Source organism: Amphibalanus amphitrite, unplaced genomic scaffold (assembly GCF_019059575.1).
Source record: "Amphibalanus amphitrite isolate SeventyFive unplaced genomic scaffold, NRLGWU_Aamphi_draft 000282F_arrow, whole genome shotgun sequence".
Classification (NCBI taxonomy): Eukaryota; Metazoa; Arthropoda; class Thecostraca; order Balanomorpha; family Balanidae; genus Amphibalanus; species Amphibalanus amphitrite.
Genome location: NW_024881777.1, coordinates 333,779 through 405,380, shown reverse-complemented (window position 1 = coordinate 405,380; position 71,602 = coordinate 333,779). Strand labels below are relative to the sequence as shown.

The following is a 71,602-nucleotide window of genomic DNA, read 5'->3' as shown; positions in this document are numbered from 1 at the left end:
GACGGGAGGTTTGGCAATGAACACCGGCGCAGGGCACCGCCGGCCAAGAGGAGACGCCATATTTATTCTTGCAATAACTCGGCCACTACTGGGCCGATTTTATTTAAACTTGATTTATTACGCTGCGCGTAATGCTGTCCCTCTTTACGCTGCGCGTAATGCTGTCCCTCTAGTTCAGTGGTCGGCAGGTCCTCCGGGGTCGTGCCCCCTTTTTTGGCGCCAGGCAGGGCCATTACCCCCAGCTACCAGACCCCATTGGTGATACAACCAAGGTTACTGAAATTCCATATTTTTCCGTGACTCTTTGGGTACCATATCTGCGAGAAACCGCAGGCCCCCTCCTTCCCCTGCGGTTTCTCGCAAATATCTCAAAAACGTTGGCACGGAGCGCCACCATTTTGGAACATTTTATCATACATCGTTTCTGCACATGTTGTGAATATTTCAGACCAGAGTCATTCAAGGTCAGGTCACCAGATCACGTCAAGTGACCTCACCTCAGTAAAGATTGCAACGCCTGCTTTAGCTGCATTGAGTGACAGATCTCTTTCAAACTTTCAGGAATTGATAAAGGCAACAACATGCACAAAATTTGTTTCTCGGAGATTTGATGTCGGTGACCAAAGTTCAGGTCAATTTCACGCCCTCTCCCATTATCAATGGGAGAGGGCGCAAAGTCAATGGTAGAAAATTGGAAGGCGCCTCTTTTGGACCAGTGTCATTCCTAACACTGTGACACTCTTATTTACAAGTAAACATGACCGCTGAACCGGAAAATTGCACCCGTAACCCCACTGTATGTCCCTGAGGTCATTTCAGGTCATGAGTGGTATCTAACAGCTATTCGCTAATAACTTTTGATAAAGGGATCCCAGAGCGATGAAAATGCCTTAAATGTGTTCAGCTCGACGATACGGATCGACTGATGTGCAACAAAACCTTCGATGCTTCTCGACGGGAGGATCACGATGCTGATAAAAGTGAGCTCTTGCAAGTTTTGAGTGAAAAGTTATTTAAGAAAAACTATCAGCAAGCAACGTACATTTTGGCAGTTTTTGTCTCCTGCAGGCTAAACCTCTTCGGTTGAATCTGAGGGCAGGCATCAGAAAAAACGTTAAGAGAGCTATCGAATGCGTTTTTCCGCAGCGCTGTAGCTCTATCATTTCCTGAGCTATAGGCCAGTTTGTCGAAAATTGTCAAAGGTTGACCTGGAAATTGGCGAAATTTTACGTTCGATGACCTCTGGTGACCTGACCTTTGATTTGACCTAAAATGTGACCATAGTTTTTTCTTCATCATTTCTTACGCTCTTTCGATCGCCGACTACGGCGTTTCGCTAGTGACCCAGGAGCCAAGTTAATAGGGGGTGTTCAACCTCCATCTCCAGCAGGGCGTGGAAATCCAGGAGCCCCAGCGGGGCGCGGGTTAACCCCCTTACGTATAGGGGTAGCGGGTATTTTTCGAGAATAGATCACGTTAAAAGGGTCGGATCACGAAAAAACTGTACCATCGAGCCGATCATTTTTATCTGTCCTGAAAATGGCATGACCGTAACCCGAATAACCGTTGATTTGTGAGATCTTTCTTGAGATCATGGCAGGCCTCAAAATCTCACTTCAAGAAGTTACAGCAGGACCTGATTAACTCGGCAGTTGTTATTGACCTATGGAAGGTCACCCAATGACCAACGACCTTTAAACTGGGTAGCAGCGGCTGCTTATCTTCACGGGCAACACGCTCAATTTTTCTGCAAAGCTCCAGCTCAGAGACCGAGATGCTCAGGTCAGGGTGCAATGGACGACTCCTCTCCCTTGCGTTAGTGACTGTGAAAACGCCAATAGACGAGCGCCGGCTAGTACATGACAGTTACTTTCCACGACTGTACGGAATGGTGAGCAGCTACATGAAAATTGGCATGCGCCAGCTAATCAGTTCATGCTTTGTGCGTTTGACCTCGACTAATCTTTGAATCCTGGGGCACAACAGTTGCGATGTTTGTCCCATCAAGGGAGCCATTAATTCTAAAAAAGATGAGGCTTTCTCAGAGGCCCTCATTACCCCCCGCCGAAGGGCGCCATTACCCCCAAAGGGGGCATGCCCCACCATTTGCCGACCCCTGCTCTAGTTACTCTTATAAAAATCAAAACGTCCGTATGTATGTATGTATGTGACGCGTCAGTCACGCTTGGCGGGCTATTGCTGTGGAACTGTGCGAGCTGCGGGGTCGAAATTTTCGACGTAAGTCGGACGCGTGCATCTGTTTGTCGTATCAACTTTTCGAGGGGGTGCGTGCAGCGGTGTGCACGTGGCGGGCGCATCTTTGCAGCATTTTGGGCCGCGGCCGGCGCCGGGCAGACGGCACGTGCCGTAGGCTCAGTTTCTTCGCTTGCAAAACTGAGGGAAATCAGAGCCGGAAGGTCACTGACCTTTGGCAATGAATACCGGAACAGAGCACCGCCGGCCAGGAGGAGACGCCAAATTTATTCTGGTCATAACTCGGCCGCTACTGGGCCGATTGCAATGAAAATTGGTTTATTACGCTGCGCGTAATGCTGTCCCTCTAGTTACTTATATAAGCGGCCGAGTTATGGCCAGAATAAATTTGGCGTCTCCTCCCGGCCGGCGGTGCTCTGTTCCGGTATTCATTGCCAAAGGTCAGTGACCTTCCGGCTCTGATTTCCTTCAGTTTTGCAAGCGAAGAAACTGAGCCTACGGCACGTGCCGTCTGCCCGGCGCCGGCCGCGGCCCAAAATGCTGCAAAGATGCGCCCGCCACGTGCACACCGCTGCACGCACCCCCTCGAAAAGTTGATACGACAAACAGATGCACGCGTCCGACTTAAGTCGAAAATTTCAACCCCGCAGCTCGCACAGTTCCACAGCAATAGCCCGCCAAGCGTGACTGACGCGTCACCTACATACATACATACGGACGTTTTGATTTTTATAAGAGTAACTAGAGGGACAGCATTACGCGCAGCGTAAAGAGGGACAGCATTACGCGCAGCGTAAAGAGGGACAGCATTACGCGCAGCGTAATAAATCAAGTTTCAATAAAATCGGCCCAGTAGCGGCCGAGTTATTGCAAGAATAAATATGGCGTCTCCTCTTGACCGGCGGTGCCCTGCGCCGGTGTTAACCCTATTAGTGGCAGGCTCCTGGCTACCCCCTATTAGTGGCAGGGGGGGCTGTTTACGACCCCCCTTGATATCTCGAGATCTAACGGGCCGATTTTCAAAATTCAAACGGCATTCGATTTCGCTCAACGTGATCTACATTTCTAAAAAATAAAAATTTAAAAAATGTCAATAGGGGGGTAGAGGGGGGTAAAAACAGGCAAATTGCAGATACATTTTAGACTGTTTATCACGGCCAGGTTTCTGAACCAATCTTAACGCAACTTTTGCCGATCGATAGAGAATGAACCAGGAATTCACATGGATCCTAAAAATATGCATTTTCAAAAAATCATAGGCGGATACAGATCATTGAGATTGGGGGTACACAAAAAGTATAGTAAATAAGGTTTTTGTTGGTACTGTTTCTAAAAAGGGTGGTAATGGTCTTGTTATGTTACAATTTTCTTATGAGAGAACGACTACAATTGTATTGGTCATGCATAGGCGGTGTCAGGGCACCTATGTTGGGAGGTAAAACATAACCCCCCTTTTTGGACGCCTGGATCCGCCTATTATAGCAAAAACGTGTCAAAAGAGGATGCACAATAACTGTATATGTTATCACATGATACCTTTCATTCACTGTTCGTAAAACTGGTGCAGCATCGTGATCTTCGCCCAAATAACTCGCTTCACGAATAGTACCCCCCAATTCCCAGTGCTCTGGAGCCGCCCCTGGTAAAGTTATGAACTTGAAATTTTCAGGGAATGTGCCCAATTTAGTTTTAGGAAAAGTCAGAAAATTTCAGCATCGTAGCTTCAGCGGTTTCGGAGATATTCCCGAAAAACCTGAGGGGTGGATAAAAACAATCCCCCCCCCTGCCACTAATAGGGTTAAAGGGACCCTCCCACCTTCAAAAAAGTTAATGAATTGGCATGAAAGTGATGTCGCTCGGTTCAGAAAGAGCAAAAACGAATATCTACCAAATTTCATCGAAAAATATTCACCGGTTTTCAAGATATTAGACTTTTACTTTTGTTTACTTTTTTGGATCTCCGCTGTTCCTAGCTACTTTATTTGAAAGTGCGGCATTTGTTGCGCGCAAAGCAGCATATACCACCATGTGCTACAAAAAAAGTTTTAGTCAAACATTTAAAAATCGTCAGATATCTGCGCTGACGTCACACATTCAGAGGGGTATACCTATGCATTAGCCCCTCTGAATCAAAATGCTGCAATTTTGAAATTCAATATTTCCGATTTAAGGCATTTCTCGATGTTGTGATTGCCGAAACCGGTAATTGTGAGCCAGGGACCCCATTTTGGCTATCTCAACTCAAATCTATTGTTAAGGTGGGAGGGTCCCTTTAATTGCCAAACCTCCCGTCTCTGATTTCGTTCAGTTTTGCAAGCGAAGAAACTGAGGCTAATGCGCGTGCTCTCTGATCGGCGACGGCCGCGGCCCAAAATGCTGCAAAGATGCGCCCGCCAGTGGCGCAGCCAGGGGGGGGGGTCAGAGGGTCAGCTGACCCCCCCCCCGAAATTTCTGTCAGGGGCCCGCTCGAGAGAGAGAGAGAGAGAGAGAGAGAGAGAGAGAGAGAGAGAGAGAGAGAGAGAGAGAGAGAGAGAGAGAGAGAGAGAGAGAGAGAGAGAGAGAGAGAGAGAGAGAGAGAGAGAGAGAGAGAGAGAGAGAGAGAGAAAGAAAGAGAGAGAGAGAGAGGGGGGATGTCCTAATCTAATCGGACGAGCCCGCTTCGAGAAATACCTACTGGGACACCACGGGCCCCCGGGAGAACGGGCCCGGCCCCCCGATGGATGGTGTCCGGGCCCCCCGGTGGATGGGTCCGGGTCCCCGGGAGAACGGGCCCCGAGCCCCGGGTGGACGGGGCCCGGACCCCCGGGAGAACGGGTCCGGGCCCCCAGGTGGATGGGGCTCGGGACCCCCGGTGGATGGGCCCGGGCCCCGGGAGAACGGGCCCGGGCCCTCAGGAGAACGGGCCCGGGCCCCCTGGGTGGATGGGGCCCGGGCCCCCGGGAGAACGGGTCCGGGCCCCCGGGAGAACGGGCCCGGGCCCCCGGGAGAACGGGCCCGGGCCCCCGGGAGAACGGGCCCGTGCCCCCAGGAGAACGGGCCCACGCCCGAGCCCCCGGGTGGATGGGGCCCGGGCCCCGGCAGAACGGACCCCGAGCCCTGGGTGGACGGGGCCCGGACCCCGGGTGGATCGGGCTCGGGCCCCCTGGTGAACGGACCCCGGAGCCCCGGGTGGACGGGCCCCGGAGCCTCGGGTGGACGTGGTCCGGGCCCCCGTGTGGATAGGGCCCGGGCCCTCGGGTAAATGGGGCCCGCTAGGGTGACCCGCTTGCTCCGCAACGCGAATAAGGGGTATTTTCGATCGGTGGGCGTTTGGCTGCTATTGTGTCCGTACTCCGTGGGTTATGTATCTGTTTCGGTCGATTGCCTTTTGACGGCTAAGTATTTTGGTTTGGGAAAAATATCCATCGCATCGAGGTGCTCGTGTCTGATAACCATGCGTTCTTCTATAGAACACGCCAAGTGTATTTTATAACATAGGTTAAGGACGTAATTTATTAAGGACGTAAAGTTACCTATTAAAAAAATGAAGGCCATCGATGAATTGCTATGTAGAGGTTTGAAACATTTATATTTTTAAGAATATTGTTGCTCGTCATGCAAAAGCGATGATTGGATCTTAAACAAAATTGTATGCCCTTTTCAACTATGCCATTTTCAATAGTCAAACGTACCAGGTTATGCAGCAAAACCCGTGTAATTAAGTAAGTTTTGAACAAATTATGTTAGTTTTGATCACAGATGATGTCTTTATACATTTAGGCGAGGTCGGGTCAGGTCAGGTAAGGTCAGGTCAACCAGTAGGGATCGTAACGGGCATGGGTGTCGATTTGTATACCTTTGGGGGTGCTGCAGCACCCCCAATGCTCAAATGAGCACCCCCAATGGTTTTCCGGGCACCCCCAAATGTTCCAGTTAGCACCCCCAATGATTCTGTCCCTCAATAACTCCCACTAACTCTGCTTGAGGAAAATATTTTTTTTCCGCAGTCTTTCACTACTAAAAACCAGTAAAACGCCTTTTGGGCGAGGAACGAGCGAGCGAGATAATGAGCCCTGCACGTGCGGAAGGGCGGGAGGGTGCTTCCAACGGGCTTGCGCAAAGCACCCTTCTAACTGGTCGCTAGCGGTGTGCCAAATTTGAACGCAATCGGCTCAGCCGTTCCTGAGATCTGGAAGCGGCATTCTGCACGTGCGCACGTGCAAACGGGGTCCAAAATGACTTTTGCACGGCACCCTACTAACTGGTCCCCAACCGTGTGCCAAATTTGAGCGCAATCGGCCCAGCCGTTCTCGAGATCTGGAAACGCCCCCTGCACGTGCGCACGTGCAGTAGCACCCTAACCGAAACACATGGGAATGCATTGCCTGGTGGGTGCCTACCTGTATGCCAAGTTTCAGCGAAATCGCCCCAGTAATTACCGAGTTACTGAAATGGGAACAAATTTGGCACCTCTTATTGTTGTATTTTGCACGTGCACTGGGGGTGACCCACATGCATCAAGAGTATCCTATTTTGGATAGAAGGGATGCTGCTACCCAACAAAAATTACCGCAAGTCAATCGCCCAAGCGGCTGCTGAGATATGAGCCTCTCAAAATCACTACTTTTGCAAAACAGCTTGAACACTCTTGACTTTTCACGTGGCACGTGCCACGACGGTCACTGAGATGCATCAAAAGTAGTCAATTACGGGGTAGAAGGGATGGGGCTACCCAACAAAAAAGACCGCAGGCCAATCGGTCCAGCGGTTGCTGAGATATAAGCCTCTCAAAAGCGTTACAGGCCGGGCCGGGCCGGGCCGGGCCGGGCCGCTCATACTGAGATTTTTCCGTTATATTGAAAAGACTCACTTCGCTCGCTGCGCTCGCTCGCTCGTAATAAAACAATTATGCAATTTACAATGCATGAAATAAAGATGTAAAGAAAAGAAAAGTTAGTCTTAAGAAGAAGGGCGAAAAAAGACGTTAAGTTGCAAAGACACTGGTGTGGGTCCGTCGTACACGGGTGTCAGACCCTTAGAGCTGCTGGCGCGTAGATACCCTTTACCTACAAGCCGGCAGGTGGCTCCAGAGACCGGCGACGGGCCCTCAGAGGCCGGCAAAGGGTCATCAGAGGCCGGTGGTACCTTCAGAAACCCTGTGGGGTCGTCTTTAGAGACCGGCACGGACTCAGACGCCGATGGGGCCCTCAGAGTCGCCGGTGTGGCTGTGGGGCCTTCGAATGTCACCGGTGGGTAACCGTCATATGCGCAGTTGTGGGGCCTTCAGAAGCGACGATGTTGGGCCCTCAGAACCGCCGATATAGGGCCTTAAGAGGCACTAGTGTGGGGCCCTCAGATATGGCAATGTTGGGCCCTCGGAGGCGCCGGTGTATAGGCTTCACAGTCGCCGATGATGGCCCTCACAGGCGCCGTTGTGGGGGCTCTCAGACTTCAGAGACACTGGTTTAGGGCCATCACAGGCGCGCATGGGGCCCTCAGAAATGCTGTTACGGAACGGATCCTTCATATAGGCTGACAAGAAGATATCAAGAGGTCACCGGTGCCTACTGCCTTCAGGAGCCTTGTGGGGTTCTCAGAGACCGGCATGGTGCTCGCAGACGCCGCTGGGACCCTCCGAGTCACTTGTGTGGGGCCGTCACGTGGTCGCTGGTAACTGACAAGGGCCCTCAGAACCGCCCAGGTAGGGTTTTCAAAGGCATTGGTGTAGGGCCTCAGAGTTAGGGGTGTGGCCGTGGGGTCCTCAGAGACGTCGGTGTGGCTCTCAGGGCGCCGGCGAGGGCCCTCACAGTCGCTATTATAGGGGCCCTCAGAGAAATGGGTGTGGGGCCATGGCCCATTACAGGTGGGTGTGGAGCTCTTAGAGCTGGCCCCCTAACCCAGCCAGCAATTTGGTTCGGCGCAAGTCCGTTTTGTCCCGGCAACTCCGACATGCCAGACTTGGGCCGGTGTAAACGGAACGCCGTCAGAGCCGCGGTTTGGGTCGATATATGGCTCTATTCTTGGCTTTATTCCGCGGTTAGCCAGTCTTTGCCGTAGCGCTCCCGGGTTGGTATGGTTTCGGACCGCCAAGTCTGGCTCAAGTCCCGAGTCCGGCTCCCTGCCAAGGCTCAAGTCCGGCTCCCTACGACCAGGTCCGGCTGCCTCATAGCTGCTCGGGCTTACTGTGGCTGAAGTACGGTTGAAATACGGCACGGCTGATGCGGCATAAGTCCGGCTGTGGTGCGGGCGAGCTCCGGGATCGTGTGTCAGCTCCCGTAGAGCCCCAGACCTTGCTCGTACTTTAGCCGGACTCCGGAGCAAATGCCGGAACTAGCCAGAGTAAAACCAGCTACGGCCCAGACCAAATTAGCTGGCTGGGAATAGGCCGGCTAGGACCCCAAGAGGCCGGCAAGTGGCCCTCCAAGGCCGGTAAGGGACCCTCAAAGGCCACCAAGGGGTCCTAAGAGGCTGGCTTGGGGCCCTGAAGGCTGAAACAGACTCTTTCCGCAGTCAGGAAATCGCCTGCGAGAAGCCTATTAAAAAACATTAAATCACACTCGCATCAATCGTACGCACCTCCCGCATGCGATTGATGCGGGAAGGATTTTAATGTATTTGAATAGGCTCTCGCATGCGATTTCCTGACTGCGGAAAGAGTCTGTTTCAGCCTTTATGGAGATCTTAGTGTTGGTACCTGTGGGTCCATGAAGTGTTTTTACGAGCCCTGTGGGGCCCTTCTGAGTCTAAATATGGCCAACATGGACCATCAGCGGCCAATTGGCGCCGCAGGGCCTATCAGGCCCGAATAACCCGAGGAGTTCCTGAACCTGATGGGGGGGGGGGGGATGGGCACGTGCCTCACGGACCCACCTGGCTACGCCGCTAAATTGTAAACCCGTAACTATCGAAATGCGATCACTTGTCATTTTTCAGCGAAGTATTCTGATCGTCTGATTACCGCCAGAGCCTCGTAGCTACCGTTGCCTCCGCGCCATGTCCGCCCCTGCGGACCGCAGGGACTGCTGCACCGGTGCTAATCGCCATCATCGGTTTCTGTCACCTATTTACAGAGGTGCCGCGGGGCTGTTGCCGAGCTGCCGGCAAATATACAACTTTTTCGGAAAGATGTTTATGTAATAAGGTAGCCAAGTACTAGGACGAGCAGAATGATTTTCAAGAATAACGTTCTACCCTTGGGAAATATATATATATATATATATATATATATATATATATATATATATATATATATATATATATATATATATATATATATATATATATATATATACGAGTATATATATTAGTGGAAATCCTGGGATTATCAGTACCTTATTTTGGGATACCCAACCCTGCCTTGTATGGTTGTGCCCCGTAGCAAAGCTGCAATCTTTCACCCGGTGCATGGGTTGAGCACCCCCAATCATTTTGAAAAATCGACACCCCTGGTAACGGGTATTCGTAGTGCATACGTGTCAACCGCCTCTGACAGCTTCGTAAGATGTTACGAAGGCACCAAAACTACTTCTTAAATGTTCAAATGGCTGCTAAATTCGAATTCAGCTAACAAAAACTAGCCTAGAAACATGCATAGCTTGAAAAGTGTACTGAGGTCCTCATAGGTCAATGACCTGATCTGACCTTCAGGTGACATTGACATCCACCCTTATGCATGGGAGCAACATCAAATCACATGTTTGAACGCTTGAAACCACGAAAGGACTGCAAACGCGCGGCTAATGCGAGCCGGCATATGCCGAACCGCGATTCTGGCCAAACATGGTCTCGGAAAGAAGGTCAAAGTTCATTTGGGTCAGGGTCATGAAAATTCTAGGATAGGTGTAAAATTGATCAACGCGAGGGTACTAAAAGTTACGTTGCGATCAGCCGCTTTTAAGCGAGTAATTAGCGAAAAAAAAACTTTAGGGGGTTGCATCAACCCCATCCCCCCTGTGCCGGCGAGGGTTAAAACTTCTTGTGAGCGAATTCACGTAATGAAGAAGAATAAGGGCACAATCTACTACAGCAGCCAATAGGTGACTTAGGACAAGCACATGGAACTAGTATCTTGTCCGACAGAAGCAGGCAACAGTTCCGATTGCATATAAGGTATGCTATGCATATTGCGGAAGGGGCACATTTCGGCCTCGAAAGATACGAATTCTTACGTCATAGTAACATATTTCTGTCGTGGTCAATTTGCGTAAAGATTGAACACCGGGTGATTGCCGAGCTATTGTTCTATCCACATTTTCTTATTTAAACTCGCTCAGGGTTATCGTGCAGGTAAAGGGGGCCCGCTCAGCAGAATGTGTATGAAATATGGAGAGATTCTGAAAAATGGGTGGGGGCCCGCACACTAGGGGGCCCGCTTTGGAGGCGATGACTCCCCCGAAACAAAATCCTGGCTGCGCCACTGGCGCCCGCCACGTGCACACCGCTGCACGCACCCCTCCAAAATTTAATACAACAAACAGATGCACGCGTCCGACTTACGTCGAAAATTTCACCCCCGTAGCCCGCACCGTTCCAGAGCAATAGCCCGCCAAGCGTGACTGACGCGTCACATACATACATACATACATACATACATACATACATACATACATACATACATACGGACGTTTCGATTTTTATAAGAGGGACTAGTCCCTCTAGTTATAAGAACGCATGGTTATCAGACACGAGCACCTCGATGCGATGGATATTTTTCCCAAACCAAAATACTTAGCCGTCAAAAGGCAATCGACCGAAACGGATACATAACCCACGGAGTACGGACACAATAGCAGCCAAACGCCCACCGATCGAAAATACCCCTTATTCGCGTTGCGAAGCAAGCGGGTCACCCTAGCGGGCCCCATTTACCCGAGGGCCCGGGCCCTATCCACACGGGGGCCCGGACCACGTCCACCCGAGACTCCGGGGCCCGTCCACCCGGGGCTCCGGGGTCCGTTCACCAGGGGGCCCGAGCCCGATCCACCCGGGGTCCGGGCCCCGTCCACCCAGGGCTCGGGGTCCGTTCTGCCGGGGTCCGGGCCCCATCCACCCGGGGGCTCGGGCGTGGGCCCGTTCTCCCGGGGGCCCGGGCCCGTTCTCCCGGGGGCCCGGGCCCCATCCACCCAGGGGGCCCGGGCCCGTTCTCCTGAGGGCCCGGGCCCGTTCTCCTGAGGGCCCGGGCCCGTTCTCCCGGGGCCCGGGCCCATCCACCGGGGGTCCCGAGCCCCATCCACCTGGGGGCCCGGACCCGTTCTCCCGGGGGTCCGGGCCCCGTCCACCCGGGGCTCGGGGCCCGTTCTCCCGGGGACCCGGACCCATCCACCGGGGGGCCCGGACACCATCCATCGGGGGCCCGGGTCCCATCCACCCAGGGGGCCGGGCCCGTTCTCCCGGGGGCCCGTGGTGTCCCAGTAGGTATTTCTCGAAGCGGGCTCGTCCGATTAGATTAGGACATCCCCCCTCTCTCTCTCTCTCTCTCTCTCTCTTTCTTTCTCTCTCTCTCTCTCTCTCTCTCTCTCTCTCTCTCTCTCTCTCTCTCTCTCCCTCTCTCTCTCGAGCGGGCCCCTGACAGAAATTTCGGGGGGGGGGGGGTCAGCTGACCCTCTGACCCCCCCCTGGCTGCGCCACTGGCGGGCGCATCTTTGCAGCATTTTGGGCCGCGGCCGTGGCCGATCAGAGAGCACGCGCATTAGCCTCAGTTTCTTCGCTTGCAAGACTGAACGAAATCAGAGACGGGAGGTTTGGCAATTAAAGGGACCCTCCCACCTTAACATTAGATTTGAGTTGAGATAGCCAAAATGGGGTCCCTGGCTCACAATTACCGGTTTCGGCACTCACAACATCGAGAAATGCCTTAAATTGGAAATATTGAATTTCAAAATTGCAGCATTTTGATTCAGAGGGGCTAATGCATAGGTATACCCCTCTGAATGTGTGACGTCAGCGCAGATATCTGACGATTTTTAAATGTTTGACTAAAACTTTTTTGTAGCACATGGTGGTATATGCTGCTTTGCGCGCAACAAATGCCACACTTTCAAATAAAGTCGCTAGGAACAGCGGAGATCCAAAAAAGTAAACAAAAGTAAAAGTCTAATATCTTGAAAACCGGTGAATATTTTTCGATGAAATTTGGTAGATATTCGTTTTTGCTCTTTCTGAACCGAGCGACATCACTTTCATGCCAATTCATTAACTTTTTTGAAGGTGGGAGGGTCCCTTTAACACCGGCGCAGGGCACCGCCGGTCAAGAGGAGACGCCATATTTATTCTTGCAATAACTCGGCCGCTACTGGGCCGATTTTATTGAAACTTGATTTATTACGCTGCGCGTAATGCTGTCCCTCTTTACGCTGCGCGTAATGCTGTCCCTCTTTACGCTGCGCGTAATGCTGTCCCTTTAGTTACTCTTATAAAAATCAAAACGTCCGTATGTATGTATGTAGGTGACGCGTCAGTCACGCTTGGCGGGCTATTGCTGTGGAACTGTGCGAGCTGCGGGGTCGAAATTTTCGACGTAAGTCGGACGCGTGCATCTGTTTGTCGTATCAACTTTTCGAGGGGTTGCGTGCAGCGGTGTGCACGTGGCGGGCGCATCTTTGCAGCATTTTGGGCCGCGGCCGGCGCCGAGCAGACGGCACGCGCCTTAGGCTCAGTTTCTTCGCTTGCAAAACTGAGCGAAATCAGAGCCGGCAGGTCACTGACCTTTGGCAATGAATACCGGAACAGAGCACCACCGGCCAGGAGGAGACGCCGAATTTATTCTTGCAATTACTTGGCCGCTACTGGGCCGATTGCAATGAAAATTAATTTATTACGCTGCGCGTAATGCTGTCCCTCTAGTTACTTATATAAGCGGTAATAGGGCTAACCCCCCCCCCCCCACCAGTAATAGGGCTAACTTGCCACAATGAAACATTTGATATTGTTCCAGCTGGGATCCAAGACGCGTTTGATTCAGCCTTTCACCCAATTTTCTGCAGTTTTTCTCACGGTTTCCTCACTCCTGCACTGGACTATATGTTTCTTTACTCTAGCTTCTTTACACTTCTGTACACTTGTACACTTCTTCTTCACTTACACTGCTTTACATTATACACACTACACTTCTGCTTACACTATATACTTCTATACACACTTCTTTGTTCTAACTTATTTTTCCAGTTGGCATCCGCCATCCAAGACGCGTTTGATTCAGGGTTTCACCCAATTTTCAGAGTTTTCTTCATGGTTTCCTCACTCCTGCTGGACTCCATATACTTCTTTGTTCTAACTTCTGGCGCATTACCATCTACATCCTCAGCTTTTGAAGCAGTGGCGCGGGAACCGGGGGGCTAGCGGGGGCTGAGCCCCCCAGCTTTTCGGCTGGGGGGGGGGCTCGTAATGTATTTGAGCCCCCCAGCTGGAGGAATCGAAATCGGAAATCTACCAACATAATTTCATAGATTCATACATAGGCGTGGGAACCGGGGGAGGGGGCAGTGGGGGAAGCTTGCCCCCACAACTCTGCGGCCGTGAGGGCGGTGCCCCACAACGTTTCATGAGGTCAGGAACCGTTGGGCAGCTTGTCCTCCCCAAATTAGGGGTTGTGGGTCACAAAGGAAGAAAGCATGTAAGTGAAAAATCCACCTATTTCACTGGCTCGGCAACTCATTTGGCAGATTAAAACCTTTACTCCAGGTTGCCAAAACGGTAGTTTCTTCACTCAGCTGAGACGGAATACCTCACTTTTTGAAAATATTTTCGTGTTTTTTTTTGTTGTTGTTGAAAAGGCCAAGGTCTGAAAAATAAGTGGCCTAAAACCGGTGAGAAAACTAGATTTGGGGGTACCCTAGGTTGATTTCTATAATGGTTCAGCCCCCCAGTCTGGAAGAAGTTCCCGCGCCACTGTTTTGAAGTCCAAAGTAATGGGAAAGTGATAGTGTATTTGATGGTGACACGGTTTAAGCGACGATATATAGATGTTTATTTTGTCATCTTCCCACCTGTAGGTAAACAAAGAAATAATTTTCGTGGAAAAACATGCAATTGCATTATTTGGTAACTCGTGTAACCGAAAAGTGACCAAGATGAATGCATGACGACACATTTGAAGATATGTAAATCATGTTTTTTGTCCAGATGGAAACAACTTATGGCCATTTGGGGGCTGGCCACTTTGCCCCAGCCACTTTGCCCCGCGCATACCGTCCGAGACAAAAATATTCCAGCTCAGCTATAAGTGGGGTAAAAATTGCATTAAAATTGGTGGAAGACATGTACAATAACCACGCAATGCATAGACAAGAACGCCTATAAATAATTCCAAACGGTTATGGAAAAATAACATTTAAAATTGTTAACATATTCGGTAACCTGACAAGAAATGCTTTTCGTGTTTCACAGAGCCATGGCGATGGGCCTGAAACCCCGGTCTGGCTCATTCGAACGACCGCGAAGAGAAGTATTGGAAACCATAAATTGGAACTGACGCCAGCTGTGGAGGGCTAAAATGATGGGTGGCCGCTTTACCCCGGGTGGCTGCTTTGCCCCACTCTCCCCTACGCGAATGACGTCATTCTATTAGTGTCATGCCTCAACAAAACTCATCAATCAGAGCCTAGAGGTCTGGGTAGTTCACACTTCGTTAACTCGCAGCCGGGACGCGGACACTGAACACTGGATAGATCGAGTGGCTCCCGGTTGCTGGGAGTTTCGCCCCGTCACGGGGAGGAAAACGCCGCCACCGCGGCGGCTGCAGGTACCGCGCCTCGCCGGCCGTGAGAGGAAATGGCGCCCTATCATTTATCAGCGACGAAAAGTCACGGGCACCCGCCCGGCGAGAGAGCTGTGTCACGTGTGAGGAATGTATGTCGGCCCAGCCCGCGAGCTAACGGTCCTGCAGCTCCGATTCTGGCGCCGGACTCGTGGTTCCCGCGCCGCAGCTCAAGTCGTGTTCGGGTTTAGTGAGGTTACCTTTTGGAAAACCTAGCGCAAACCCGTACCTGCGGCTACAAACAGGAACGGAGCCGGCCAACTCGAACCGATTGAGAATAATGTTCGTAAGCGCTCTCTTGAGGCTCATTGTAAAAACTCTGGGAAAGTTGATGGCATAAATGATGAATTTAGTAATACAACAAGAATATATTTAACCCGCGCCCCGTAGGGGGGCCGAAACGCCCCCTGTGCTTTTCCGTCGATATCTCCTAAACGGCTAGAGATATCGCCACCAAACTTTCAGGACCCCTCCGGGCATCAATTTTACACATTGTGACTAAACATTTTTCCAGAGGCAATGATAGGTTGGCCACCAATGACGTCAGAATGGCGTCATGTTCTGCTATTTTCGACCGAAAAAAGACCTTCGCGAGAAGAGCTGTCAGGCCTACAGCTTTCAAGATACAGAAAAATATTTAAGACATGAAAGATGTAGAATAGACAGGGCTACAAAACAGACATCTGGGATTTTTGAAATGTTTGAGTTTTGACCCCCAAAAAACAAAAATGCGATTTTTTATATATTAGCCAAAAAATCCAAAAAGTTTTTGATTTTCGAAAACACCGGAATATATGTGATAGCACTTACCGTCTTCTATCTACATACCAAATTTCAGATCGATATCTCGTTTTTTGGCCAAGTTATAGCGAAAAGACTGTTGAAAAATGATGACGTCAAATTTTCAAACTCAATTTTTGGCGATTCTAGACCACGTTGGGCAAAACAAAGACCACCATCGGACTCCCCGTGACGAGCTGCATCGAATCGATACCCATTTTAAGCAAAAATATCACTTTTAAAATTTGACCTAATATGACCTGACCTTGACCTGACCTTCACCAATACGTGACCTAAGCTGGCCCCAAAGGCTGCCTGACCCACATAATCGCATTTGTCATGTAAAATTGACCATAAAACATGTGTCACACGACACTTTCATATTGTGACCCCCAGTGACCTGACCTCTGTGACCTGACCTGGTATCAGTGACCTCAGATAGCGAAGTATATGTTTGACGAACAATGTACCATCGATGGTTTTCAATAACTTACCAATTTACTCGATTTCACAACACATTTCTTGAAATGCCTGTGAACGGTGAAAATCTGACCTCTGACCTGACCTGTGACGTCATCGGTTTGACCTAGGTCAATGAAATTTGGTCACAAGGTAGTTCCCGGGTGGGGCTATCGAGCGCCGTTTGAATTTTGAAAATCGGCCGGTAAATTTCCGAGATCTTAGGGGGGGCGAAACGCCCCCCCCCCCCTACGGGTCGTAGGGTCCGCCGGTAGCCCTACGGGGCGCGGGTTAAGGCAAACAAAGCTTTCGATTCACAGAACCTTAACCGCATCCCACTCTGGGGGAGGGGAAAATCTGTCCCCTCCGTTTTTCGCCAAAACCTTCCAAATGCGTTAAGCTTGAGTCGTCAGACTTTCAGTACCTTGTATGTGTTACATGCAAAGTGAGAACTCGGGCATTTTGCAAAATGCTTAGGCAGTATGCAAACTGCCTGACCCACCAGGCATTTTGCAAGCTGCCTGACATCAAACTCACACCAGCGATGATGTAGAGTGGCCGCAAAAAATCTTGAGATGGGGAAAATGCAGTGAAAATTGAATGATTGAATAGCCGTTTTTACGACGGGCTATCCTATCCGGCGAATGCACCTGATTTGACCAAATCTCCACCTAATCTCTTTTACAGTAAATATCTTTATTTTATGAATTTATTTCAGTGTTTTAACCGACGATCCTCTCTGAGAATATGACAAAGCAGGCATATAAGCAATTAGTACAACCCTAGCTGATAGGTACTAAGAGACACATTGAACCTAATTTGACCAATTCTGCACCTAATCTGCACCAGATGTGAACCAAATGTGTACCAGATGGCCGTCGTGAAAACGGCTAATATCATGTCAGTTTGTACATCTGGTATCTCCTGTATCAGAGGTACCTTTAGACTTATTGTCACGTGGCCAGCTGACGGGCGGCCACGTGAAACTCGTCAGGCGGTTTGTTTACATTTGCTCAGCTGACGAAATGACGTCAAAGGTCGTCCACCCTCACGGATCAGGCAGCCGCACGCAGTACAATATGCGGGCGTTTCTGGGAATTGCGACGAATTTAGCGATACTTTGAACGATTAGATTATGTTTTTCTAGCTTCCATAAACCTGGTAAACCGGTTTATGTTAATGTGGTGCCACAAACAATAATGTAGAAGGAGCTTACATTAATGCATTATCGGGTGGAAACAGATCTCGACTCAGACGGCAATGGACTGAGCAAACATTGACCAACGCTTGGTTGTGGGTCAGCATCGTTGCTAGAATGTCGTAATTTACGTGGATTTAGACTACGCTTGCTTTGGTGACAAGCTTGTCAAGGGCCAAGTTGCATTAGCCATACGAGGCTTCGCTCACACTAGTTGTACCGGGCAGAGCATGCTGATTGTTGATGGTCCGGCCGGGGCACCTGGGCGCCGAAACTGAAACGTGAACGGTGGCCTGAGACAGGAACGCCTATGACTGCCAGTGATACGGTATGCGGTGGTGCATCGGGGGCAGCCACTACCGCTTTCGGTCCAGATCTGGCTGCCACTCGTTGGTCCCATTCAGTATCAGTGTATTTAAAAACCTTCCACATGGTGGCTATTCAGGCTTTCCGTCATACATTACCACACACACACACACAAAGAACACCATTGGTAGGAATATCAGTGGCTAAAACGAACTGACATTAAACGAGATTTTAAAAACATGAGGGATTAAACACAAATGGTAAACCTAAAAGCGTCGTAGAAATACACTTTAAAAACACACACTATGATGATAAAATGTTCATGAAGAGTTCACAGCAGCTTTGAAAGTTGCCACGGACGTGGTGGTGCGAGCCGCAGGTGGGAGTCGGTTCCAGGTTGACGCGGCACGGTACGCAAATGACCTCTGTGTGGCGGTCAGTCGATGACGGGGCAAGTACAGACTGCCCTCGTGGGACCCGCGAGTGTCCCGTACTGACACATCGCTGCACCGAACGAACAGATCGCGAACTTCAGTGGGCACTCTCTCATCTGTAAGGGCCTTATACACTTTCATGGCGTCGCGGCGGGCTACCATGGTCTCAATCCTAGGCCACCCAAGTGACTGAAGTGTAGGCGTAACATGTTCATACTTCTTACGGCCGGTGATAACGCGGGCGGCAAAATTTATCACCTTCTGAATTCTTTGGAGGAGGCCTCTGTTCGCCCCACCCCATACGCACAAACAGTAAGTCAGGTGAGGAAACACATAAGCCTGAATGATGGTTTTCAGGGCGGCCTGCGTGAAATAGTGACGGAGCCTGTACAGCGAGATGAGTATGCCATAACACTTCTTAATCACCGTTGATACGTGAGCGCTCCATGACAGACTAGGATCGACAGTAACACCGAGAATTTTGACGCTATTTGCTTGTTCTATCAAAGTTTCCCCGACCTGAAGATGAAAACCGGTAGCTCTGGCTAAATTTTGCTTTGTTCCCACGATCATGAACGCAGTTCTCCTCTCATTCATCTTGAGAAAGTTACACATGAACCACGACTGGAGCTCACGCATGGTGAGCTCAAGTCTCGTTTTAAGGTCGGCAAGGCCCGATCCGTCAGGGCGCGCTTTGTCTATGTGCATGGTGTCGTCCGCGTAAGATATAAGGCGGCCATGGGTTAGGTTTACGTAAATGTCATTCATGAACAGGATGAACAGAATTGGTCCCAAAATAGAGCCCTGGGGCACACCGCATGTCACAGGTAGTCAGCTTCCCGCCTCGCACGACTTGCTTTCGATTACTCAGATAGCTCTCAAACCATTCCACATCGCTCACGCCGTACCAAGAGAGCTTGTCGAGGAGGAGGCCGTGGTCTACGCAGTCGAACGCCTTAGACAAATCGATCGTCGTCAGCGACGACACATGCCACTCGTCGATGTCGTCGGCCAGGCGATCGACTGCGACGAACACGGCGTCCTCCGTCGAGTGATGAGACCTATAACCGAACTGAGAGGGATGCAGAAGGTTGTTCTCGGACAGGTAGGAGGTTAGCTGTATGCTCACTACCTTCTCTAGTATCTTGGACAGAACGCTTAGGAGTGAAACAGGCTGGCACGGTCCGCCGACATCAAAACAACGGTGCGTCAGCTGATTATTGGTCCTCCGATTCAGGATAAATTATTAATGCGGGAACGCCGGCGCTAAATAAAGGCGGTAGGATTCACGGCTTCGCATGATCGTGTGCAATATTTTTTTATAGTATCAGGCGAGGGTTATTGCTGGAGTTTTGCAAATAAATATTTTGTTCTCAGTTTGGCTATGCGATCGTGAACACTTTATTTTCATAGATACGATATGAAACAGGATAAACAGGCCAACCCAAGGCTTATGTAGGCCAACCTTAGACTTCGCATAGCCATGGACATTGCGTAGGAAGGTACTCACCGATCGTACCACGATACCACGGGCAAGATATCAGACTTTTGGGAGTTTTGTGTCGCTGACATGTATTTTAAGTGCTAAAAAGGAAAATAATTCAATTTAATGATGTCATGGACAATGGACATTTAGCCATTCCATGGCATATAATTTGCCTGGCTTCGACAACCAGATAGCCAGGTTTATTTCAAGAGCTTCTAAAGAGGTAGTGGATTTAATATCGTTTCTATTACATTTATTTAATAATCCTACATATCAGTAAACCTGCCACGCTATCATTCTCGGCGAGCGAAGCGATTACCGGCTCATCGTACCAATGCCAATGCAGCGTCGAGCGTCCGATGGTTTACGATAGGAATTATAACAATAGTTTTAAACTAGCGCTTTTTAGAACCATGGTCCGAAATGGTAATTCAAAGAACCTCTTCCCCTTTCAACTCACCTGAAAAAGCTGCTTTCGTGTACCACCCAGTACCCGTTTCGTAGATATATCAAAATGATAACCGGAGGCGAAGATTGTCTTTATGATCTACCACGATTCGTGGGGCTGACTAGTACCGACGGGGATCCCACAAACACGACGGTCACATATGATGTACGGCGTAAAGCACCACAACTCGGCCCCAAAAGCGCAACCTTCTGAGATATCTTACATTTAGTTTCAATGCTGGTACTGCTGCAGTTTCAATGCTGGTACTCTGCTCATTTCTGTTCAATGAAGTTATTTCTCGCTTAAATGCGCCTCACATTTATCGTGTGCTGTGCTCCACAATCAGGGCTGCGGAGTCGATGGATTTTCGGCGACTCCGACTCCGACTCCGGCTTTCAAAAACCAGCTCCGACTCCGACTCCGACTCCAGGCAGAATTGTCGACTCCGACCGACTCCAACTCCCGACTCCGACTCCGCAGATCTAGCAGGGCTGCGGAGTCGACAGATTTTCGGTGACTTCGACTCCGACTCCGGCTCGGGTTTCTAGAATCGACTCCGACTCCGACTCCGACTCCGGTCACAACTGTCGACTCCGACCGACTCCGACTCCGACTCCGACTCCGACTCCGCAGCCCTGTCCACAATCATTGCGCCGCGCGCTCTTCCTTCTTATCGGCCCCCTTGAGATCGTATCCATCAATGTCTATTTGCTTCTAAGTTCTAATGACTTGTAGAGAAACAATTTTAGAGCGTTTAACAAAATAATTGCATAACGAGCGATGGGAAAAGCCCAATCGTCCAACTCATAAAAAACATTGGGACACAAACAACTGGAAACTGTTGGTAGTTGGTACTTTCGCGCATAGGCGGCGGAACGGGGAGGGCACCGGGGCACCGTGCCCCCTTTGATTTTGGCATTTTAACATGGGCTCTATGGGCGTTACATGGAAAGAATGGGACCAAAAGTCGGCAGTGCCCCCCCCCCCCCTTCCCCAGTTGAGCTGGGCGCAGGTACTAAATAGCATCAAAGGAAATCCTATATTCATCTCGCCGCATTTAAGCGCACCAATCGAAAGACGACAGCGTGACCGCGCTGACAGGCAATCAACCTGGCCACATAAAACTAGCTAGTGCAAGGAAGATGTCTATATAAACCACTGGACCATGCAAAGCGTTCAGTAAATAAAATACGAGTAAAGATGACGCGTTTGAGGGCAGACTGGCCAAACAGTGACGTTACACGCGGATCTCAACACTGCACAACACATTCATCAAAAAAGATCTCGTGGATCCCTATATGCGTCATAACTAGCCCTAGTACGGGGGAATATAGCCATGGACGTAAATGGCCGGCTTAAGGCACAGGATCCCAATTGTCATCCCCATTACGTGGTCCCCAGAAGTCGCCAGGCCGAGAGCCAATGGCAGTTAAGCACATCTTACACGTGCCGACAAACGTGACACAATGAATCCAATAATGAGTCCGCTAATAAGACTGCCTAATTCTGCATGTAGGCTGCTATTTACCACCACGGCGGAAGGCTAAAACGCATCCATACAGCTCAACATAGGTGTCAATTTCCGCCGGGTTGGGGGTGCTCAAGCTCTTTAAATTCCCCGCCAGCTCGGCTGGCTTGGCTTTGGAGCCCCAACAGACGGTGCGGGTCAAGGTCACCGCTAAGGCAGCGGCGGATTTGCTGCGCCCGGGCAGTGGGCACCCTCAATTCGGTGAAAATCGACACCAATGCAGCTCAACATGACAAAACGCTGCATACAAGCGCACGTCCTCGCCTTTAATTGACGCATTTAACTGCGTCACTAACCTCGTACACTGTACAACACTGGTGAGATGACTGTCCGAAGGAAACTGCCGACTTTGGCTGGCAACATTCAGGGTTGGTGACTTATGTACTGAGTTCGGCTGGCTGACAGCGATGTGACTTCAGGACCGGTTAATGAACGGGCCATCCTAGCCCCATACTACAGGAGCCCAGCTGGTCTTGGCGAGCGGCGGCGACTGGACGAGGCTGGACCCCTACTACAGGAGCCCAGCTGGTGCTGACGAGCGGCGGTTACTGGACGAACGGGTCAGCCTGGACCCCTATTGCAGGAGTCCGGCTGGTCTTGGCGAGCGGCGACGACTGGACGAGGCTGGACTCCTACTGCAGGAGTCGAGCTGGTCCTGTCGAGGAAATAGTTCACCTTTAACATGGGATTTTAAACTGAGATAGCAGTCTGATAGAGCAGATTTGTGTATGCCTTATATTTGAACCGTTTGAGATATTCACCTTTTATCAGTGAATATTGGTGCTTAAATTCATGTTCTAGTGCTCATTTACAGCAAGCAGAAACCTCTTCAACACACACAGTGGCCAATCAGCGATGAGAGCACTTACAGGAGCAGAATCCCTTGCAGCTGATAGGTTGTTCAGCTGTTAGTGTTCACTCTAATCATTAAAATAATGAAATCCCTTTAGAAGAAGTGTGTAATTCCAAGTAAGAATACATTTAAATTTTATTCATCACATTTTTAACACACCTTTTTAAATTTTATTCATCAACTTACTCACAGAAGGTGAACAATTTCTTTTAATACTTACCTTGCTTCAATGGTGACATGTAGCTCTTGCAGCAGAAAAGGCACAGCATTTAGCTGCAACTTCAAATATTTACTTGTTGCTATCAATTATTCAGTTTTGAAATGCATACAGGTAGGTACAGTGAATCTTGGGTTCTCCTGTAAGAATGCCGACCGCAGAAGCAGAAGTTCATCCAAAGCTTGCGCCTGAAAAAGGGCCAGGTTTAATTATCATTATACCATAATCACATTTTTGCCTAATTTGTAAGAAATAGGTTTAGGTTAGCAGAAAAAGGTAAGGTTTTGACTAGACCCCCTGGGTCACAACAGGAGATGACCCCCGTGATTGGTGGGACCACCAGGCACCAGCACTGGCACAGTCCGTTCTGACCACCGCACACCTATCAGCCACATTTAAAATGCACTACACTACATCCCCCACCACACCACCTGACCACACCAGACCAAATCTGCACCGCGCTACACAAAATCCGCACTGCACCAAGCTAAATCCACGCCACACCAAAGCCTCACCAGCCGGACAAGCCAGCACAGACGAGATCTTGTCGAAATTGCCATGCTTTGCAGAGTGCATACTGGCCTACCTGAACCTGACCTTACCCAACATATGAGCCTGACTGTCCTTAGCACTGGGAGCTCATTGAGACCAGGCCCCACAAGCCTAGTGGCCTCCTGAAACCTGATTTCCATATGGGGTGAGCTATTTAAGAATGGTGATCGGATATCGAACGTGAGACAAGACAGCAATGAGCAGTGGGCAGTTCATGCAACCATAATCATGTTTCCTTACCACAAGTATCAAAGCAAAATAAAAAATAGCTACATATCGAATTCAAATTTCACTGGAACCTGGAACCTCACCTGCATGGATCTTAAGTTGAAGTGAAAGGATCTTGATACATCTGCACGAAAGATACATCTTGATCCACTCATCTCAATCTTGTTTTTCTGCATCCAGGGCATGCAACACTTCTGGTCAAGGCCGTATAGGATATCGCTTCTGGTATTTTTGGCACCACACTCGACTGCTGAGCTCAAATGCAAATTGCTATCACGGTCATAAAATACTGAATATTGAATCGCAATGTATATTCAGTCGATGTACCCCTCGTTCGATGTCTCTCAGACGACGAAGATTGTACGTCGTCCGGCCAATCCCGTTCTAGATCAAAGGGGGCTCGGCTGCAATTATGGAATGTGATTGGCCAAATGGCGTAGAATCTTTGTCGTCCGAAAAACATCGAACAAGAGTAATGTCGCTACTGCGCCATTGTTGCATCGAATTCGCCCCATAGAAGCACGTGTTAACTCTCTCCCATAGGGCCCTGGGTAAACTCTCTCCATAGGGTCCTGGGTAAACTCTCCCCTTGTCTATTTTCTTTAAACGGGGATTGTTTGGACAACAAAATATTTTCGACCTCATAAAAAATAAAACTTAATTTTTGATGTACCTCATTGATGCAAAACATCAGAAAAACATTAGAAATTAATTCAAAGAAACCGATTGTTTATAAATGGACAGCTGACGGCATGCCTCCCGTGTCCCCTGGCTTGAAGCTTCGGCTCCGTGTTACCTTAGTATTCTATGACCGTGGGAGTGAAATGGGCCGGTTGTTGGATGGTACCGACGGGTCGCCTGCTTTAGGAATGGGGACGACACACGCCGTTTTCCAGCTATCTGGGAACACCTTGGTCGCGACAGACAGGTTAACAAGTTTCAAAAGATGTGGACCTACTACCGCAAAACACTCCCGAACGGCCCTCAGCGGCACACCATCCAGACCGACGGCCGCAGACGCGCTGAGACGTCGCACACAGCGAGACAGCTCCGGGAGCCTGCGTCACGGGACGGAGAGAAAAGCCGGCAGCACAGACGGTCGGCGGCCGCGGAGCGTTCCCAGGGTCGGCGTCCGCTGACGCCCGGAGCTCGGCCGCGATTGTCGGACCGACGGCGGCGAAGTGGATGTTGAGCCGGTCAGCTGCCTCCTGGGCTCCCTGTGGTGACAGCTGTTGCGCGCCTCCGGTTGGTGCGGGGGTCGCCATCGAGAACCTCTTGAAGGTGGGCCAGAAGTTACGGCGGTCACCCGACTCCAGCTCACCGCACAGGAAATCGCGTCTGGCGGCGATGATCTGGCTTTTCACGCGATTCCTTAGCACTGTGAAGTCATTCCTGGCCTCCGATGTGCGCAGACATAACCACGTGTCTCGCGCGGCATCACGCTCGGCCATCAGAGCACTCAAGTCCGGGTTTTCAGACAGCCAGGGGCAATGCGGCCTAGCGACGCGCACACGTTTAACTGGGCAGTGGACCCATTCCTGCCTCCATCGGCCTCGGTTCAGACGTCTCCGGCCTCCGCCTTTTCCTGTACAGAAGTCTAACCTAAAACTGAATTGAAGCATCTGATGGACGTTGTCGTGGTAGAAAACGCAAAATAGTAAGACGGAACAAACAAGCGAATTCTGAAACAGCACTCCAAAATGGTACGACACAGCACTTCAAATAATCCTTCTTTGCGCCGGCATAAACAGAACAACTATATAAGAAGACGCGACCTCAGAGCTGTATTGTGATACCTGGGGCATTCCACGATAGATCGTACCAGGCCCGTCACCCTCATCTCTCAGATTTTAATGAAAATCGGTCCTAGGGGTAATCATAGGCCCCAAAGACGCCTGGCAAAATATCAGACTTCTCAGATCAAAACTTTTTGAGTTATATTGCATTACATTTTTTTAACTTCGGTATGTAACGGTGAGTTTGATGGCCTATAACTCAAGAACGGGTTAAGCAACCAACAAAAAGTAAGCAACACTAAGCTTACGATGAATCAAAAATTAATATTACTATTTAAAAATTCCAAAGAAAAAATTTCATTGTTGAGCAAAAGCCTTAATCTTTTTTCATTTGCCTCTAATGACTTTTGGGACCAAAATTTTTCACATTTTTATTTTTTCAAAATAATCTTCATGTCATTGCAAATCGACATGCAAAAAATTAGAAAGGTGTTCTTTCTATAAGTTCCTCATTTTCCCGCAAACAAAATGGGTTTCGGAGGGGTTGATACGACCCCAGCACGCCGTTTCGCTTCTAATAGAGCTAAAGCCTCGCAGAAAAAACGAGCGTGTGTGCCGTTACAAGTCGCAGCGATTGGTACCCGATTTTAAGGTCTCAGGTTAACCGGTGGCGTCTGAGGTCAGATCACGTGACTGAAGTTACGGGTTCGGTTTTTAGCAAATAACTTCGCAAAAAATGGCCGCAGAGCCGCGATTTTGGCATCATTGTGTTCGCCTAGCTCAGGTGCATCGAATGGTATACTTTTTGCTAGGGTGAGGTCAACTTAAGTAGTTGACCTCGGGTCAAGGTCAGGTCAGAGCCCCTCAGGTCACGAAGCTGGGCAAAGGGTATCATATGGCATATCATTCGATTCGGAAGGTCTTCCCGAGTCCATTGGTGGCTTTCCCGACTCTCTAGCTCGATTTGATCGGGAGTTATTGACGAAAAACTCGTACGACCCTAGTGACGTCATAAATGACGTCACGCAAGGTTAACAATGCAAAAGTAAAGCATTGGGCTTTGCAAGGAGTGCATGAAATCACGATAACATGTACGTGGGATAGTTTTAGATCATTCTCGGCGCCAAAATAACAGTTTTTATATTTTTCCATTGATTTATAACAGTGATGTCACGTGACCGACCTGACCTCATGTAATCTTGAAAAATTCCCAGATATACAAGTTGTGAGACCTCTGGAAGACACCATGTATGCGTCCTGTAGCTTTCATCTCGGACAGCTGTGGTCATTGGCGTCCAAAACAATGTCAGAACCAAACAGCCTTTTTCACCCTCGCGATTATAGGAAAGAGGGTTGAATGAACCCTCTTTTCACTTTTTTTCAGATGACTCAGACTTCAATTGAAATTTCAGTAACCCGTGATGTCACTAGGCAGCTTTACCACGCCATTTGTAAGCTCCCATCCCGAAATCACTATTCGAAACCGTTATCGTGACGTAAAATAAATACATTTATAGAAAGAACACCTTCCTAATTTTTTGCATACTTCTTAACAATGAGCCAAATATTTTTTTAAAGAAATAAAAATTCAAAAAAATTTGGTCCCAAAGTCCAAAAAATACAAATGAAAGAAAACTCGATATGTCATATATCAAAAAAAAAGCGTATTTTTCGAAATTTCAAAAATACATATTAATCTCTGTTTCATTGCAAGTTCAATGTTATATAACATTTGGCATTTGAAAAATCCGTCTTAGAGTTACAGCCCGCCAAACTTAGCGCTGCAAAGCAATATCCAAAAAATGTTACACACCATAACTCAAAAAATACTTATCTGATAAGCCTGAAATTGTTACAGGTGGATTCAGAGCCCCTGATTACCCCTGAGACCAATTCTCGTCAAATTCCGAGAGATGAGGGTGTCAAATTGGAAAAAAGTGGTACGATCTATCGTGGAATGCCCCACCTGCCAGCTCAGACACCAACACACTAGGGCTCCCCTACTCCCCTCTCCTTCCCTACCCCTGCCGGCCAGTGTTTCATTTTTCAGCCTTTTTGGTGGCAAATCACACCTAATGGGGAAAATATTTTAGGGATGAAAATGATATGAATGAATATGAATGACCGACTTTACTTCACCTCTGAAAAGAGTTTCATGTATTCCCAACAGCCAGTTCACTTGTCACTTGACAGTTGATGCACCCACATCCTTTTGTTCCACATCCTGTCAAGATCCTGACATGAAATCCTGGTTTATCAGTTAGCATAAAAATTGGCATTACACCATTTTGCAAAAATACTGCAGTTATTTATTTTTTCTCATCCTAGGATTTTTTTCTTCATCGGCACACCCAACCAATATCCAATTTTAGAACACTGCTGCCGGCCCTCACTCCACCCCCCCCCCCCCCCAAGTCCGAGATGCCAGGGTGGTGAGCCGATCTCAGAGGTCACAGTCCGGAGCAGCTGCAGCGGCCGCTTCTATTTTCTGCTCCTGACGTGCTGCGTCGTTTTCCTCTGTTCGTATCGGGCAGCCTGCGCCGCAGCTGCACGGCCAGCTGCTGCGGCCGTGGTGCACGGCCAGCACGCATGCCGTTAGCCGCTGGATGATGGCTATTGGCTGGCGACTGGTCGGCGGTCGGCCCCATCATCTCGCGAAACTTGTCGAAAGTCTCGAGTCTCGACTACCGCCATCCACCAGGCGGTCGGGACCTGGAGGCTGCCGCGGCTGATCGTATGCAGCCAGCGGCTCGATACGCAGGCCGGAGCTGACGCCGATGATGTTTGCTCGCCGAGGTCGTCCCGAAGGTGCCGGCACTTGTGGGCTACGTAACCGGCGACGAATGCCAGGGCCTCGCGCTCCACACCCAGTTCGGGTGTTGTAGGGGCCGCGGCGGTTGCTCCGCCCGGCAGTGAGTCGTCCTCGATGACTGCAGCGGGCAGAGGCGGCTCGTCCATCGCCACCTGGTAGCAGTGTTCGCCACGGGCCCCCAAATCCCCAGCCCAGCCCGCCCCGGGCCCATGGGTTCAGAGCCCGGCCCGGCCCGTAGCCCGCTCTTGGCAAATATGTCCAAGCCCAGCCCGGCCCGGCCCGTCAAAAATAGCAATCTAGTTATTGTCTTAGTCTATTGCTATAATAAGCATGATTGATTACACTATTTTGAGAACAATTCAAATTGCATGAATATTGACATGGCAATCATGACTCCCTTCTTTTCAATGAATATATTCATTTCAAGTACCTATGGCACAAATTTTAACAGTAACAGCAAGCACCTCAGTCAATTTGGTCATGATTACACACCTATAAAAGGTTTACATGATTATATTAACTACATTCTATGAGTAAAGTTATCTTGCAAGCTGATGTGTGTGAACATTATCATGCATAATTGGTGACTCTAATGCATACTTGAAGGAAGTATTTGCAACTTACTCTATATTTCCCAGCACTTAACAGCAGAAAAAAGCTTGACTTATGGGATTTGATGAATCTGTCTGGGATTGACCTTGCTGTTAAATTCACTCCATTGATGCTGCAATATCAAAAGCCTGAGAAAGCATACAAAATAGGTGACACTAGCTTTAGCACTGTCTTCCAAAAAAGAGAAAATCCATCCATTTATCAGCAAACCTGACTTAATCTATTTTCAATTCATGCCCACGTGTCAACCGAATCTCTGTGGACAACTATCTGCTGCTTTCCTTGCTATTTTATGTTAGGCTCTTTTCAAGATATGGATATCGCTCGCAGCGTAAGCAGAAAACATGGTAAGCTTGAAATGTCATTGGGTACTTTTGCGACTTTTACGCGCATCATCATCATCAATTGAAAATGAGCGAACACTTCTTGATTGTCGCAGCTGTGGCAGTTCCCGATTCTGACCAATTTTATAATAAAACATATATGATCAAGTTTTTATTTTGTTTTTCGTTCGAGTTTTCAGACTTCGTGATTTAGGTTTTATTTTCTATTTGTTTGATTTTGTTTTTCACCTTGATATTTACTTAAAAAGCGTATTTATGTGATATACTGTTGTGTATACTACCTAGATGCCGCCACATAAACATAGCGCCATGATCGCAAATTTTGTTGAGAAGGGGCTGGTTTGTTGTGATTTATTTTGACAAATTTATGAACATTTAAAGAAGCTTTCATCGCGAAATACTCTGTATAATTCCTCGTTACTTACAGTGTGTTTCGTGAGTATCCTTTTAAGGTTCTGTTCGTTAAAAAGCCGTCGGTGAAGGAAAAAAGCTGTGTTGGAATTGTCTCACTATCGCCATATATAAGTGTTAAGCTTAATGTAGCCCTGTAGCCCATCATTGTTGAGTGGCTTCTTAGTTTTTGAAGTTGTAGTGCTAAGTAAGTTATTCTGATAACTACATTTTAACTTTTATTAACAAACTAATGATGCTAGAGATTCTCTGATCTTTTTGGTTGCGGAATTTTTATGAAAACCCTCCTATGTCAATGTGTGACATGAATATGATGTGATATTGGATGATTCTCAAGATTCTCAAAATTCAATATCAAGTAGGTTTTCTTTCACATTGCTTAAATTTAGTTTAGCTTTAGTATTTTCCCAGTGGGTTTTGTTTGCTTGCATCAGTTTCCAAATTTTCTTAAATTGACATTAGTCTCAAAACCCATAGTCCACAAAGCTCTTGGCCCGGCCCGTCCATAGCCCGTTAACTAATGATATTTGGGGGCCCGGCCCAGCCCGTAGCCCAGCCCGGCCCATGGGCCGTTGGGCTGGCCCGGCCCGTGGCGAACACTGCCTGGTAGGCCAGCTCCCACTGCTCGTGCTGGACGGCAGCTTCGGTGTCCTCCGGATCTTGAAGCTGAAACGAGAGAATTACTTAGCGCGCTCGAATTCAGCAATGCTATGACAGCTCGATTCAGTGTAGGACCAAACCAGATTCTCAGCGGTCATAATGCTGTCGAGAGAAATGCGTTATGAATGAATAGTTTACTTCAGAAAAATCGCAGAGCGTGCCATGTCCATTGACAACAATGTTCCATATGGTCGGTGTCATGAGACGCGACACCTTTAGTCCCCACAGCCAGGGCTGCGGAGTTGGAGTCGGGGTCGGAGTCGGAAAAAGACCATATTCCTGTTTTGGACGAACGTTTTCAGCAAAAGAAGCAAAAGATGACGAATTCGCCAGAGCCTTATTTTTTATTATACATGTTATTTATATAACATATTTGCAATGCAAGGCATTGGAACGCACAAAGGGTCGTTTCAGGCAAAATATAAACGGTCACCTCCACAATGAACTTTATCATCATGATATGGATTTTAAGAGAAACGTCCAGAGTCGGAGATTAGGATCTCCAGACGTAACTAGATGGCGTTGAGCCTTAGTCGAGTCCATGTCAAATTCAAGGAGAGGTCACTACCGAGCTGGGACCGATGGGGAGGTGGGCGGGGAGGGGGGGGGGGTGGCAAGGTCACGGTGCGGGTGCGGGATGATATGGATTTTAAGAGAAACGTCCAGAGTCGGAGATTAGGATCTCCAGACGTAACTAGATGGCGTTGAGCCTTAGTCGAGTCCATGTCAAATTCAAGGAGAGGTCACTACCGAGCTGGGACCGATGGGGAGGTGGGCGGGGAGGGGGGGGGGTGGCAAGGTCACGGTGCGGGTGACCTGTCAAACAGCCCCGGCGCGGTGGGGCACTGCCGTAGGCAAATGGCGCACTCCAGTGTTGTTCCATATCGCGGTGGTGGGCCGGGCGGCCGGTTAGCTTGGCAGCTTGGAAGGAAAGGATAATGAGGCATGGTTTTGCTGTGGCCGGTTCACCTACTGTTACTTATAATGCACCCAGAGTAATGCAAATGTGGCGTTGATAATGCACCTGGCAATGGAATGTTAGCGAATGCTCCGAGCGCCTAGCTATAAGGATTAAGATTATTTATGTCTACTGAAATTTTCATTGAATATAATTCAAGCACTAGAGAGATCGTATTCGTTTGCCAGTTTTTTGACCGGTTCGCGTTTCTTGCGTAGAGCGCCCTTGGGCAAATATTTAGGTATACCGCAGGTGTTTTTTTTTTGCTGGTAAGACGCCTTTAGGGTTAAATCAAGCAGTGGCGGCTGAACACCTTTAATGAAGTGGGGGCACTGCCGACTTTTGGTCCCATTCTTTCCATGCAACGCCCATAGGGATAATGTTAAAATGCCAAACTCAAACGGGGGCACGGTGCCCCGATGCCCCCCCCCCCCGTTCCGCCACCACATGAAATCAAGTCGCTAAGAGACGATGAGGAAAAGTGGACGAACGCCACATTTCTGTGCATGAGGTCTCGAGTTATAAAAAGCTAAAAGTTATTTTACGTGTAAGCTAAAATACAATAAGATCAGTTAATAAAATATTTGACCCGATATTACCTTCTGTTTTGTCTGTGTGTTAATCTGTGGTCTGACCATGATTGCATGTATGACCCCGGTCCAGCCTGGTTCAACCCGGCCAAACTTGGTTCGGCTCCCCCTTTTTTAATATAAATTTGGCCCGAACCTTTTGAATGGAAGGAATCACAAGGACAGAGTCCCCGCTAAGCTGAGCTTGTTAAGCGTTGAAACCTGCCATCTACCCTCCGATCAAGCAATTCCTGGTCTATTGCAGAATATGGTTTTGAGGTTTAGTCTATGGCAAAATGGTCTATGGTTTAGAGTCCAAATTTTAACGTGCGCACATAGCCGCGACGGCCGGTCCCCTCGCTGACTTCGCCTGGCAGCGGCCTGCCACCAACCACAACCATACCCGTCAGGAGGCTAAAAAACGTCAAGCACACGTCGCGTTTCGAACCCGGACTTTTGCAGCCGGGACGTGCGCCTTCACCACATGGCACATGGAGTCCAACGCTCTACCGACCGAGCTACCGGGAGTCCGGGACGGACATTTACCGTGGGGTTTCGCCTCGTGACATTGACAGACGTCAGACACTTTGGCCGAACTTTAGCTGAAACACTGAGCAAGCTGCGCAGGGCGATAGGTGCTCGTAGCGTTTAGGTTGGGTAACCTGTGAGCTGAACGCGATGTCGTGAGTTCGAGCCCCACTCCCGGGTCTGGTTTTATTTAGACACAACCAAAACCTTTCCTTCTACTGCAACACAGCTAAGCACGATGACATCTTTCCCCAATATCCTCCCCAAAAGTCAAAATTATCGCTTATAAACGTTTAGCTAAGTTTCATTTTTAGGAAAATATTTTTGGTCATTTGTCTGGAGCCATTTCAACCTTTTTTTCTTTTCTGATTCTTTTCGACCCGATAAAACCCACCAAAACTGAACGTGCCAAATGAAAAATATCTAACTCAAATAACAGTTTAGAAAAGCCTCATCATGCATCATGAAAAGCATCATGCAACTATCGACTGAAAAGTTGCATGCTATTAATACGTCCTAGATTTCAATTATCACTGTTCAACATTTTGGCTGGATGGAACTGACGCTGCCTCTGGCTTGCCCGTTTGTTTGAGATAATGATTCCCTTCAGTCGCATTTTTGCCGGTTCCACATGAACAGGATACCACCATACCGGAGTGAACGCACCCGCAACCATCATCCCCTCCCCTCAGCCTCGGCGCAGTGGCGGGCGGCCCTGGGAGGCCCACTCCCGGCGCTACGCACGCCCCATGCGCCGTGATACCGCGTCACTCCCCCTCCCTCCTTCCCCCACAATGACCGGTGACCTCACTTCCCTCGGGATTTGGACTCGCCCTACCCCGACCGTAGCGCCACGTGGTGGCTCTGGAGATCTTAAATAGATACACTGTACCTAATTAGAATGAAATATCTTGAATCATGCAAAATAGTGTACATACTATTTTGCATGGGTCATGAGTGATTATGCTAAAAAAGAAACAAGTTCAATTAGAGAAGATAGAACGGTCCAGATGACACTTACAGCAACGTCCAGCCCCTCGAAGGCGACGCTGGTGAGGTTTCCGGGCTGAAGAGGCTCCGCGCAGGTGCTTAGAAAGTCGGTGTTAAAGGGACTGTCCCACCTTAACATTAGAATTGAGTTGAGATAGCCATCTTGATGGGCGTTCTTTGAAAATCAGAGCCGTGAAAACCGTTTCTCCAGCAATTACTTCATCGCAAAGAAATTTGTGTTTGATTTTGACATCTGTGCAAATAAGTGCCACAATGTATTGGTATTGGCACTTAAAACCTGTGACGTTTCCGCCTTTTCCGAAGTTTCTGTATCTGTCGACTTGTTTTTATCGAAACCTTGAAAAATAACAACGCCTCTTTGAACAGCGCCCATTCGTTCCGGTGCCACGAGGTGGAGAAATAAATTGATATGCCAAACTAATTCTAATAGTCTTCTAATTCTTGTAGTATTTTTATTTTTGTATTTAAATAGTTAAGAGGCCGTCCTAAATGTGACTGAAGAATGCAAGAGCCATGAACTTATCAATGGCAGGTGTCAAGTTCAAGTGTGCAACTCTCTAAAATTAATCATAGTATCAAAATGATAAATGATTTGCTCACTGCTGTTTCAACTCCATAATCAAGACATGCTGTGAGAAGTCCACAATCTATTGATGGTGACAACTAAGGAACAGACAATGAATGTTCACCTTTTTATTTCTGAGCATCCAAGACGACTAACCTTGAGCCGTTAAACATTGATAATACCCTGTATGTGGAAGTGTGGGTGGCCTGAGGTCGACCATGCCTAGTAAAGAACTGTTGTTTGTGTAAACACCATGCAGAGGTGTTTTGAAATAAATTTTAGTGATGTAATGTATCATTCTTTGAACTGAGTTGCTGATGGCGGATGAAAGCGGAAGTGCTGCATGTTGAATAAGAAATGCTCTGTTGTGCTTTTAAGCTTATGTTAGATTTTATAGATGGCTTAGTTTTCCTGCAGATTTCATCTTAAAGCTGTCAATAGTGATTTACCTTTGTTTCCTGGGAGCAGATCCAGCTACTAACATGAGCATGGGACTGGGCCTTTGTACCACAGTCGCTGCGCTGCTTGTCAAAACCTAGGTAATGTGCCTTGTTAGGCCATGCTGTGCATTTTTAAATCTTTAAGAGTACTTTGTGATCATTGACACACATATTGCACCTGACAAACAGCAGCAAAATCACACCCCATCCTTTCCTTACCTCTGTGCAGTGTCACCCAACAGACAACAGGGCTTCAAAACAGGCAAGTTCCGCATTCAAGTCGCTTCTTGCAACTAGTTGACTAATGTTAGGACAATAGACATGCTGTACAGGGAAGGCGTGTTCTGTGTAGCTCTTGAAAAATGAAGTCATGCCTAAAATTCAGTTTAGAATATTACAATTACAAATAACTTAGATAAAAGTTGCAAAACATGAACTCTGACTGACGGTCGTCAAGTTAGATGTAAGTGAATCCTAATCTATAATCTAAGATTCGGAATCACGTGAGCCCCTACGATTTGGACCAAACTTGGTCAGTGGATAGTAGGTAACGTCCTGATTACGATGCACCCAAAATCTAAGCTCGGCCCGCCATATTTACGAAGTTATGGATGTTTGAATTTCAAGGTCATTCGGGAGAGCCCCTACGATTTCCGTCAAAATTTGTGTACGGACACACTAGATGCTCCTCATTACGAATATCACAAAATTTAAGCTCGGCCCGCCATATTTACGAAGTTACGGAGGTTTGAATTTCAAGGTCATTTGGGTGAGCCCCTGCGATTTCCGTCAAAATTGGTATACGGACATATTACATCCTCCTCATCACAAATATCATAAAAGTTAAGCTCGGCCCGCCATATTTTTCAAGTTACGGAGTCACAAAGTTACGGAATTTCAAGGTCATTCGGAGAGCCCCTCCGATTTTCGTCAAAATTTGTATCCGGACACATTACATGCTCCTCATTACGAATATCGTAAAAGCTAAGCTCGGCCCGCACTATTTCAAAAGTTAGAGCTGTTTGAATTTCAGTGAGTTTCAAACGTCAGTAACTTTTGAAATAGTGCGGGCCGAGCTTAGCTTTTACGATATTCGTAATGAGGAGCATGTAATGTGTCCGGATACAAATTTTGACGAAAATCGGAGGGGCTCTCCGAATGACCTTGAAATTCCGTAACTTTGTGACTCCGTAACTTGAAAAATATGGCGGGCCGAGCTTAACTTTTATGATATTTGTAATGAAGAGGATGTAATATGTCCGTATACCAATTTTGACGGAAATCGCAGGGGCTCACCCAAATGACCTTGAGATTCAAACCTCCGTAACTTCGTAAATATGGCGGGCCGAGCTTAAATTTTGTGATATTCGTAATGAGGAGCATCTTGTGTGTCCGTACACAAATTTTGACGGAAATCGTAGGGGCTCTCCCGAATGACCTTGAAATTCAAACATCCGTTACTTCGTAAATATGGCGGGCCGAGCTTAGATTTTGGGTGCATCGTAATCAGGACGTTACGTACTATCCACTGACCAAGTTTGGTCCAAATCGTAGGGGCTCACCTGATTCCGAATCTTAGATTATAGATTAGGATTCACTTACATCTAACTTGACGACCGTCTCTGACTGGTCAGTTGAAATGTCTTGAGTCAGTGAACCACGCCTGGGCTGGAAGTGGTCAGTTCCCTGACTTGCGCGACCTCGGGCAGGAGCTGTGGTACTTGTACATGGACAAATTGAATAGATGCTAGCCTAGATCATGTCGTGGCTGCAGTCCAAGACATGTTCACTAGTTGCTGTTGCTGCCGCCACCTGCTGCTGCCCTGCGTACCGGCTGGCAGCTCACTGCTGGACTGTTTGCGCGCCAGGCATCCTACTGGACGAGTGGGGTGGGTCGCAGATCTTTGAGAGTGAAACGTTTGGTCTATGTAAATGTAGCTGAAACTCTTACAAATAATCTAATAAAAAGGCAAAATTTCAGAGGACTCCATTGGTGTCTCAGTGGTGACAATCAGAACTTGATCAGAACTGTTATCATGCTGAATGCTGAAACTGAGAATTTGGCTGAGCTGGTGGGCTAGAATTTGATATGCAGGCTTACAAGGACCCCAGTTAATCCACAAATTTGTCAGACTTGTCTGTAGGCAAATTTATGCAGATGAAATGTTTCTGGCAGATAGCCCTGAGGCAAAATGCTATTCAAGCTTGTTCCGCAGCTCGTTGCGTTCCACATGAGCCACTAAATCAGAGTCACACAACTCTGCCAAATGTGCTGAAAGGCCACGATTTTTCCAATAGGTAGGTATATTTATTATTTTTCACAGACACAACAAAAATACAAATGCAGTTCACTACAATTCATTCTGCTTCAATTACAATTGCTGGAATGTGTTTTGCAGACTTATTATATTGAATCTTGAACAGACTATATTATATTACTTTGCTCATGGGCCCAGGCCAGTACTGCAGAGTATGGCTCGCAGGTCGCCAAGGAGCACTGGCCCAACTCCCAAGCTCAAAATTGACACAAACCCTTCAAACAGAGCCCGAAAATTCACACCAAAGGGGGCTGAGGCCTGAGAGAACACAAAAATGCACCAAACCCCAAAATGGCCAGTCAAAATCTGCACTGACCTCAAATCCCCACAATGCTACACATCTGAACCACAGCAAGCCAAATTCGCACCCCACTACACTACATCCGCACCACACTAGACCAAATCCGCACCGCACCACACTTAAATCCGCACCAGACGAAGGAGTCCGCACTGACAAAATCTAGACAAAATTGCCCCACTTTGCAGTCTGGCTCATGGCTATATCCATTGTGATTCTTAGGTCTGATTATTGAAGTTGAGCTCACTTCCATCATCCATGTGCCCAAGACATTGTGGGCAGCATCAATAATCAAACATCAATATCTTGCTTTTGCTTATTAGGGAGCATTCTATAACTTTTTAAAAATGATAAATAAGGCCTTGTTGATATTCTTCGCAGTTTGCGACCTTCTTCTGGACAAAGTTCAAGCTTCAATTTTCCAATTTTCATTTCAATCCTTTCCATGAACATTGAACATGTTTACCAATTTCCTGAGTTCATGCGCAATGTTTGTACTATCCGCGGCAGAAGCGTAACAAAACTTTGTGCCACCGATTTGGCAGCTAGGAAAAAAACTTTGCCCGATAAAAAAACAATCATATGACGTAATCGATCCAAAAGCTTTAAATTGGAATTTTTAAACAATTAGCCAACTATGGGCCGAATATTTGCCAATTTCGTGTAAAGGGGCCCATAATCTATGTCTTGCAACACAAGAACAGTATATCAAAGCAATTTTTTGAAGGTGGGACAGTCCCTTTAAAGGAAATAGTTCACTTTTTAACATGGGTTTTGAACTGGAATAGCAGTTCCGTAGCTTGGGCTGAGACGAGCATAAATCAGGAGCTTTTACAGCCCAACGATCACCCTAGGCAAAGATATTCTATTTCTCGTCCCGAAAAAGATGTCTTGCGTTGAGGATGTGTGCCTTGCATATATTTCCATCCAGTATGAAAAGAGCATGGGTCCCGAAAATTCTTCAGAAACTAGAGAAATTATCTACGAGAACTCTAGAGAAATTCTCGTACTGATCAATTAGGACATTCAGGGGAACATTATCAGATCGAGCAGATCGCCCAAATGCCGGTGGCTGCGATAATTTCTCTGTTTCTGAAGAATTTTCGGGACCCATGCTCTTTTCATACTGGATCGCGTGTGCCTTACAGAAACTGAAAAGTTCTTCCTATATCAAAATATAGAAAAGAATATTTTGTTATAAAAAGGTTTTATTTTCTTTGCTGATTATTTTGAACATAAAAAATCATAAATCCGTTGCAAAAAAAAAATAATTTCGTGAAAGTGAACTATTTCCTTTAAGTATAAGTATAAGTTTGCTTTGAATTGTTTTGAATTGTTGTCATTTGAGATGTAAGGCTTGAAAAAGACATTTTGTCCAACTACATGTGTAGCCAATTCCGAAGAATTGGCTCAAAATCACTCAATCACTCACTGTCACTCAAAATAGTTCCCATTGTTTTTCCCATTATATTACTAATTGTCTCAGATCATTTCAATATATGATAATTCTTATCAACTACTTGCTGGTAATAATAAGAAAAAAAACAGATATGTCAGACAGAAAAGTATCTAACTATAGACGGCTGAGTTTCGCCGCCCGCATCCGACCGCGGGAGGAGGCCGTCGGCCGTCTCCTAGCAACTGTTGCTAGGGCAACGCCGCCCCGCTTCCCGCTTGGGCCGCGACAGCTGACCAGAGACCAGAGAGGAGAGAGTCGGCAGAGCAGGGGCCGGCCGGGCTTGTGCCTGTTTTTGGTTTGTTTTACCTAATATAGCAAACACTAGGGTTACCCGCGTGCTCCGCAACGCGAAGGGGGGATTTTTTGACCCGTGGGTATTGGGTTGGTCTGTGTCGATTTGGTTGGTAGATATCCATTTCGTTCGATTGCTTTTTGACGGCCAAGCATTTTGTAAGAAAACAAAAAGATACATCGCATCGAGGTGCCCGTGTCGTATTATCATGCGTTCTACTTTAGAATGATCCGAAAACTGGCGTGAAGTCTTTTGAGGGCCATCGATGAATTTCGCTAAAAATGACAATGTAATGGTTTGGAACATTTACATTTTTAAGGATACTGTTGCTAATCATGCAAAAATGAAGAGTGAATATTGGACAGAATTGAATGCTCTATCCAATGGTACCATATTCAATTGCCAAAGGTATCAGGTTATGCAGCAAACTCCGTGTGATTAATAAAGTGGCACAAAATTGACAAACACCATTTTCTCCTGTGATTTGCACCACCTTGATTTGGATCAATCAGCTTTTCACAATTTTTATATGATAGGCGGTACATTTCTCTTGCCAACAGGCGTTGTTCCAACTCGCTCTGTTTAACGGTCACCTAAAAATAAAATCAATTCCAAAATCCGCCCAAAACCGCAATTTTTCAACAAAAGTGCCCTCCCCGGTGCACGTGGCGCGTGCTATCCTCTGTATCGCACACCATTCAATTGCCCATTCAATTATCTACACGATGCTGTTTTCCCCGTGCCGGTCGGACCCCTGGTCACCAAGATATTGCGCCGGAACCGGACCCGTGTCGGCCAAAATTAGCCGTTTTCGCCCGATTTCGCACGCCGATTTATACATGTAAAGTCTATGACGCGAATTTGCACTTTTTGAGCACGCGCCACGCGCTCCCTATCAATCCGATCGAGCTCAGACTCCTCAAAGGCACGTCGCGCATCCTTGATCTATGAGTTGTGCAAATTTCACCGGGCTAGGTGCAACGGTCTGGCCTGTAGTCCACGCAAAGCACCACCAAGTCGGGACCTCGGTAACGGACAGACGCACCCTCCTCAAATAGTAATATAGATGTGATTTTAATATCGGCTTTGTCATAAGAGACTCAACCAAAGGCTACATAACAATGACCGCGACTAACATTGATATCAAACAAATTCACGCATATAACTTTTATGAATTGAATTGTATGTATGAATTGAAATACACAAATTTGCAAGCAGAAGATTGTAGCACGCGCGCAATAAATGTAAAAAATAGCTAAATTTCTGTTTCAATTTCTTAACCCGCGCCCAGATGGGGTCTGCCGAGCAACGCCGTCTGATGGGGGAGGGGGCATTTTGGCCCCCCCCCTCAGATCTCGAGAACCACGCAACATAGCGACAAGCGGTAAACGGTGTTGGATAGCCCTAACGGGGAACTACCTTGTGACCCAATTTCATTGACCTCGGTCAAACCGATGACGTCACAGGTCAGGTCAAAGGTCGAATTTTCACCGTTTACAGGCATTTCAAGAAATGCGTTGTAAAATCGAGTAAAATGCATTTCATTGAAAATCATCGATGGGGAAATGATCTTCAAACACATATTTTGCTATTTGAGGTCACTGATACCAGGTCAGGTCACTGGGGGGGTCACAATATGAAAGTGTCGTGTGATACATGTTTTATGGTCCATTTTACATGACAAATGCGATTATGTGGGTCAGACAGACTTTAGGGCCAGCTTAGGTCACGTTTTGGTCAAGGTCAGGTCAAGGTCAGGTCAAATTAGGTCAAATTTCAAAATTGATATTTTTGCATAAAATGGGTATCGATTCGATGCAGCTCGTCACGGGGAGTTCAATGGTGGTCTCCGTTTTGCGCTACGAGGTCAAGTATTGCTAAAAATTGAGTTCAAAAATTTGACGTCATCAATTTTTAACAGTTTTTTCGCTATAACTTGGCAAAAAAAGAGATATCGATCTAAAATTTGGTATGTATATCGAAGAGCGCAGGGTCTATCACATATATTCCGGTTTTTGCTAAATTCGAAAAAAAATTGGAAATTTTTTGAGTTAAAAAAATATTTTTTTTATTTTTAGGGGTCAAAATCCCAAAATTTCGAAAATCCGAGATAGCCGTTTTGTAGCGCCGTTTTTTTCTCTACACAACCACATAAAGAATTTTAAAATTGCTTGTTAACTGTAGAATTGGTGAGCGTTTCAAGATGTCATGTTTTTTGCTCATTTTTACTCGAACATGACCTCAGTTTGACCTCAATAACTCCTGACCTTAGGTGACCTGTGACGAAATTTCGTGTGAAGGTGTGAAATTGATGCCCGGTAAGGTACCCAAAATTTGGCGGCGCTGCGCGCCGCCGTTTTCGCGCTATTTCAGAAAAACCACCGGGGGGGGGGGGCAAAATGGCCCCCCATCAGGGCGCGGGACCAGTAAAACGCCTTTTGGGCGAAGAACGAGCGAGCGAGATAGTGAGCCCTGCACGTGCGGAAGGGCGAGAGGGTACTTCCAGCGGGCTTGCGCAAAGCACCCTTCTAACCGGTCGCTAGCGGTGTACCAAATTTGAACGCAATCGGCCCAGCCGTTCCTGAGATCTGGGAGCGGCATTCTGCACGTGCGCACGTGCAAACGGGGTCCAAACTGACGTTTGCACGGCATTCTAATAACTGGTCCCCAACCGTGTACCAAATTTGAGCGCAATCGGCCCAGCCGTTCTCGAGATCTGGAAGCGCCCCCTGCACGTGCGCACGTGCAGTAGCACCTTAACCGCAACACATGGGAATGCATTGCCTGGTGGGTGCCTACCTGTATGCCAAGTTTCAGCGGCGAAATCGCCCCAGTAGTTACCGAGTTATTAAAATGGGAACAAATTTGACACCTCTTATTGTTATATTTTGCACGTGCACTGGGGGTGACCCACATGCATCGAGAGCATCCTATTTTTGGTAGAAGGGATGCTGCTACCCTACAAAAATCACCGCAAGTCAATCGCCCAAGCGGCTGCTGAGATACGAGCCTCTCAAAATCGCTACTTTTGCAAAACAGCTTGAACACCCTTGGCTTTTCACGTGGCACGTGCCACGACGGTCACTGAGGTGTATCAAAAGAAGTCAATTACGGGGTAGAAGGGATGGGGCTACCCAGCAAAAAAGACCGCAGGCCAATCGGTCCAGCGGTTGCTGAGATATAAGCCTCTCAAAAGCGTTACAGGCCGGGCCGGGCCGGGCCGCTCATACTGAGATTTTTCCCTTATATTGAAAAGACTCGCTTAGCTCGCTGCGCTCGCTCGCTCGTAACCACTGTCATAAATAGTAATTCCCAACTAGTTCACTGCTACACTAGAACTCAAAGACCACAACTTTTTAGGTATTGTAACCGTTACAACATGTAGAAAATGTCTGAATCAACCATTTGAGGCCAAAAACGTTCCACTTAATCCCGTTTTAGTTGAGAAAACAGCAAAGAAAGTGGGCGACCTTTGACGTCATTTACCTTCTGATTGGCCCAAAAAGTCTTCCCTATGGCGCAACATAGAAACGATGACCCCCTGACTCAGCCTCAGCATGAAGTGTTTTTCCAAGTTGCCCTTATTTTTTTTTGCCATACGGGTGACGGTGAGGTAGGTAATTCGTAATAAAAAGAAGAAATGTTGGGTAATAAATGCGTAATAATGTTGTTGTTGTGAATAATAATAATAGAATATATTATTAATATATATAATATATATATATATATATATATATATATATATATATATATATATATATATATATATATATATATATATATATATATATATATATATATATATATAAGAATAATAATAATGTTGTTGTAATGTTGTTGCGACGGCGACCTTTAAGGTCGCCGTCCACTGGTTAGGCGCGCTTTCAGCGCCTAATCGTTTAGGCGCTGAATACCATTTTCGGCGCCTAATTTAACGATGACTATGCGATGAATTTGATTTCATCGGGATCCGCCATGATAGCTCAAGGACAATTCGATAAAAAATGCATGAAAATGTAATATAATTTGTGGTAATGCACATCACTGACAGATAAATAATAATTATTTATATAATTAATTGCGCCTTTGACCGTGGTTTAATTTGTGTCAGTTTCTTATATGAACCGTAAAAGGTTCATTAAATTGTTCTTGAAGACAATACAATCTCTTAGCAGGGACGGAAATGTAAACAACGTTTGTTATTGTTCTCACATCAGCTAAAAGTCCGTCATTATTCAATTAACTATTCACGACATGGAGCTAAACATCGCACGAATCGCACTAAGCACGACTCGAATCCGGGTGGAGCAGGAGCGCCGTCGAGCCCGACGCAGGTACTGGGTTGCCGAAGTGCTGCAGAGGCGACAAGCCCGAGGCGAGTTTTTTAACTTGGTGCAGGAGCTGCGTGCCGTGGATCCCGACCGGCACCATGCCTACTTCCGCATGAGTCGGGAGACCTTCGACCTGCTTCTCGCCAAGATCGGGCCCAGCATCACGCGCCAGCGCACCAACTTCCGCGAACCTATCGACCCCGCTCAGCGCCTGGCCGTGACGCTGCGGTACCTGGCCTCCGGCATGGAGTTTTCTGCGCTGGCACCCTGCTATCGCCTCGGCGAGAAAACCGTGCGTGCCATCGTGTACGACACATGCGCGGCCATCATCGCCATACTGGGACCGGAGGTGCTTCCAGCTCCCACCAGGGCGACGTGGGAGCGAAGCGAGGAGATCTTCCGCACCCAGTGGAATTTCCCGAACTGCGTGGCCGCGTTGGACGGGAAGCATGTGGTACTCCAAGCCCCTTCCAACTCTGGCAGCGAGTACTATAACTACAAAAAGTCCTTCAGCATCGTCCTCCTGGCAGCCGTGGACGGTGCCTATCGGTTCGTGTACACGTCAGTGGGAAGCGCCGGAAGAGAGTCGGACGGGGGCATTTTTAGGAGGAGTGACCTAGCCGCCAAACTGCAAGACGGCACTCTCGACCTGCCCCCTCCCAAGGCGATCGATCAGAGAGGCACGACCCTACCAAGCGTCATCGTCGCCGATGAAGCTTTCCCGCTGACGGTGCACATGATGCGGCCCTATCCCGGACGTACCGAGAGCCGGCTGGGAGCTCCGGCCACCATCTTCAACTACCGGCTGTCGCGCGCCCGACGGGTAGTGGAGAACGCGTTCGGGATTCTCTCCCAGACGTGGCGCATCTTCCGGCGTCCGCTGAACGTCAATCCTGAGCACGCCTGCACTATTGTCAGGACGGCGTGCATCCTGCACAACTACGTGCGCGACCAAGGACAGGCGGACAGCCAGCAGCCGCAGCAGGCCGACGCCAGCGGCGAGCAGGTGGGCGGACTCTGCGAGCTGGGCAGGCTGGGCGCCAACAACTTCACTCGGGAGGCCGAGCGCATCCGCGACCAGTTCGCCCGGTACTTCATGGCCGAGGGAGCCGTCCCCTGGCAGGATGCTGCTGTCGGGCAGTGAGGGCGTGTAAGCCTGTCACTTCGTAGCTGGGGAGCCGTTCCGCAGCAGGCTGCTTCTGTCGGCAAGTGAGAGGTGCGAGAGGCGGGAATTGAGTCGTCTTTGACGCCACTGGTGTTGCTCCGTGTGATAATGCTGTTTCATTTGTCACGCTCAAAAACCTGTCATATAAATACAAGCATTTCCGGCCTTTGTCGTTTATTGCACGCGAAAGTAGTGGAAATAAATAACATTAGCTGTCGCCCTTTCCAACAACCAAAGTCAGATAACCACGTAACGTCCAACTTCAACTTCACAGCAAAGGAGCTCAAACATTTAAACACCAGGTAAACGAATTCACTCCTAAATCAAAACTTGAAAAAGGGTCGCTATAGCGATCAGACAGCGGAAATACACACTACGCAGAATATGACTCAGGCTCAGCAAAGTTCGCCATGGTGGAGGTTGCATGGAGAGGGGACGCATTTGGCCGCATCACATTATCTCAGAATCAAAGGAAGCTGGAAAGACGCCGAACAGGCATTATATAGCTCGCTATAAGCAGACATGTGCATGGATCCGGGAAAATGGATCTGAAATTCGATCCCATGAATCTAGATCTGGGATCCACCCGGATCATAGATCCAACCCCTCAACTTTGTCGAGAGATCCACTCAGATCATAGATCCAACCCCTCAACTGTGTCGAGAGATCCACTCAGATCATAGATCTTACCCATAAGCTCGAGAGATCCGCTCAGATCATAGATCCACCTCTCGGATCCATGCACATGTCTGGCTATAAGATCGTTTTGAATCATTCTGGTCATTTTTTATCAAATATGTGTGAAAAACGTCCCCCCTCCCCCACCCGTGCGAAGGTTATCACCTGCTTTTAATCGGACTGCGCCCTTTTCAAGACTGTAAGAATCTCCAGTCTCGCATCCGCTTTCTTGTCGTCCCTCACACGCTCCATCTCCAACCCCACCAGCTGACCAAATAGTAGGTCCGGGTTACGGAGGTCGCTCACCGCGCGTTCTATGGACGCTATGGCGGCGTCAAGCTTCTCGGCGCCACGAGCACCCGGCCCCCTGACCTGCTTGACTTGACCGTTGATGCCAGAAGAGCGCGGATGGCTCGGGCCGGCGACACAGCTCGCTGCTGGTGGCACCGCGGACACCCGAGGCGTTCCGAGGAGCGTCGCAGCTGGGAGGACTCCTGAACTGACTGCACAGCTCGCTGCTGGTGGCACCGCGGACATCCGAGGCCCTCCGAGGAGCGTCGCAACTGGGAGGACTCCTGAGGCACAGCTCGCTGCTGGTGGCAACCAGGACACCACAGTTAGATCATCGTGGCTTACAGACGAGCAGTTAAAATACACGCCGTCCTAGGCTCAGATCGATGTATGACTGGCTTACAGGCACTGATAGACACTAGAGTCCTCGTTTGTTACGTTGTTGTCAAATGACGAGGTTATGCTTTTCGGAGTCCTAATGACGAATTTCATGTAAGTTTTGATTTAAGATTATGTCTTTATGCGTTTGGGTTAGGTCAAGTCAGGTCAGTTTAACCAGATGGCGCCATGTCGGCTATCCGTAGTTACAGGTGTCAACCACCAGTGGCAGTTTCGTATTATGCTATGATGGCTGCATACCATTTGAACAAACTCACCAGCACTGTCGTCTGGTAGTTGAGTCTCGCTGCTGTCCTCATCAGACACACAAAGCTGAAACACATGATGATTACGTGAGTGAAGATTGATGCGAGATATTTGATAGGTCACCAAAAATGGTTAGAAAATGAAATTCGGCCAATTGCAAGGTTCGTTTGGATGTTGACTACGACCGAATTCTTCCGAACACCCTAGACCGAATTCTTCCGAATTTAACATTTTTGAAAAACGCCCCGAAAATCACGATTAAACAGCCGCAATAACACTAATTAGCATTGGATCTCTTTTGACCCCTGTACTTACCTTCGCCCGAGTGCCCGTGTTTTGGCCACACTTGCCAGTTTTGTTTGCGCGCTTCAAGAAAACATGGTAGAGCATATGATACATCAATTTCGCATCGTTTTTGAAAATTTTGACCCCAGGTTACGTAAGTTCCTTTTCAAATCTTAGTGATTAATCTGCGCCCTGCTGCTGGTTTTTTGCGAGTATATCAAAAACGTATCTCGGTTACTTTTATAAAACTTACAAAAACCTTTATTTGGGAGCTGAATTCCAATCAGGAATACATTTGGGCATTTCGAATTTCGACCGGCTTTGAAAACTGGTCCAGTAGTCTCGTAAATAACAGGGCAGAGACCCTCTTACTAGCTCCTCTACAGAGCGGAGTCTGGGAATAACAATGGGCCTGAGGAGGCGATTGTTAAGGTGCATGATGACCAAAAGGTTTTAAATGAAACTTGGCAACACTGTTCGTTAAAAACAAATGAACAAACAAACAAGAAAAAAACAATCAATGTAAACAGCTAGAACAGGCCTGTTGCATGTCACGGCATTGCTTTATTAATTTCCAACGAAATCACTGCATTGAAAGGAGTCATGAAACGCCCAAGATCGGATATGGATCATCATTTAGAGTGACCCAGAAATCACTTTACACACCTCATTGGAGTATTGGTTTGTGTAGTAGAATAAGGATTGCGATCCTGTTCCAGGCTGCGTCAAGTTTGTCGTTACCCTGCATAGGAAAGGAAGGAACGTAGCATTTGATACATGACAGGAATACAACAGGTTTTCTAATGGAAAAGTGGTATGGACTGGGAGGGGTAAAAAAAAAACTCAGAAGTCAGCACAGCAACTAATTAATACGACAGTGAAGCTTATTGCTTATGCTTATTGCTCCAGTAATGGAGCACTACTGGGCAATGTGCAAGATCTGTGCTACTGGAATACAACATTTTTGAAAAAAGACTTTTCATCTCTATGTCCTAATGCAAAGATCCAGGACGTGCACTAAAATCCAGGACATACATCCTACTGCAGTTAACTTACGGTTTAGGCTTGATGGCATCATCCAAAAATGACATTTCCTTTTGCCAGGAGGAGTTCTCTGGTGGCGGGCAGCCAGAGCCACTTGGCAATTGCCTGCGTTTGCGTAGGTGGTAGTCACGCAGACTTTTCCATTTCGATTTTGCATCCTGAACTGAAAAGCAGGGAATAAAATTGGTGAGAGCCTTGAAAATTTATTTTGTCAAGCGACATGTGTTTGTTACCTGAGAGACATCACAATTATACAAGCACCACGGATGTGTAAGGGTTCGCATTTTAAAGCTTAGAACCCAATTCTAAAAACGTGGCAGAGCCTGTGGCTGTTGGCACCATTTACAACACGTACAAGCAAAATATGATGCGTAAGTTTTACCTGATCTCCCAGTGGTCTTTGCCACCTCCTCCCATGCTAGCTTCTTCTTATTTCTGTTAAAGTAGTTGCTGTCCTGAGGACGCCAGAGCACGTCATGACGTCTCACGGCTTCAACTAAGGTGGTGTCACTTGTAGAGCTGAAAAATGGGATTGATCATGTCACATTGCTAACAGAGGCCCCTGTACATCCGCGATACACTGCCTGAATCAGGGAACATCAAACAGACCGATTGCAGAAAGCTCGGGAGTATTATGGTACATAGCAGGATACAGGGCTGAGTATCCTGTATCCTGCTGAGTATCCAAATTGATGTATCATATGCTATACCATGTTTGCGCAGGTATATATCATATGCTATACCATCATATGCTATACCATGTTTATACCAGGTTTTCTTGAAGCGCGCAAACAAAACTGGCAAGTGTGGCCAAAACACGGGCACTCGGGCGAAGGTTAAGTACAGGGGTCAAAAGAGATCCAATGCTAATTAGTGTTATTGCGGCTGTTTAATCGTGATTTTCGGGGCGTTTTTCAAAAATGTTAAATTCGGAAGAATTCGGTCTAGGGTGTTCGGAAGAATTCGGTCGTAGTCAACATCCAAACGAACCTTGCAATTGGCCGAATTTCATTTTCTAACCATTTTTGGTGACCTATCAAATATCTCGCATCAATCTTCACTCACGTAATCATCATGTGTTTCAGCTTTGTGTGTCTGATGAGGACAGCAGCGAGACTCAACTACCAGACGACAGTGCTGGTGAGTTTGTTCAAATGGTATGCAGCCATCATAGCATAATACGAAACTGCCACTGGTGGTTGACACCTGTAACTACGGATAGCCGACATGGCGCCATCTGGTTAAACTGACCTGACTTGACCTACCCCAAACGCATAAAGACATAATCTTAAATCAAAACTTACATGAAATTCGTCATTAGGACTCCGAAAAGCATAACCTCGTCATTTGACAACAACGTAACAAACGAGGACTCTAGTGTCTATCAGTGCCTGTAAGCCAGTCATACATCGATCTGAGCCTAGGACGGCGTGTATTTTAACTGCTCGTCTGTAAGCCACGATGATCTAACTGTGGTGTCCTGGTTGCCACCAGCAGCGAGCTGTGCCTCAGGAGTCCTCCCAGTTGCGACGCTCCTCGGAGGGCCTCGGATGTCCGCGGTGCCACCAGCAGCGAGCTGTGCAGTCAGTTCAGGAGTCCTCCCAGCTGCGACGCTCCTCGGAACGCCTCGGGTGTCCGCGGTGCCACCAGCAGCGAGCTGTGTCGCCGGCCCGAGCCATCCGCGCTCTTCTGGCATCAACGGTCAAGTCAAGCAGGTCAGGGGGCCGGGTGCTCGTGGCGCCGAGAAGCTTGACGCCGCCATAGCGTCCATAGAACGCGCGGTGAGCGACCTCCGTAACCCGGACCTACTATTTGGCCAGCTGGTGGGGTTGGAGATGGAGCGTGTGAGGGACGACAAGAAAGCGGATGCGAGACTGGAGATTCTTACAGTCTTGAAAAGGGCGCAGTCCGATTAAAAGCAGGTGATAACCTTCGCACGGGTGGGGGAGGGGGGACGTTTTTCACACATATTTGATAAAAAATGACCAGAATGATTCAAAACGATCTTATAGCCAGACATGTGCATGGATCCGAGAGGTGGATCTATGATCTGAGCGGATCTCTCGAGCTTATGGGTAAGATCTATGATCTGAGTGGATCTCTCGACACAGTTGAGGGGTTGGATCTATGATCTGAGTGGATCTCTCGACAAAGTTGAGGGGTTGGATCTATGATCCGGGTGGATCCCAGATCTAGATTCATGGGATCGAATTTCAGATCCATTTTCCCGGATCCATGCACATGTCTGCTTATAGCGAGCTATATAATGCCTGTTCGGCGTCTTTCCAGCTTCCTTTGATTCTGAGATAATATGATGCGGCCAAATGCGTCCCCTCTCCATGCAACCTCCACCATGGCGAACTTTGCTGAGCCTGAGTCATATTCTGCGTAGTGTGTATTTCCGCTGTCTGATCGCTATAGCGACCCTTTTTCAAGTTTTGATTTAGGAGTGAATTCGTTTACCTGGTGTTTAAATGTTTGAGCTCCTTTGCTGTGAAGTTGAAGTTGGACGTTACGTGGTTATCTGACTTTGGTTGTTGGAAAGGGCGACAGTTAATGTTATTTATTTCCACTACTTTCGCGTGCAATAAACGACAAAGGCCGGAAATGCTTGTATTTATATGACAGGTTTTTGAGCGTGACAAATGAAACAGCATTATCACACGGAGCAACACCAGTGGCGTCAAAGACGACTCAATTCCCGCCTCTCGCACCTCTCACTTGCCGACAGAAGCAGCCTGCTGCGGAACGGCTCCCCAGCCACGAAGTGACAGGCTTACGCGCCCTCACTGCCCGACAGCAGCATCCTGCCAGGGGACGGCTCCCTCGGCCATGAAGTACCGGGCGAACTGGTCGCGGATGCGCTCGGCCTCCCGAGTGAAGTTGTTGGCGCCCAGCCTGCCCAGCTCGCAGAGTCCGCCCACCTGCTCGCCGCTGGCGTCGGCCTGCTGCGGCTGCTGGCTGTCCGCCTGTCCTTGGTCGCGCACGTAGTTGTGCAGGATGCACGCCGTCCTGACAATAGTGCAGGCGTGCTCAGCATTGACGTTCAGCGGACGCCGGAAGATGCGCCACGTCTGGGAGAGAATCCCGAACGCGTTCTCCACTACCCGTCGGGCGCGCGACAGCCGGTAGTTGAAGATGGTGGCCGGAGCTCCCAGCCGGCTCTCGGTACGTCCGGGATAGGGCCGCATCATGTGCACCGTCAGCGGGAAAGCTTCATCGGCGACGATGACGCTTGGTAGGGTCGTGCCTCTCTGATCGATCGCCTTGGGAGGGGGCAGGTCGAGAGTGCCGTCTTGCAGTTTGGCGGCTAGGTCACTCCTCCTAAAAATGCCCCCGTCCGACTCTCTTCCGGCGCTTCCCACTGACGTGTACACGAACCGATAGGCACCGTCCACGGCTGCCAGGAGGACGATGCTGAAGGACTTTTTGTAGTTATAGTACTCGCTGCCAGAGTTGGAAGGGGCTTGGAGTACCACATGCTTCCCGTCCAACGCGGCCACGCAGTTCGGGAAATTCCACTGGGTGCGGAAGATCTCCTCGCTTCGCTCCCACGTCGCCCTGGTGGGAGCTGGAAGCACCTCCGGTCCCAGTATGGCGATGATGGCCGCGCATGTGTCGTACACGATGGCACGCACGGTTTTCTCGCCGAGGCGATAGCAGGGTGCCAGCGCAGAAAACTCCATGCCGGAGGCCAGGTACCGCAGCGTCACGGCCAGGCGCTGAGCGGGGTCGATAGGTTCGCGGAAGTTGGTGCGCTGGCGCGTGATGCTGGGCCCGATCTTGGCGAGAAGCAGGTCGAAGGTCTCCCGACTCATGCGGAAGTAGGCATGGTGCCGGTCGGGATCCACGGCACGCAGCTCCTGCACCAAGTTAAAAAACTCGCCTCGGGCTTGTCGCCTCTGCAGCACTTCGGCAACCCAGTACCTGCGTCGGGCTCGACGGCGCTCCTGCTCCACCCGGATTCGAGTCGTGCTTAGTGCGATTCGTGCGATGTTTAGCTCCATGTCGTGAATAGTTAATTGAATAATGACGGACTTTTAGCTGATGTGAGAACAATAACAAACGTTGTTTACATTTCCGTCCCTGCTAAGAGATTGTATTGTCTTCAAGAACAATTTAATGAACCTTTTACGGTTCATATAAGAAACTGACACAAATTAAACCACGGTCAAAGGCGCAATTAATTATATAAATAATTATTATTTATCTGTCAGTGATGTGCATTACCACAAATTATATTACATTTTCATGCATTTTTTATCGAATTGTCCTTGAGCTATCATGGCGGATCCCGATGAAATCAAATTCATCGCATAGTCATCGTCAAATTAGGCGCCGAAAATGGTATTCAGCGCCTAAACGATTAGGCGCTGAAAGCGCGCCTAACCAGTGGACGGCGACCTTAACCAGTGGACGGCGGCCTTAAGAAACTCACTGACGCAGAAAAATCTCGGGCTTTGACCCTGTTAGCATAGGCGGCGAAAATGGGAAGGGCACCAGGGCACCGTGCCCCCTTTGATTTTGGTATTTTAACATTAGCCCTATGGGTGTTGCATGGAAAGAATGGGACCAAAATTCGGCAGTGCCTCCCCTCCCTTAAAGGGACAGTATCACCATTTTGATGAAATTTGACATTGCATAGGCCCCCACCTTTCTGGTCCGGGAACTGAAGACCGATCCTCGATAGGCGTTATCACAAGTGTATTCGCGGCCATTGGGGCGACGTAAGAAAAGAAGAAACCAACTGGCCCCAAGAACTTTAAATTATCAGTTAGCATGCACCTTTTCCTTGATGTGTGGAGAATTTACCATTATTTGTTACAGAAAATTGCATTTAAAATCTTCCATTTATGCTTTTTTCATCGTTTGCACAATATGTTCTTTTACTAAGCTAGAAACACTAATTAGAAATAGTTCCCGCATCATCAAGAACAGTAGGGAAGGCTTGAAGTGAATAAAATAATTTAAACGGTTTTGTAATCTATGTGAAGGCACTTCTAAAATTGCCTGTAGAAATATTGAAGGCAAAAGTTCAACTTTTTCACAAAACGGATGTCTATAAACCTATTTAACTTGTGACAACTCAGCCGGTATTTCGTCGCCTACAGCCCAGCTTTCCCTAGTGACCGATAGAGGCGCTGCTATCGATGTCCGCCCGTGCCGCCTAACGTCGAAGCTCCACACCGTTATCCCGCTATCGCCGCTCAAAGTACGAAAGGTGTACTACACTTTGAATCGTGCTTCACTATCTTCACTGTTTAAATGTTTGCGCCGTTTTGAATTGACCGCCAGTAATAAAACTTTTACCATGGTCATTTCATCAAATTTTATAAAGCCAAAACGTTTTTCGCACTTATTCATCACCGTTAAATTCATTAAATAGTCGTAGGCAATTTCCGCTGTTTCCTTCGGATTCTAGCGGCTCAACAAAGGAATTCCTTCAGCTTGAAGGAATTCCTTCAGCTTGTCACGTGATATCTTCTGGGCAATACCTAATGCTGCCTTTCCCTAACGACAACTCAATCAGAAGAGCGGCCGCGTAAGCGTAGCGTCAATAATGTATTATCTGCGCCAGTTCTGTAGTAATTTCGCAGGCTTCCAAAGTGGCGGCCATGCTTGTAGTGGTGGTTCGCTCATGAAAATGACTCGCTCATGAAAAAATATTTTTCACCGAGTTCGGTCCTCAAAATATGTTTTTCTGATTCAGAAAAATAGGAAATGCTAGTAAAAAAAAAATCAGCTCTATACATTGATTTTTTTTTGATGATACTGTCCCTTTAAAGGTAGTGTGCCACCTATGAACGATTTCCCATTTTATTTTTCCTAGGATAAGAAGCTTCTGTTTTTACCTAATATCGCAAAAAAAGCAAAAATGGGCCTAAAATAGTGCTTTTTTCGCCTAAAAGTTTATCGGTTTTTCGATATGTATAATAACTGTAGTGGGCTGACATGCAAACAGGCGTCGGCAACAATCACGAATGCGGCGCACATGTGACAATAAGCAAAGGTCACTATAGAGTTATGACGTACGGGAATGAGTTATCAGCTGTCTAATCGTAGACAACACAATGTCGAATTTAAACTGTAAGCCTGTATTCGTATTGTTTCTTTAATTTGGCTGTCGAACATTAATTTATGGTTGGAAATATTATTTTATGTAAAATAATTGATATGAAACAGCCGTCTCTAAAGTTATGACCCCATCTCACGACATGAAAGTGGCAGAAATGACAATGATCAGCTGGCGCATTTTTCTTGGCCGAAGTCAGAGCGCGCGCGTATTTGGAAATTCCGACCTCGACGAGCATCTGTGGTAGAAAACCACCACTTTCGTAGGGGAAACTACTGCTGTCTGCTACCATTTGCACTGCATGTGTCGCTATAGTTGCGACATCTTTGCAAACAAACCGCATATAAACTGCGACATCTGTATGCGCCGATTCTTGTTAGCGATTAGCTAGGGCACCAGGGTGGATCCAGACAGACTTTCTTGGTACGCCTTTGGTCGCTCCTCGGGGGGCTTCTGGATCCATTAGGCCTTGTACACTTTGAATTCAGCTTTCACAACCATACTGCCGGAGCCGACCTGATCTAGCTGAGCCTGGTACTGCTCCGCCAGTGACGCCACGATATCATCGCCGACAGACTCAAAAGCTGGGTGTCCCGGTAGCAGCTTTCCGAGTTCCATGGCCGTTTTAGCTTGTTTTTCGAAGCGTCGTTCCAGTTGTGAGATAGTCTCCTCTAGCAGCGGGATAAATGTTGTCACTCGGTGATGACTCTCTGCGTCTGTCACATGTGCTTGCTTGGTCCGCGGCGTAGAAATGGGCGACGCACCGACTTCAGTGGCTTTCTTTTGGGCAGCATCAAAGAGCTCCCTGAACTCCTGTTCAGCATCTTCTCTCAGCTGCTGTAGCGATCGCGATACGTTCTCGACTTGTGGAAGTGCACCACTCAGGTCCTGGCCTTCCGTCTGCAGCCTCACAGACAGCGGACGAGTGTGAGCCATCACTGTGACTGTTGCGTGCAGGACAAGAATGAAGTCTCCGTTCTTGATCGCAAGTGCCAGTACTGACGCCTTCGAAGAAGCGTTAGTTTCTCTCCATTTGGCGATGTGATCCAGCGTCAGAACGATAGCATCATAAAGCTCCAAGAATGTAGCCAGCGAATCGTGCCTTTCAACCCAAGGCCCTAAGTTTCAACCCATCTGGTCTCGCAGAACCTCATGAGGCGGCGACGCTTCGCCTCGGGACACTTGTGGCTCACAGCCGCCTTGAAAAGGGCGCTGCGCTTGGCACTTGCATTTACAAACGCCACTGTCTCCTGGATTGTGCCATACATGTTAGCGACCTGCCGGAGTTTTGATGCGGATACGAGGGCTAGATTCAGAGTGACTGAGGCAGTGAACGTTCACCGCCATGGGATACTTCCTGGAGATGGCAGCTGCAGTCCCGACGCTTTTTCAGCACATGACCGCTGCACCATCATACCCCTGTCCAATACATTGGTCCATGTTCAGACCCACCTCCCGAACCTGATTCTCCACCACGCGTGCGATTGTCGCGCCAGTGACTTTGGGCTCCAGCAAGGCCGTATAAGAGAGGTAGAATCATCCCGCGGTTTCCAATGGACCGGTCGCTAAGCATTAGCGTGACGTCACTGGTGGAGACCGCGCGGCGCCCGGCTCCAAGCCGTACGTCGGGTACATTTGGCACTTAATCGTTGTTATTACTGAACGTAACGACAACTAATGACTCTTAATTACTTTTTTACCCACCTAAAGCTGATTTCCTTGCCGATACATTGCCGACCCGAGCCCCAGGGTTGACAATCTTGGGATATGGATCGGATGGGCGACCTCGCGACGGGAGAAGGAACGATTGCAATTGTTGTGTCCCGCACCGCCGATTGCATTCTCTATCTGTACCCGGAGGGGGGGGGGACAGGGGGCACGTGCCCCCATCGGATCAGGGGGCCTCTCGGGCCCGAGGGGCCCTGCGACGCCAATTGGCGGCTGAGGGTCCACGCTGGCATTTTCGACTCCATGGGCGTAGGAACGGCTGGAACATTGTGGGTGCATGGGTGCAGAAATCCAGCCATGGCCGGTGAAGCGGGGGGGGGGGGGCGACACCCGAGCGAAGGCTCGTTACGAGCTTTGAGGGTGTACCATGTCGAAAAGGTACCAACCAAATAAGTGCATTTGGAAGCATTGACCCTCGCATGTGTAGGGGGGTCGGATGAACCCCCCCCCCCGTTGGTTGTTGGCAAATAACTCGCGCAAAAAGCGGCCGATCGCGACGAAACTTTTAGTACCCTCGAGTTGATTAGTTTTACACCTACTCTAAAAATTTCATGACCCTGACCCAAAAGACCTTTGACCTGTGACCTGATTCTCGAGACCATGTTCGGCCGGAATCGCGATTTGGCGTATGTCAGCTCACATTATCCGCGCGTTTCCAGTCTTTTTGTGATTGTAGACGTCCAAACATGTGAAATGATGTTCTTCCCATGCATCACGGTGGGTGTGAAGATAACCTGAAGGTCAGGTCAGGTCATTGACCTTTGATGACCACGGTTCACTTTTTCGAGTTTTACATGTCTCTAGGGTAGTTTATAGGGCTGATTTCGAATTTAGCATCCATTTGAACGTTTACGAAGTAGTTTTAGTGCTTTCGTGACATGCCACGACGCCGTCAGTGGTAGTTGACACCTAGGTACTATGGATAGCCGGTAGGACGCCTAATGGTTGACCTGACCTGACCTGACCCGATCTGGCCTAAATGCATGAAGAAATCATCTGTGATCAAAACTAACATCAGATATTTGTGATCAGCACCCCGAAAAAACCGATAACAGCTTCACTTTACGCAGTTCTAGCAGGTCCCGATTTTCCCGACTTTTGGAATATTGACCTGACCTGGAAGGTCAACCAATGAAGTAGGACCTTAAAATTGGGTATCATCGGCTTCCTCTCGTCACGGGCAACACCCTCGTTTTTTCCGCGAAGCTCTAGCTCGATCAGGGCCGAACGGCAGGGGGTCCGACCGACCCCCCTCCCCCTCCCCCTACACATTAGAAGCTGGAAAACGCTGCACACATTCGAGGGCTAATGCAGGGTGGCGCCGATAAATGAAGACAATATGTGCTCCACACAAAACATCAATTTTTTTTTGGCAAAAGTCAGTACTTTGGATGAAAGTTTGGAACTGGGGTGACTGATGGCGACCTGTCGAGCACACTTCACTCGATGAATCCCCCTCCGCGTCGATGACGGCCTCGATGCGCGGCCTGAACCGGGCGCGGGCCTTGGTCAGCATGGTTTTGTCCATCTTGACCATCATCTGCTTGATGGCTGACTTCAGAGAGTCAATATTGTTGTGTGGGTGTTTGTGTTCCTCTCGACTACGCCCCAGACGTTTTAGTCGAGCGGGTTCAGGTCCGGGGATTTTGGCGGCCAGAACTCGGGCGTGATGTGGCTGTGCAGGTTGGCGCTCATCCACTCCTGCGTCAACCTGGCCTTGTGGGCGGTTACAGAGTCTTGTTGGAACACATAGGGCCTTCCTCAGCCACTCGGTCGATCCAGGGCTTCACGACGTCACCGCCATCGACGGTGACGTCGACGTCGGGTCATCGTCGACGACGTTCTCGACTTTGGCAATGAAATCGTCGTCTCTGACGGCATCAGATCGTCGGGGATGTTTCTTCCGCTTTGCCACAGACGGGACGTCGCCCACAGACTCATCCAAGCTCCGCTTGACTTTATAATCATGGCTTCTGTCGACCTTGAGGAAGTTGGCGACCTCGGATGCCTAGCTGCCGGCGTGAAGCGCCACAATGACCGCGTGCCTTTTCATTTCTTCCGTTATTATCTTCAGCTGCAACGTTTCCTTTTGCTATGGACAACAATTTACATAAAGCATGGAACATGAATGCAAAAAAAAAAATTATTGCTCTTCACAAAACAGTTTCCTCGTAACACAGGTTTGACATTTGTGGTTATTTACCGGCGCCACCCTGTATTGTCAATACTGACTACCGCAAAAAGTAAAAGCGGCCAACTTAGCCATTTTCGAAGATATCGGGCTAAAATTTTTGACAGTGGGTCATCGGTTCGGTATGTGTTCAATCACATGCTCCATTTCCCTTTTTTCAGCACAAATGTAAGTTTTGAAGACCATCACTGATCACAGTAGCAAATGCTTCGAAAGATGGATAGTAGGCAACATATCCTGAATTTGCCGTGCTGCATGGGAAGTAGTGTTAATGAAAAAGGGGTTTTTGGTTCAGATTATTGTGGGTGCAGAATACATTGTCTGCACCCACTGGATAAATATTGTGGGTGCAGCTGCACCCTTGCACCCATGGTTCCTACGCTTATGTTCGACTCAGAAGGGCCCCACAGGGCTCGAAAGAACACCTTATGTGCTCCGAATAGCCACACTTCTCTCCATAAGAGCCACACACCGGCTTTTTATTGTTCCTTGTCGGCATTTGAGGGCCCCTTGCCGGCCTCTCAGGCCCATTGGCGACCTCTGGCTACTTGCCGGCCTCTGAGGGCCCTTAACCGGCCTATCAGGGACCAGCAGCTCTAAGGGTTCCACACACGCCTGTGATGACCCCCTAAACCAATGATTGAAGGCCCCCACAACGGGGCCTGCGAGGGCCCTCACCGGTGGCTGTGAAAGCCCCAAACCGGTGCCCAGCTGAGGGCCTCACACTGCCACAGCTCTGAGTTCAACCGGCACCCCTGAATGAAGTCCCAAACCAGTGCTTCTTAAGGCCATATATCGGCGGCTCTGAGGGCTCAACGCCGGAGCCTCTGACGGCCTAATACGGGACCTTCGCATCGGACGGCCACTCACCGGTGACTTTTGAGGGCCCCACGCCGACGACTCTGAGGGCCACCACCGGCGTCTGAGAGTACCTTGCTGGTCTCTGAGGACTCCACAGGGCTCTTGAAGACACCGCAGACCTCTTGAGGGCCCCTTGTCGGTCTCTGAGAGCCCCTGTCGGCTTATAAAGGGTTCGAGCCAGCAGCTCTAAGGGTCCCGCGACCCGCACCCGGCTGTGATGACCCCACACTGCAGTTGAGGGCCCACAATGGCAACTGTGAGGACCCTCACCAGCGCCTCTGAGGGCCACACACTAGCACCTCAGAGGGCCCACAGCGGTACCTCTGGGGCCCCGCACCAATGCCTCCGAGGGCCTCACACCGGTACCTACCTGTGAGGGCCCACACCTGTGCCTCCAAAGGCTTCATAACCGGCGGCCCTGAGGGCACTACACCGGTGATTTTTGGGGGCCTACCGAAGGCACAACACAATCCCTTAGTCTCGCCGAGTTTCTATCCCAACCCCATACCGGCTCCTATCCCAATTCCGGCTCAACTAATTAGCAGCCCCCCCCCCCCCCCATGGGTCAGCGGCGCCGCGCCGGTGTCGGTGCCGGGGGCCAGCGCCATCGGGGCGGCAGTCGGCCATGCGCACTCAATGGTTAGCGCTTAGCACCGGCGGCTAGCGCACGCCCGGCGTGTTATCCAAGGCTATAGAACTCCGTGTTATCGGCCGTGAGCCGCTCCAAAACGGCTGCAGTAACTGGTCGATATAGGCATTAAGCAGATGAGGAGATGCAGGTGGATTGATGACCGGCAAGCTTTTGTGCTTTACGAGGGCGAAGGGTCGAAGTCGGCTGCTAAGCCGTGAGCGGATTTTATCAGATGCCGGTTCACTATGACTTTTATCCGGGGTCCTGGTCCGCTGACGCACTCTTGGAGAGCCGAATCACAACAAAACTCCATCCGCGACTGTATCTATACGGCTTACGCTTTTCTGAAAACGTCTGCGTTTGGCCTTCTACGGGCCCGGCCGGCCGGCCGGACGGCCCCGATTGGCGATCCACCAGTGACGTCGTTGGTAGTGTTAAGCTGATTGGCGAATAATACATGGGGAAAACCGGGACGACATCCCCCTGGGCTCCAGAACCTCACCATCTTCCACCGAGGCAAAATCCAAGCAGAACGCCTCTTCGTGCACGTCACAGAATCCAAGAAAACTCTCATGCACGGTTCCGTCATCTGAGACGTACCGGACACAAGACTTGGCTGTTCCGTGGTTGATGTCAGTTGTTTCATCTACCAAAATGGAGAAGCACGCTCCAGCCTTGCTCGAGTTGATTCTGTCCACGATGCTCTCCTGCACAAGCGTACCAATCAGATCGATCAGCTCATTCTGGATCACTGTGCTCGTGTACATCGCGTTTCCCGAGCTTTCACAAAGGTGCTGACGCAGCTGTGTGTCCGTCTCGGCTCTGAAACGGAGCAACGCCCGAAAGTTCCCATCGTTTCTGTCAGAGTCCGCTGCACTCACTCGACCGGCGTCGACAGATCCCCGCAGCGGGATGTTTTGCCTCCCGCACAGAACGATTGTCTTCACGATCGGTTCCAGCCGTTCTCGCACCAGTTTCAGATCCTTGAGCCGTTGTGAGTCCACACGGTTGTTGATCGCCCTTTCCGGACGTGCCTGTGCCAAGATAAATTCAGCAGCTGCTTGGACTACTTGCACGTGGTACTTGGTCGTGTCGTGAATGTTGAGATCCCCCCACTTATCCCCGGTGAGGTTATCGTACCTGTCGCACGGCTTTGATACCAATTTCCCAGCGGACTGCCTGCAATTGGAGGCACCCAACACTCCAACACGCTTCCCGAAAATCACACAAAACCTGCACAGGATTCCTTTCGTCGACTCAGAGTAAGCCACCCAATTGAAAAGCTTCAGGTGGCTACTGGAGAGCTTCCTTATCTCTGTCCGGGCAGCAAATTCCCAATAGTGCTACACGCTACGCACAGCCCAGGCGGGTGACGTCACGGTGTCGTCACTCGCGTCCGGGGCATGCGCATGGGGGCCCGCTCGGCTCTGGAGGCGCCGCACTGTAGGCGTTCGGGTCGGTCTAGCCTCTTACGGAGCAAAAATATTATTTTGCTTTTATGAAAACAAAAAGCATACCAATCGACTACAAAATGTCCATACATTATATAAATGACCATTATCTGGTCATGCAACAACTTGGTATAGGGTGAAAGGGGCTTCAAACACAAAGATTTCTTAGGCCGTAGACAAGTCATAGTTTTCGGGTGTTTGAAGAGTCAAAGTAGATGCCATGGGGATCCTATGTGCGTGAGTTTTACACGCCAATGATTTTATGAGTTGTTCTGTGACATGTTACGATCAATTCCGCGCAACGAAAAATGAGGTTGCGAAAATAATTTAGCAGCATGAGAGATAAACATATCACCGAGTTATTTTGTATGCTTAAAATTAATATCACTCACTATGTTAAGCCGATCTTTTGAGTTCCCCCAGGTCCCGCTCTAAATCGGGTGTCACAATGTGCATTGTGATGTTATTGAACCGGCCAAGCAATAAAAAAGTGCGCAAACTTGCGCCATTTGCTGCTATGCAACATTTTGCAATACGCCGCCTAGCCTTTATTAGCTCCATAGTGACAGGAGCGAACAAATCAGCCTGCATTTTAGCTTATATTATTTCAAGTGATGACAGTAACACCAGCCAGTGTTATCTCGTGGGTCAGAATCATTCTAATTGACCGGATGATGAGCTGTCACGTGACCGGAAAGGCCTCAGGCGATGCACAGTGGGCGATCCGGCCGGTCTGGTCTCGCGAAACCTCAAACACATTTTGTGTCCTAAAAAAAATTGAGAAGTATTGCACATGAGTTAATTGGAAATTCTGCATAAGTCACGCCCCCCCCCCCCCCCCCCCGAGGCCGGGGGGTGCCGCCCCCTTATAGGTTTTAACGCGATAGCTCACAACACGCCGGCGATAAAGAGCTGAAACTTGGCATATTTGACCACCTTTGATTCAAGCCGGATCTTGTTAAATCAACCGCATTTTCAGGTCAGGTCAGGTCAGGTCGCTATCTATGACGTCATAAGTGAAACTCTGCACGGTTCTCAGATGTCGCAACTTCGCAACGCCCTCAGTGCCAGAGGGACGTTCACAGGGAGATGAAGCTTTCAGGACGTAGCATACCCCGAGGTCTCACAACTTGCATATTTATATCTCGGATTTTTTGCTAAAGTTCACATGCGGTCAGGTCGGTCGCGTGATCTCACCGTTATAAGTCAATGAGGAAAATATGGAAACTGTTATTTTAGCGCCAGGAATGATCTAAAACTATCTCAATCACATGGTATCATGGTTTCATGCGCTCCCTGCAAGGTACGGTGCTACACCTTTGCATTGCTAACCTTGCATGACGTCATTTATGACGTCACTAGGGCCATATTAGTTCCCGTCAATAACTCCGGAACAAAGCAAGTTAGACAGTCGACCTCCTTTGACCAAGTTCGTGACCTGAGGGACTCTGACCAGACTTTGACTCGAGGTCAACGACTCAAAATCTTAACCCTCGGACTTATAGGGGGGTCGAACGGACCGCCCTCGTTTTTTCGCGAATAACTCGCGTAAAAAGTGGCCGATCAAGACGAAACTGTCAGTACATTCGAGTTCATCAATTTCGCCCCTACATTGAAAATTTCAGGACCCTGACCCAAATGACCTTTGACCTGTGACCTATTTCTCGAGACCATGTTTGGCCGGAATCGCGATTCAGCGTATGGCGGCTCACATTATCCGCGCGTTTGCATTTTTGTGTGGTTTCAAACGTTCAACCATGTGAAATGATATTGGTTCCATGCATTATGCTGGGTGTCAAGGTCACCTGAAGGTCAGGTCAGGTCGTTGACCTTTGGTGACCTCAGTTCACTTTTTCGAGTTTTAAATATTTCTAGGCTAGTTTTTGGAGCTGATTTCGAATTTAGCAACCATTTGAGCATTTACGAAGTAGTTTTGGTGCCTTAGTATGATGTTACGAGGCTGTCAGTAGCGGTTGACACCTACTATGAATACCCGGCAGGACGCATACTGGTTGACCTGACCTGACCTGACCCGACCTGGCCTAAATGCATGACGAAATTATCTGTGATCAAAACTAGCATGAAATTCGTGATCAGCACCCCGAAAAGCCCCAAAGCACCTCACTTTACGATGTTTTAACAGGTTCCGATTTTCCCGACTTTTGGGTAATTGACCTGTCCTGGAAGGTCAACCAATGACCTAGGACCTTAAAATTGGGTGTCAACGGCTTCCTCTCATCACGGGCAGCAAGCTCGTTTTTTCCGCGAAGCTCTAGCTCGATCAGGGGCCAAACTGCAAGGGGGAATGGAAGTGCTCCATTTTGCCACGTTTATGCAACATTTCATGCAGTTCCTGCACATTGCGAAAGCTTATAACATGGGAAACCGTCATGCATTCACGTTCTTTAATTAATTTGCTACAGTTTGGTATGTAATTCGTAGGCGTAGGTCTCCTAGATCCAAGGCTATGAGGGTTGAAAGGTTGTGAGAGGCTAGAACCCTTGAAACGCCCACTGTGCGCCGGCGGCAGGCGGCTCAGAGAGATCTGCACGGCAGATGGGAGCGGGTTCCGAGATGTGCACGGCCGATGAGAGGGCTCGAAGACCACTGCTCTGATGCCTTTAACCCGCGCCCCACTGGGGTCTGCGTATAACACGCCCTACTGGGGGGGGGGGGGGCTATTCATAGCCCCCCCTCCTAACTCCGAAACTACTGGGCCGATCGTCAAAATTCAAACGGCGTCTGATAGCCCCGGAAAAACTGTCGAGCGAAACCTAATTTCATTGACCTCGAGGTCACTGATGACGTCACAGGTCAGGTCAAAGTAAAAACTATTAGCATTTTGGCTTCTTCACGTTTTGGGCTCTGGCCGCCGTCTTACAAGTCAGATCAGGCTCATTTTTGGTTCACACACTCGTGAACAGATGCTCTAGATACTCTGAGGGTACCAAACTTGTACTTTGATTTTCAGGTCAAGGTCAGGTCATCACAGGTCACGAAAATATTATATCATCCGTCGGTCACGTGACACATGTTTTATGGTCCATTTAGGCCAAACATTTCGATTTTGATGTCGTCTGTGTCATTCGAGGTCATTTTGAGTCGAATTTCGCTTAGGTCAGGTCACTTTCAGGTCAAAAAAGGTCAAATTTTGAAGTTAAAATTTTTCAACAAAAAAGGTGTCTATTGGATGCAGTTTGAGCTCAGGAACACGATGGTACTATTTATATTGGCGTACGATGTCAAATTCGTGCTAAAAAATTGATTTGAAAAATTAATAATTGTTAATTTTTTGCAATAATGCGTATAACTTGGCCATTTTTGAAGATATTTAGCTAAAACTTGCTAGAGTTAGTCATAATAATGCGTTCTATTACATATATTCCGGTTTTTTCGAAAAGTCAAAAAGTTTCTGAAAAAAATGTAAAAATATAGATTTTGAATTTTATTATATAAAATTTTCGAAATTTTCAAAATTTCGAAAATTCGAGATAGCAGTTTGATAGCGCAGTCTATTCTGAGTCCTCTCATGCAAAGAAATTGGATCTAGCTTAAAAACTGAGCTCTTGGGAGCGATTGCCGTGGTTCAATGTTTTGCGTCGAAATCGGCCGAACATGACGTCACTCTGACGTCATTTTCGGCCGACCTATGGTAGGTACGAAGTTTAAATTTTGACACAAGGTGTCAAATTGATGCAGCCGAAGGTACTGAAAGTTTGGCATCGATACGTCAAGCGGTTTGGAAGTTATTGCAGAAAAACGGGAGGGGGGGGGGCTATAAATAGCCCCCCCCAGTGGGGCGCGGGTTAAAGGGACTATCCCACCTTCTAAAATGTTGTTACAACCAGTTAAATTGTGCCCGACTTTATAGATTGGATGACCAGGAACACGGTTCTGGCATTTATTTTTCATTAAACATCTTAGGTTCCCATATTCCAAACACAAACTTTCAAATATGTGACGTCACAGCCCAAAATTACCTCCTTCCCCAGGCCACATTACTGTCATAAAGCTGATTCTTTTTACTCTGTAGGCACCACAACAAAGTTCAGACCAAGTTTTAAGCGATTTTTCAACGAACAAACCCATTTAAATCAGAATGACTAAACGAGGTGACGTCACACTAACGGTCGCTCCATGTTGAAGATAGGGCCTTGTACAAGGCCCATTTTCAAATGAAGGGAACGAATTTCTTCAACACCAAGAGGCTGCGGGGGTTGCAACCTAGATAGATAGTGGTTTCTGAACCTCGCCGCAAACTTGGCTATCTCAACTCAAACCCCATGTTGAAGGTGGGATAGTCCCTTTAATAGTCAACTACACTGCGAACGATTTATCGGGTATATCCGACGCAGAAGTTGCGGCGAAAGAAGAGTTGAAAGAGTAGTTGAGGTAGAAGAACAGTAAATTTCAAGCCCAGTGGCGTATTTAGAAAAATCGCGAAGGGGGGGGGGCAAGGGTTTGGAGGGCGCCACCTCACCCCAGGAGGGCGCCATACGGTCGCGAGATAAAAATCCGCTCAGCGGGAGGGGGGGGGGGGGGGGGTGGAGACTTTTTTTTACCACGCCACCATTGACTTGGTATGGTAGGTTACGCTGCATTGATTTGGCATCGTGTGTATTTTGTTTTTACTCCAGGCCAAAAAAGGTCAAGTCACCCGCTCAGCTTAAGTGGCAATGCTTAAAACTTTTTTTAAGTTAGAGCACTTGACATGACCTGACGACCTTGCTTTTAGCGACTATGGTTTGCATTTTTACAGCACGTGTAAGATCAATGTACCAAAAGGTGTGCCCCTCCCGCTCACCCACTTCCCTCTCTCCCCGAGGAAAAAACGGAAGCTCGTAACGTAGTGGCACCTTTTTCGGATCTTTTTTAACCGCATGTCTGAAGAAACCTCCTGGCGTGGGTTCATCTCAAACGTGACAAAAAGGTTGCAAGTTATTGACATAGGTACTAAGTTCCTAGTAAAGAAGAGATGGTGAAATGCTGCGCCGAAGGCGCGCGAAATTTTTGAAAACAACCTTTTCCTCCGCTTTTTAGGCACATCTTTTGCGTGCTCACTGTTCAAAGCTCTTCCCGCTCTTTTACCAAATTTGAAGGTGTAAAAAATACCTAAGGTTTGGTGGGGCCGATGCCAAACAAGCTGTATAGAAAGCTTCGCCCATGGGTGACGATGTAGAAACTTAGAAAAGTTTATTGGCGGTGGCATACACACCGACACCAGATCACCATATCGGATTGATACCGGAGCGCGAGGTGCGTAAACACAAGCGCACAACGAGAAGGCGGCAACAACAGAAAGAGAAACCATAACAGGGCTGTTCCTCATGAGATCGATTAGTCTTCTCGGGCTTCTCATCCAAATTACCTCGACCAGCCCTCTTGACCTTCTCACAGATGCATACAGTGTTGAGCACCTTCAATCACCGAAACTTGGACGCCAATGGGTAGAAGGGCGGCGATCAAAAGGGGGGCGCCAATAGGTAAGAAGCCAGAAGGCTCCGATCAACAATCAACAGGAGGGTGCCACCATGGGTGAGAGGGCGGCAAGGAACAGGAGAGCACCAATAGATAGGAAGGTGGCGATCAACAAGAGGACGCCAATGGGTAGGAGGGCGGTCATCAACAGGAAGTCGCCAATGAGTGGAAGGGTGACTATTAACAGGAGGGTGGCAATGGTGAGGAGGGCGCCTTTGCCCGAGGATGACATTGAACAGGAGGGCGTCTGTGAGGAGGGCGCCGATTTAACAGGAAGGTGCCAGTGGATAGGAGGGCGGCGATCAACAGGAGGGCGCCAGTGCACAGTGGGGATTTTTCCGATCTAGCGCCTATTAATTCAAAAAATCTTTTTTGGATTTTTGTTTATTTTTTGTGTCAGTGGGGCTAAGAAATGTCTGAATTTTTCATATATGGCATTGTTTTATCTGTATGTCTACAGAAAAACTAGGAAAAATGCGCCCAAAGTTCACACTCATGCGTGATTACTCAATGGGCTCAGCAAGGCCCGAAAGTATAGCTCAATTTCATTGTCCTGTCCTGTTGGTTTTAATCTTGCGAGGTCTTAAAGTTGCATATCGTCTGAAAGGCACCTTTATTAGGAATGGAATGGCAAACAGAAAGTATGCCACAACCTTACTAAGGTCACAAAAATGCCCTTTACAAAAAAAAAACCTTACAGACACCATATTGAAGGAATGGTATTCTAAATAAATGTAGGAAATCAACAATGTTCTCCACACTTTTCCACTCCGAAATATATCCTATCGAATTCGCCACTTTCTCCTGCACAAGACAACGCCTAGTTTGGCTGCCGAAACTTGCCTGAACACGGAATATTCACATTAGAGTATCTTAACACCCCACTCGAGGAGCGCTAGGGCAAACAGCACGATATAGGTATGTTCCGGACTAGAGTTGCAAAGTTTCCCCCAAAGGCTGCTACCGGCACCGCCCCGCCCCACAAATTTTTTTTGGGGATACCGGCATGCTACCACGCCCAAAGCAAAAACACCACCAAATTACCGGCATACTAAAAAACCTGCATTGTTAATTCCAGTTTACCCCTACAAGAGATGCCACATTTTCCTCTTAGTGTCCAAAGTTTGAATCATATACTAATATTTTTTTTTGTGCAAAACCAAAAATACCGGCATGCTACCGGCAAGACATGCCAGATACCACAAAAAAACCTGCGGTAGTGAAAAATTACCGGCATGCCGGTAATGCGGTAGGGAAACTTTGCAACTCTTTTCCGGACATAGGCGAATAATTTTACTTCGTGATTTATATGATGCATATTTTCTGAGACACATTCATAAGGAATAGGATGACAAGCGTAAATTATACATACCGTAACCTTATTAACCATCGCACTTGTGGGGAGGGGGAGGGGGAAGGGGTCGGATAAAACCCCATGGTTTTCCGCAAATTACTCGCGCAAAAAGCGGCCGATCGCGCCGAAACTTTCGGTGCCCTCGAAATCATCAATATTACATCTAACCTAAAAATTTCATGACTCTGACCCAACTGACCTTTGACCTGTGGCATATTTCTCGAGACCATGTTTGGCCGGAATCGCGATTCGGCGTATGCCAGCTCACATTATCCGCGGTTTCCAGTCTTCTTGTGGTTTTAAACGTTCAAATACGTGAAATGATGTTGGTGCCATGCATAATGGTGGGTGGCAAGGTCACGTGAAGGTCAAGTCAAGGTCATTGACCTTTTGATGACCTTGGTTCACTTTTTCGAGTTTTACTTGTTTCTAGGGTAGTTTTTGGTGCTGATTTCGATTTTAGCAGCCATTTGAATATTAACTAAGTAGTTCTGGTGCCTTCGTTCCATGCTACGAAGCTATCAGTAGTAGGTGACACTTCTATGGATGGCCGGCAGGACGCCTACTAGTTGATCTAACCTGACCTGACCCGACCTGGCCTAAATGCATAAAGACATCGTCTGTGATCAAACCTAACATGGAATTCGTGATCAGCACCCCAAAATACCCCGTAACACCCTAACTTTGCGAAGTTTCAAGAGCTCTCGATTTCCCAACTTTAGTTGGGTCATTAAACTGACTTGGAAAGTCAGCTTATGACCTTGGACTTTGAAATTGGATATATTCGGCCTCATTTCGTCATAGACAGCACGCTTGACTTTTCCGCGAAGCTCTTGCTTGATCAGGGGCCAAACGGCTGAGCGGGGGGTCCAATTGAACCCCCTATACTATGTTGATTATGCACATTTACAGGTAAAATTCTCACCAGGAAACACCAGCCAACATATGTGCACAATCTGGCTACAATTCTACCTATGGTTTGCCCTCTACGAATAAATACGTGCTAGATCGGAAAAATCCCACTGTGCAGTGGTTAGGAGGGCGGCCAGGGGGGTGCGCTCCGGGCGCACTCCATTACGAAAAGTGGAGACACCCAAGGCCCTATATACCAGGTAGGGTCGTCCGGCGATTCTACCTTTTCGTGACGTCAGCTCGTGACGTCATTTGGAGTCAAGTCTCGAAGCCCCGTTCAATCCCCATGTAAATGAGCGATTTTCGAACCACTGTAGAATGAAGTCTGCACAAGATATATCAAACCTAAGTATCTTATCTGAAAGAGCAGACAATTTTCTGCAAGTTATCTATTCCGTGTTTTTCGCTAAATCTTTTGCTTTTTCACAAAAGCATAAAATGCCCCCCCCCCCATGTCTCCGCAGCCTCCCTGCCTCCGGCCGCCGTGCGGTCGCGGTAGTGTAGTGGTTAGCGTGCCCGCGCAGTATTCCAAAGGTTCCGAGTTCGAATCTATGCGGTGCGGAACTTTAATTGCAATTCCAAGCTGAATATACGCACATCCATAATAAATTATTATTCGTATAGCTAAACTGTCACCAAGCTATCCATATAAATTGACTTCACCCAAAATATCGGCAATATTCTATTAAAATATAAATTTAAATATGGCGGCTTGGACTGCCGCGTGCGTTAGGCTCCGCCCATAGCTCCGCCCACATGCGTGACGTCATTCGTGTTAGTGGACACACGCGGAGATAGGGGACGACATGGGCCTGGAGACACCTTCGCTAGCGCTGTCAGCATCGTAAGCATTCTAAACAACAACTGCAGTAATCCCACCAATCAGCGTACGACAATACTCGACGCTCATTGGCTGATAAGTCAGTGACGATTTTGGGGGCCAGAGCGTTAGAGGTAACCTATAGCAGTACGGGCCGCTAAGTTTAGGACTTGATTTTGATATTATTTAGGCCAGTCTGATAAAAACTCTGGTCGGTTATGAAAACTGCAATTCATTCTAGTAGTGGTCCAACAAGTCTTTTTGCTTTTTTCCAAAACAATTCGTTGAAAAATGAGTTATTAGATGCGTACTCATGCCAAATTTGCCCCGTTACCATGGCAACCTGAGTTTGTTTGGTCCCCAGAGTCGCGGTTACTAAATTCATTGTTGTCCCCAGTTTTTCGTCGGGAGCGTTCTACCTGGTTTACATAGCCTTGAGGGCGGCGATCAACACGAGGGCGCCAATAGGTAGAAAGGCCAATGGCTAGAAGGGCGGCACTCAACAAGAGGGTACCAAAAGGGAGGAGGGCGGCCATAAAAATTTCACATGTGGGCGCAATAGATAGGAGGGCGCCAATAATTATGAGGGCGCCGACCAGAAGAATGGTAGCAATGTGTAGCAGGGTGGCGACCTACAGGAGGGCGCTTTCGGGTGAGAGGGCGTCTATTTACAGGAGAGCACCAATAGGTAGGAGTACACCGATCAAATGAGGGCACCAGTGGGCAGGAAGGCAGCGATCCTATAGGTAGGCTTACGTATCCAGTCGCGATTGTTTTTCGATTCGATTCTATCACAATTGCATTCGCGATTGGAGGGCGCCTTCGGCGCCCAAGGGGGGGGGGGCATGGCCCAGTGCCCCCTGCCTACGCCCCTGTTCAAGCCAGTTTCTGAACTCTTCTCGGGTTTTGACGTTACCTACATCTCAAAGTCAAGGTTGAGGTATCATCTTTGCAGTTCACGTCGATGTTTGAAAAGCCTGAAGATTCAAATATTTCCGAAAAAAACACATCCTTTTCCATCTTGCACCACAGGTACAGAAACAACACCACCCACAAATCCAACACAAATTACAGTCTTATAGGTGTAACACCAACACGGCCTTCAAATCCAACATCCAGCGCACTCGGCCAAGGCCATCAATCAATGCCGTAATAGGCCCTTGAATTCGCGCCTTAGGTCCGCGTGTGATTCGTGCATAGACTCGTATATTGTCGTCATAGACTTTCCTTAACCTGTATCTGAACTAGCGAATAGATCCCCACCTCGTCTGACTATTGGCTGATGGATGTGACGTCACATAACCCCCCAGGCCAATGAGCGTAGGCGTCAGGTTATGACGTCATCTCCCGCGAAAACCAGCCAGTCAGCGCTGGAGGTGCGTAGCGTGTAGCATTATTGGAAATTTGCGTCCGGGCATTACCTACCCGCACGATCTTTGTGTGTGTGTGTGTGTGTCGATGATGGCCACTGGAAGTTTTCTGGCAGCACCCACGGATGGTCGGCGATGAATAGTTTCACGAGAACCTTGGCAAGGAAAGTACGGGAACCGTTGTAAGATATTGTTTAATATCACTGAGCTATGATGTGTCAGAGAAATGGGGGAAATATTTTCATCGTTAAAACACGGTGGATAGGATAGAAGTTATAAGAAACGACACACGACGCACAGTGAGAATCCAGAGAATATCCGGACTAAAAAATGTACATTATAACATGAAGGGCATTCCATGATTGCTGATTACAACTAAGGATGTTTTCAATGATTCAAGCGGCAGCGGACAATAACAATTGCCTGCATACAAAATGTTACTTGCTTAGAAAGTGAAAGCATCGCAACAACTATATAGTCTACAGATTCCCAAATTTAATAGCTACTCGTAAAAGGGAGCTATTTGATATTTATTTCACAAGGCTTTAGCCTTCATATTTGTTAGCCAGATTTACAACTAAAAGGGATATCTGCACTTTAAAGCATTAGCATGACACTTATTTTCAAAAAATCTTAAAGTTTCATACGCCATCAAACATATTTTGATGTATTATGTAACTGTAACCTCACAGAGATGACAACCGATCAGACTTATTTTTTCACCAAAAGTCGCCAGAAATCGCAACGAGATTTTCATTAAGCACCACATTCAACATCCATTTCAAGACTTAACCCCCCCCCCCCGGACCTATTGGTTTTCTACATACGCGCCGGCCGAGGGGGGGGGGGGTACGGCCCCCTCCCTCGCCGTTTCGCCCCTGGTGGAGCTAGCGCGTCGCGGAAAAAACGAGCGTGTGCGCCGTTACGAGACTCAGAGATTGGTACCCAATTTTAAGGTCCTAGGTCTACCGGTCACCTCTGAGGTCAGGTCAAGTGCCCCAAGGTACGGTTCAGTTTTTGGTGAATAACTTCGCAAAAAACGGCCACAGAGCCGCGATTTTGGCAGCATCGTGTTAACCTCGCTCAGGCGCGTCGAATGATATACTTTTTGTTCGGGTCAGGTCAACTTAGGGTGTTGGGGCATTCCACGTCAAATCGAACAAAAATCGGCTGTTTTGCACCTTACCATCAGCGATTTCATTATTAATTTGTGAGCGAGTTCCTGTGTCGCCCCAAACATTACATTGATGTTTTTTGCACATTCTGACCACAGGTCTTCTAAATATAGGGCATCGAATTTTTACAAAATGCTGCATCTTTATATTTCTACGCTTCGTTCGAGCTCGCAAAGGCGTTGTTGTGATTATGGGTCTATGTATTGTGCACTCCAACAATGCCTTTGGGTGAGGAAAAGCCCACAATACATAGCCGAAGACGAGGGTATGTACATTGCACCACGCATCAAGCATGTACGCGAAGCTGCACAATTACACGAATGATAAAATACAGTCGCGTCCAGGGGGGCGACACGGCTATTCGCGCAATGTATTCGTTTATGGGCCGCGCGGGGCCTCGCGATGACGCGGCTGGAGGCAACTGCTCAGCGCGCTAGGATACTTCTGGCGGGGCCGGGCGCTGAACGGTGTGCAATGAATGGGTTATGGTCGGGCAGACAGAGATGAGGCATTGAATTTGAATTGACATCAGCAATCGGGTGGGGAAGGAGAACGTTTCTAATCGAGCTTGGGATGGGGAAAGCCGAAAATATCACGATCGGCTCATAGCTCCGACAGGGCCGGGTGCTGTACCATGTGTAGTATATTTAGGCGGGCAGACAGAGATGAG

General features: G+C 48.2%; 4 protein-coding genes across 7 annotated transcripts; 2 read left to right on the top strand and 2 right to left on the bottom strand.

Moving 5' to 3' along the window:
• The first annotated feature begins 42,703 nt into the window (after positions 1-42,703).
• LOC122387329 (protein ALP1-like) lies at positions 42,704-43,924 on the top strand. The gene has a single exon (XM_043377438.1). The coding sequence runs from the start codon at positions 42,704-42,706 to the stop codon at positions 43,922-43,924; it is 1,221 nt and encodes a 406-aa protein (XP_043233373.1).
• A 266-nt stretch (positions 43,925-44,190) lies between these two features.
• Positions 44,191-47,536, bottom strand: LOC122387338. 4 transcript variants are annotated; one of them, XM_043377449.1, is made up of 5 exons: positions 47,271-47,536; positions 46,901-47,051; positions 46,511-46,586; positions 45,571-45,625; positions 44,191-45,216 (listed from the first exon to the last, which is right to left on the bottom strand). In XM_043377449.1, the coding sequence occupies exons 2-5, from the start codon at positions 46,933-46,935 to the stop codon at positions 44,795-44,797; spliced, it is 588 nt and encodes a 195-aa protein (XP_043233384.1). In that variant the 5' UTR covers positions 46,936-47,051; positions 47,271-47,536; the 3' UTR covers positions 44,191-44,794. The 4 variants fall into 4 exon arrangements, with proteins under 4 accessions (XP_043233384.1, XP_043233385.1, XP_043233386.1 ...); XM_043377450.1 differs by having other exon boundaries at positions 46,901-47,046; XM_043377451.1 differs by lacking the exon at positions 46,511-46,586.
• Positions 47,537-47,671: 135 nt separating this feature from the next.
• Positions 47,672-49,496, top strand: LOC122387332. The gene is made up of 2 exons (XM_043377442.1): positions 47,672-48,028; positions 48,383-49,496. The coding sequence occupies exons 1-2, from the start codon at positions 47,963-47,965 to the stop codon at positions 48,650-48,652; spliced, it is 336 nt and encodes a 111-aa protein (XP_043233377.1). The 5' UTR covers positions 47,672-47,962; the 3' UTR covers positions 48,653-49,496.
• A 178-nt stretch (positions 49,497-49,674) lies between these two features.
• On the bottom strand, positions 49,675-50,895 carry LOC122387328 (protein ALP1-like). The gene has a single exon (XM_043377437.1). It carries the CDS (start codon positions 50,893-50,895, stop codon positions 49,675-49,677), a length of 1,221 nt encoding a protein of 406 aa, XP_043233372.1.
• Positions 50,896-71,602: the final 20,707 nt, after the last annotated feature.

Coding starts and splice junctions, on each gene's coding strand:
- LOC122387338 (XM_043377449.1), bottom strand. CDS start 46,935: ATGTCATTTTTGGATGATGCCATCAAGCCTAAACC. Junction 46,587..46,900: donor GATGCCATCAAGCCTAAACC/GTAAGTTAACTG, acceptor TTTCCTATGCAG/GGTAACGACAAACTTGACGC. Junction 45,217..45,570: donor ACTACCAGACGACAGTGCTG/GTGAGTTTGTTC, acceptor GGTTGCCACCAG/CAGCGAGCTGTGCCTCAGGA.
- LOC122387328 (XM_043377437.1), bottom strand. CDS start 50,895: ATGGAGCTAAACATCGCACGAATCGCACTAAGCACGACTCGAATCCGG.
- LOC122387329 (XM_043377438.1), top strand. CDS start 42,704: ATGGAGCTAAACATCGCACGAATCGCACTAAGCACGACTCGAATCCGG.
- LOC122387332 (XM_043377442.1), top strand. CDS start 47,963: ATGTGTTTCAGCTTTGTGTGTCTGATGAGGACAGCAGCGAGACTCAAC. Junction 48,029..48,382: donor ACTACCAGACGACAGTGCTG/GTGAGTTTGTTC, acceptor GGTTGCCACCAG/CAGCGAGCTGTGCCTCAGGA.